At 31.7% G+C, this 72,089-nt stretch overlaps 1 protein-coding gene across 2 annotated transcripts; it reads left to right on the top strand.

The window, feature by feature from the left end:
- Positions 1–22,795: 22,795 nt before the first annotated feature.
- LOC143231458 (short neuropeptide F-like) lies at positions 22,796–63,433 on the top strand. 2 transcript variants are annotated; one of them, XM_076465994.1, is made up of 3 exons: positions 22,796–22,951; positions 40,749–40,894; positions 63,179–63,433. In XM_076465994.1, the coding sequence occupies exons 2-3, from the start codon at positions 40,789–40,791 to the stop codon at positions 63,367–63,369; spliced, it is 297 nt and encodes a 98-aa protein (XP_076322109.1). In that variant the 5' UTR covers positions 22,796–22,951; positions 40,749–40,788; the 3' UTR covers positions 63,370–63,433. The 2 variants fall into 2 exon arrangements, with proteins under 2 accessions (XP_076322109.1, XP_076322108.1); XM_076465993.1 differs by having other exon boundaries at positions 63,161–63,433.
- The last annotated feature ends 8,656 nt before the right edge of the window (positions 63,434–72,089 follow it).

The raw sequence follows: 72,089 nt of genomic DNA, 5'->3' as shown, positions 1-72,089 counted from the left end.
ATAGTGTTGTTTATAACGTTTTTATACTTGTTAAAAGTATAGTGTTGTTTATAACGTTTTTTTATACTTGTTAAAAGTATAGTGTTGTTTATAACGTTTTTATACTTAGTGTTGTTTATAAAACGTGTTGTTTATAACTTGTTAAAAGTATAGTGTTGTTTATAACGTTTTTTATACTTGTTAAAAGTATAGTGTTGTTTATAACGTTAAAAGTATAGTGTTGTTTATATACTTGTTAAAAGTATAGTGTTGTTTATAACGTTTTTTATACTTGTTAAAAGTATAGTGTTGTTTATAACGTTTTTTATACTTGTTAAAAGTATAGTGTTGTTTATAACGTTTTTTTATACTTGTTAAAAGTATAGTGTTGTTTATAACGTTTTTTTTATAAGTATAGTGTTGTTAAAAGTATAGTGTTGTTTATAACGTTTTTTATACTTGTTAAAAGTATAGTGTATAGTGTTGTTTATAACGTTTTTTTGATACTTTGTTAAAAGTATAGTGTTGTTTATAACGTTTTTTGATACTTGTTAAAAGTATAGTGTTGTTTATAACGTTTTTTAATACTTTTATAAAAAGTATGGTGTTGTTTATAACTTTTTTTATACTTGTTAAAAGTATAGTGTTGTTTATAACGTTTTTTATATTTGTAAAAGTATAGTGTTGTTTATAACGTTTTTTATACTTGTTTATAGTGTTGTTTATAACGTTTTTTATATTTGTTAAAAGTATAGTGTTGTTTATAACGTTTTTTATACTTGTTAAAAGTATAGTGTTGTTTATAACGTTTTTTATACTTGTTAAAAGTATAGTGTTGTTTATAACGTTTTTTATACTTGTTAAAAGTATAGTGTTGTTTATAACGTTTTTTATACTTGTTAAAAGTATAGTGTTGTTTATAACGTTTTTTTATACTTGTTAAAAGTATAGTTTTGTTTATAACGTTTTTTTATACTTGTTAAAAGTATAGTGTTGTTTATAACGTTTTTTATACTTGTTAAAAGTATAGTGTTGTTTATAACGTTTTTTATTATTTGTTAAAAGTATAGTGTTGTTTATAACGTTTTTATACTTGTTAAAAGTATAGTGTTGTTTATAACGTTTTTTATACTTGTTAAAAGTATAGTGTTGTTTATAACGTTTTTTATACTTGTTAAAAGTATAGTGTTGTTTATAACGTTTTTTATACTTGTTAAAAGTATAGTGTTGTTTATAACGTTTTTTATACTTGTTAAAAGTATAGTGTTGTTTATAACGTTTTATATACTTGTTAAAAGTATAGTGTTGTTTATAACGTTTTTTATACTTGTTAAAAGTATAGTGTTGTTTATAACGTTTTTTGATACTTGTTAAAAAAGTTTATAGTGTTGTTTATAACGTTTTTTATACTTGTTAAAAGTATAGTGTTGTTTATAACGTTTTTTATACTTGTTAAAAGTATAGTGTTGTTTATAATAACGTTTATTTTTATATACTTGTTAAAAGTATAGTGTTGTTTATAACGATTTTTTTATACTTGTTAAAAGTATAGTGTTGTTTATAACGTTTTTTATACTTGTTAAAAGTATAGTGTTGTTTATAACGTTTTTTATACTTGTTAAAAGTATAGTGTTGTTTATAACGTTTTTTATACTTGTTAAAAGTATAGTGTTGTTTATAACGTTTTTTTATACTTGTTAAAAGTATAGTGTTGTTTATAACGTTTTTTTATACTTGTTAAAAGTATAGTGTTGTTTATAACGTTTTTTATACTTGTTAAAAAAGTATAGTGTTGTTTATAACGTTTTTTGATATTTGTTTTTTATACGTTTTTTGTTAAAAGTATAGTGTTGTTTATAACGTTTTTTGATACTTGTTAAAAGTATAGTGTTGTTTATAACGTTTTTTATACTTGTTAAAAGTATAGTGTTGTTTATAACGTTTTTTATACTTGTTAAAAGTACAGTGTTGTTTATAACGTTTTTATACTTGTTAAAAGTATAGTGTTGTTTATAACGTTTTTTTATATTTGTTAAAAGTATAGTGTTGTTTATAACGTTTTTTATACTTGTTAAAAGTATAGTGTTGTTTATAACGTTTTTTTATACTTGTTAAAAGTATAGTGTTGTTTATAACGTTTTTTATACTTGTTTTTTTATACTTGTTAATAGTATAGTGTTGTTTATAACGTTTGATACTTGTTAAAAGTATAGTGTTGTTTATACGTTTTTTATAATTTGTTAAAAGTATAGTGTTGTTTATAACGTTTTTATACTTGTTAAAAGTATAGTGTTGTTTAAAGTATAGTGTTGTTTATAACGTTTTTTTTATACTTGTTAAAAGTATAGTGTTGTTTATAACGTTTTTTATACTTTTTTTATACGTTTTTTATACCCTGTTTAGTGTTGTTTAAAAGTATAGTGTTGTTTATAACTTGTTAAAAGTATAGTGTTGTTTATAACGTTTTTTATACTTGTTAAAAGTATAGTGTTGTTTATAACGTTTTTTATACTTGTTAAAAGTATAGTGTTGTTTATAACGTTTTTTATTTTTTATACTTGTTAAAAGTATAGTGTTGTTTATAACGTTTTTTATACTTGTTAAAAGTATAGTGTTGTTTATAACGTGTTTTTATAACGTTTTTATACTTGTTAAAAGTATAGTGTTGTTTATAACGTTTTTATACTTGTTAAAAGTATAGTGTTGTTTATAACGTTTTTTTATACTTGTTAAAAGTATAGTGTTGTTTATAACGTTTTTTTATACTTGTTAAAAGTATAGTGTTGTTTATAACGTTTTTTAAAAGATACTGTTGTTTATAACGTTTTTATAATTTGTTAAAAGTATAGTGTTGTTTTAACGTTTTTTATACTTGTTAAAAGTATAGTGTTGTTTATAACGTTTTTTATACTTGTTAAAAGTATAGTGTTGTTTATAACGTTTTTTTTTATATCTTTTTAAAAGTATAGTGTTGTTTATAACGTTTTTTATACTTGTTAAAAGTATAGTGTTGTTTATAACGTTTTTTATACTTGTTAAAAGTATAGTGTTGTTTATAACGTTTTTTATTTTTAAAAGTATACTTGTTAAAAGTATAGTGTTGTTTATAACGTTTTTTATACTTGTTAAAAGTATAGTGTTGTTTATAATATACTTGTTAAAAGTATAGTGTTGTTTATAACGTTTTTATTTTAAAAGTATAGTGTTGTTTATAACTTGTTAAAAGTATAGTGTTGTTTATAACGTTTTTTGATACTTGTTAAAAGTATAGTGTTGTTTATAACGTTTTTTATACTTGTTAAAAGTATAGTGTTGTTTATAACGTTTTTTATACTTGTTAAAAGTATAGTGTTGTTTATAACGTTTTTTATACTTGTTAAAAGTATAGTGTTGTTTATAACGTTTTTTATACTTGTTAAAAGTATAGTGTTGTTTATAACGTTTTTTATACTTGTTAAAAGTATAGTGTTGTTTATAACGTTTTTTATACTTGTTAAAAGTATGGTGTTGTTTATAACGTTGTTTATAACGTTTTTTATACTTGTTAAAAGTATAGTGTTGTTTATAACGTTTTTTGATATTTGTTAAAAGTATAGTGTTGTTTATAACGTTTTTTGATATTTGTTAAAAGTATAGTGTTGTTTATAACGTTTTTTGATATTTGTTAAAAGTATAGTGTTGTTTATAACGTTTTTTATAAAACTTGTTAAAAGTATAGTGTTGTTTATAACGTTTTTTATACTTGTTAAAAGTATAGTGTTGTTTATAACGTTTTTTTTTTATACTTGTTAAAAGTATAGTGTTGTTTATAACGTGTTTTTATACGTTTTTTTTTTAAAAGTATAGTGTTGTTTATAACGTTTTTGATACTTGTTAAAAGTATAGTGTTGTTTATAACGTTTTTTATACTTGTTAAAAGTATAGTGTTGTTTATAACGTTTTTATTTTTATATGTTGTTAAAAGTTATAGTGTATAGTGTTGTTTATAACGTTTTTTTTATACTTGTTAAAAGTATAGTGTTGTTTATAACGTTTTTTATACTTGTTAAAAGTATAGTGTTGTTTATAACGTTTTTTATACTTGTTAAAAGTATAGTGTTGTTTATAACGTTTTTTATACTTGTTAAAAGTATAGTGTTGTTTATAACGTTTTTTATACTTGTTAAAAGTATAGTGTTGTTTATAACGTTTTTATACTTGTTAAAAGTATAGTGTTGTTTATAACGTTTTTTATACTTGTTTATAGTGTTGTTTATAACGTTTTTTATACTTGTTAAAAGTATAGTGTTGTTTATAACGTTTTTTATACTTGTTAAAAGTATAGTGTTGTTTATAACGTTTTTTGATACTTGTTAAAGTATAGTGTTGTTTATAACGTTGTTTATAACGTTTTTTGATACTTGTTAAAGTATGGTGTTGTTTATAACGTTTTTTTTTGTTAAAAGTATAGTGTTGTTTATACTTGTTAAAAGTATAGTGTTGTTTATAAGTATAGTGTTTTTTATAATTTTTTAAAAGTATAGTGTTGTTTATAACGTTTTTGATACTTGTTAAAAGTATAGTTGTGTTGTTTATAACGTTTTTTTTATACTTGTTAAAGTATAGTGTTGTTTATAACGTTTTTTATATTGTTGTTATAGTGTTGTTTATAATAGTTTTTGTTTATAACGTTTATTTTTATACTTGTTAAAAGTATAGTGTTGTTTATAACGTTTTTTATACTTGTTAAAAGTATAGTGTTGTTTATAACGTTTTTTTATACTTGTTAAAAGTATAGTGTTGTTTATAACGTTTTTTATACTTGTTAAAAGTATAGTGTTGTTTATAACGTTTTTTATACTTGTTAAAAGTATAGTGTTGTTTATAACGTTTTTTATACTTGTTAAAAGTATAGTGTTGTTTATAACGTTTTTTATACTTGTTAAAAGTATAGTGTTGTTTATAACGTTTTTTATACTTGTTAAAAGTATAGTGTTGTTTATAACGTTTTTTTATAGTGTTGTTAAAAAGTATAGTGTTGTTTATAACGTTTTTTTTTTATACTTGTTAAAAGTATAGTGTTGTTTATAACGTTTTTTATACTTGTTAAAAGTATAGTGTTGTTTATAACGTTTTTTATACTTGTTAAAAGTATAGTGTTGTTTATAACGTTTTTTATATTGTTGTTAAAAGTATAGTGTTGTTTATAACGTTTTTTATACTTGTTAAAAGTATAGTGTTGTTTATAACGTTTTTTATACTTGTTAAAAGTATAGTGTTGTTTATAACGTTTTTATACTTGTTAAAAGTATAGTGTTGTTTATAACGTTTTTTATACTTGTTAAAAGTATAGTGTTGTTTATAACGTTTTTTATATTTGTTAAAAGTATAGTGTTGTTTATAACGTTTTTAACGTTTTTTATACTTGTTAAACGTTTTTTATATAGTGTTGTTTATAACGTTTTTTGATACTTGTTAAAAGTATAGTGTTGTTTATAACGTTTTTTATACTTGTTAAAAGTATAGTGTTGTTTATAAACGTTAAAAGTATTTTGTTTATAACTTGTTAAAAGTATAGTGTTGTTTATAACGTTTTTTGATACTTGTTAAAAGTATAGTGTTGTTTATAACGTTTTTTATACTTGTTAAAAGTATATAGTGTTGTTTATAACGTTTTTTATACTTGTTAAAAGTATAGTGTTGTTTATAACGTTTTTTATATTTGTTAAAAGTATAGTGTTGTTTATAACGTTTTTATACTTGTTAAAAGTATAGTGTTGTTTATAACGTTTTTTATACTTGTTAAAAGTATAGTGTTGTTTATAACGTTTTTTATACTTGTTAAAAGTATAGTGTTGTTTATAACGTTTTTTATACTTGTTAAAAGTATAGTGTTGTTTATAACGTTTTTTTTGTTAAGTGTTGTTTATAGTGTTGTTTATAACGTTTTTTATACTTGTTAAAAGTATAGTGTTGTTTATAACGTTTTTTATACTTGTTAAAAGTATAGTGTTGTTTATAACGTTTTTTATACTTGTTAAAAGTATAGTGTTGTTTATAACGTTTTTTATACTTGTTAAAAGTATAGTTTGTTGTTTATAACGTTAAAAGTATTTTGTTTATAATATTGTGTTATAGTGTTGTTTATAACGTTTTTTATACTTGTTAAAAGTATAGTGTTGTTTATAACGTTTTTTATACTTGTTAAAAGTATAGTGTTGTTTATAACGTTTTTATTTTTTATACTTGTTTTAAATTTGTTAAAGTATAGTGTTGTTTATAACGTTTTTTGATACTTGTTAAAAGTATAGTGTTGTTTATAACGTTTTTTATACTTGTTAAAAGTATAGTGTTGTTTATAACGTTTTTTATACTTGTTAAAAGTATAGTGTTGTTTATAACGTTTTTTTATTTTTAAAAGTATAGTGTTGTTTATAACGTTTTTTATATTTGTTAAAAGTATAGTGTTGTTTATAACGTTTTTTTATACTTGTTAAAAGTATAGTGTTGTTTATAACGTTTTTTGATACTTGTTAAAAGTATAGTGTTGTTTATAACGTTTTTTTATACTTGTTAAAAGTATAGTGTTGTTTATAACGTTTATTTTTCATACTTGTTAAAAGTATAGTGTTGTTTATAACGTTTTTGATACTTGTATATAGTGTTGTTTATAACGTTTTTTATACTTGTTAAAAGTATAGTGTTGTTTATAACGTTTTTTATACTTGTTGTATAGTGTTGTTTATAACGTTTTTTATACTTGTTAAAAGTATAGTGTTGTTTATAACGTTTTTTATACTTGTTAAAAGTATAGTGTTGTTTATAACGTTTTTTATACTTGTTAAAAGTATAGTGTTGTTTATAACGTTTTTTATACTTGTTAAAAGTATAGTGTTGTTTATAACGTTTTTTATACTTGTTAAAAGTATAGTGTTGTTTATAACGTTTTTTTATATTTGTTTAAAGTATAGTGTTGTTTATAACGTATAGTTTTTTATAACGTTTTTATTGTTGTTAAAAGTATAGTGTTGTTTATAACGTTTTTTATACTTGTTAAAAGTATAGTGTTGTTTATAACGTTTTTTATACTTGTTAAAAGTATAGTGTTGTTTATAACGTTTTTTATACTTGTTAAAAGTATAGTGTTGTTTATAACGTTTTTTATACTTGTTAAAAGTATAGTGTTGTTTATAACGTTTTTTTTGTTAAAACTTGTTAAAAGTATAGTGTTGTTTATAACGTTTTTTTTATACTTGTTGTTAAAAAGTATAGTGTTGTTTATAACGTTTTTTTGTTTATATTTGTTAAAAGTATAGTGTTGTTTATAACGTTTTTTATACTTGTTAAAAGTATAGTGTTGTTTATAACGTTTTTTGATACTTGTTAAAGTATAGTGTTGTTTATAACGTTTTTTATACTTGTTAAAAGTATAGTGTTGTTTATAACGTTTTTTATACTTGTTAAAAGTATAGTGTTGTTTATAACGTTGTTTATAACGTTTTTTTATACTTGTTAAAGTATAGTGTTGTTTATAACGTTTTTTGATACTTGTTAAAAGTATAGTGTTGTTTATAACGTTTTTTATACTTGTTAAAAGTATAGTGTTGTTTATAACGTTTTTTAAAAGTATACTTGTTTAAAAGTATAGTGTTGTTTATAACGTTTTTTTATACTTGTTAAAAGTATAGTGTTGTTTATAACGTTTTTTATACTTGTTAAAAGTATAGTGTTGTTTATAACGTTTTATACTTGTTTAAAGTATTTTTATAACGTTTTTATACTTGTTTAAAAGTATAGTGTTGTTTATAACGTTTTTTATACTTGTTAAAAGTATAGTGTTGTTTATAACGTTTTTTATGTTGTTTATAACGTTTTTATAACGTTTTTAAAAGTATACTTGTTAAAAGTATAGTGTTGTTTATAACGTTTTTTATACTTGTTAAAAGTATAGTGTTGTTTATAACGTTTTTTTATACTTGTTAAAAGTATAGTGTTGTTTATAACGTATTGTTGTTTATTTTTATAGTGTTGTTTAAAAGTATAGTGTTGTTTATAACGTTTTTTATACTTGTTAAAAGTATAGTGTTGTTTATAACGTTTTTTATACTTGTTAAAAGTATAGTGTTGTTTATAACGTTTTTTTATACTTGTTAAAAGTATAGTGTTGTTTATAACGTTTTTTATACTTGTTAAAAGTATAGTGTTGTTTATAACGTTTTTTATATTTGTTAAAAGTATAGTGTTGTTTATAACGTTTTTTTTTTTATACTTGTGTTAAAGTATAGTGTTGTTTATAACGTTTTTTTATACTTGTTAAAAGTATAGTGTTGTTTATAACGTTTTTATACTTGTTAAAAGTATAGTGTTGTTTATAACGTTTTTATACTTGTTAAAAGTATAGTGTTGTTTATAACGTTTTTTATACTTGTTAAAAGTATAGTGTTGTTTATAACGTTTTTTATACTTGTTAAAAGTATAGTGTTGTTTATAACGTTTTTATACTTTTTAAAAACGTGTTGTTTTAACGATACTTGTTAAAAGTATAGTGTTGTTTATAACGTTTTTTGATTTTTTATACTTGATAAAGTATAGTGTTGTTTATAACGTTTTTTGATACTTGTTAAAAGTATAGTGTTGTTTATAACGTTTTTTATACTTGTTAAAAGTATAGTGTTGTTTATAACGTTTTTTATACTTGTTAAAAGTATAGTGTTGTTTATAACGTTTTTTATACTTGTTAAAAGTATAGTGTTGTTTATAACGTTTTTTTTTTTTATACTTGTTATAAAAAGTATAGTGTTGTTTATAACGTTTTTTATACTTGTTAAAAGTATAGTGTTGTTTATAACGTTTTTTATACTTGTTAAAAGTATAGTGTTGTTTATAACGTGTTTTTATATACTTGTTAAAAGTATAGTGTTGTTTATAACGTTTTTTTATACTTGTTAAAAGTATAGTGTTGTTTATAACGTTTATAGTGTTGTTTATAACGTTTTGTTAAAAGTATAGTGTTGTTTATAACGTTTTTTATACTTGTTAAAAGTATAGTGTTGTTTATAACGTTTTTTTATACTTGTTAAAAGTATAGTGTTGTTTATAACGTTTTTTTATACTTGTTAAAAGTATAGTGTTGTTTTAACGTTTTTATAACTTGTTAAAAGTATAGTGTTGTTTATAACGTTTTTTTATACTTGTTAAAAGTATAGTGTTGTTTATAACGTTTTTTTATACTTGTTGTATAGTGTTGTTTAAGTTGTTAAAAGTATAGTGTTGTTTATAACGTTTTTATATTTGTTAAAAGTATAGTGTTGTTTACTTGTTAAAAGTATAGTGTTGTTTATAACGTTTTTTATACTTTGTTAAAGTATAGTGTTGTTTATAACGTGTTTTTATAACTTGTTAAAAGTATAGTGTTGTTTATAACGTTTTTTATACTTTTTTAGTGTTGTTTATAACTTGTTAAAAGTATAGTGTTGTTTATAACGTTTTTTTATACTTGTTAAAAGTATAGTGTTGTTTATAACGTTTTTTATACTTTTTAAAAGTATAGTGTTGTTTATAACGTTTTTATATTTGTTAAAAGTATAGTGTTGTTTATAACGTTTTTTATAGTGTTGTTATAAAAAGTATAGTGTTGTTTATAACGTTTTTTTATACGTTTGTTTGTTAAAAGTATAGTGTTGTTTATAACGTTTTTTTATACTTGTTAAAAGTATAGTGTTGTTTATAACGTTTTTTATATTTTTTAAAAGTATAGTGTTGTTTATAACGTTTTTTATACTTGTTAAAAGTATAGTGTTGTTTATAACGTTTTTTGATACTTGTTAAAAGTATAGTGTTATTTATAACGTTTTATATATTTTTTAAAAGTATAGTGTTGTTTATAACGTTTTTTATACTTGTTAAAAGTATAGTGTTGTTTATAACGTTTTTTATACTTGTTAAAAGTATAGTGTTGTTTATAACGTTTTTTTTTTTTTTATATTTGTTAAAAGTATAGTGTTGTTTATAACGTTTTTTATTTTTAAAAGTATAGTGTTGTTTATAACGTTTTTTATAGTGTTGTTAAAAGTATAGTGTTGTTTATAACGTTTTTTTTGTTAAAAGTATAGTGTTGTTTATAACGTTTTTTATATTTGTTGTTAAAAGTATAGTGTTGTTTATAACGTTTTTTTATACTTGTTAAAAGTATAGTGTTGTTTATAACGTGTTTTTATAACTTGTTAAAAGTATAGTGTTGTTTATAACGTTTTTTATACTTGTTAAAAGTATAGTGTTGTTTATAACGTTTTTTATACTTGTTAAAAGTATAGTGTTGTTTATAACGTTTTTTATATACTTGTTAAAAGTATAGTGTTGTTTATAACGTTTTTTATACTTGTTAAAAGTATAGTGTTGTTTATAACGTTTTTTATAAAAGTATAGTGTTGTTAAAAGTATAGTGTTGTTTATAACGTTTTTTATACTTGTTAAAAGTATAGTGTTGTTTATAACGTTTTTATATTTGTTAAAAGTATAGTGTTGTTTATAACGTTTTTTATACTTGTTAAAAGTATAGTGTTGTTTATAACGTTTTTTTATACTTGTTAAAAGTATAGTGTTGTTTATAACTTGTTAAAAGTATAGTGTTGTTTATAACGTTTTTTATACTTGTTAAAAGTATAGTGTTGTTTATAACGTTTTTTTATACTTGTTAAAAGTATAGTGTTGTTTATAACGTTTTTTTATACTTGTTAAAAGTATAGTGTTGTTTATAACGTTTTTTTTTTTTGTTTATACGTTTTTGTTTAAAGTATAGTGTTGTTTATAACGTTTTTATACTTGTTAAAAGTATAGTGTTGTTTATAACGTTTTTTGATATTTGTTTTTTTTATATTTGTTATACTTGTTAAAAGTATAGTGTTGTTTATAACGTTTTTTATACTTGTTAAAAGTATAGTGTTGTTTATAACGTTTTTTGATATTTGTTAAAAGTATAGTGTTGTTTATAACGTTTTTTATACTTGTTAAAAGTATAGTGTTGTTTATAACGTTTTTATACTTTTTTTTATACTTGTTAAAAGTATAGTGTTGTTTATAACGTTTTTTATATTTGTTAAAAGTATAGTGTTGTTTATAACGTTTTTTATACTTGTTAAAAGTATAGTGTTGTTTATAACGTTTTTTATATTTGTTAAAAGTATAGTGTTGTTTATAACGTTTTTTATACTTGTTAAAAGTATAGTGTTGTTTATAACGTTTTTTTATACTTGTTAAAAGTATAGTGTTGTTTATAACGTTTTTTTTTTATACTTGTTAAAAGTATAGTGTTGTTTATAACGTTTTTATACTTGTTAAAAGTATAGTGTTGTTTATTATACTTGTTAAAAGTATAGTGTTGTTTATAACGTTTTTTGATACTTGTTAAAAGTATAGTGTTGTTTATAACGTTTTTTATACTTGTTAAAAGTATAGTGTTGTTTATAACGTTTTTTTTTATACTTGTTAAAAGTATAGTGTTGTTTATAACGTTTTTTATACTTGTTAAAAGTATAGTGTTGTTTATAAATACTTGTTAAAAGTATAGTGTTGTTTATAACGTTTTTTTATATTTGTTAAAAGTATAGTGTTGTTTATAACGTTTTTTATACTTGTTAAAAGTATAGTGTTGTTTATAACGTTTTTTTATACTTGTTAAAAGTATAGTGTTGTTTATAACGTTTTTTATACTTGTTAAAAGTATAGTGTTGTTTTAACGTTTTTTATTCTTGTTAAAAGTATAGTGTTGTTTATAACGTTTTTTATACTTGTTAAAAGTATAGTGTTGTTTATAACGTTTTTTATACTTGTTAAAAGTATAGTGTTGTGTTGTTTATAACGTGTTGTTTATTTTTTTTTATACTTGTTAAAAGTATAGTGTTGTTTATAACGTTTTTTATACTTGTTAAAAGTATAGTGTTTTTTATACTTGTTAAAAAAGTGTTGTTTATAGTAAAAGTATTGTTTATAACGTTTTTTATACTTGTTGTTGTTTATAAAAGTATAGTGTATAGTGTTAGTGTTGTTTATAACGTTTTTTATAATATACTTGTTAAAAGTATAGTGTTGTTTATAACGTTTTTTATACTTGTTAAAAGTATAGTGTTGTTTATAACGTTTTTTTATTTTTATACTTGTTAAAAGTATAGTGTTGTTTATAACGTTTTTTTTTTATACTTGTTAAAAGTATAGTGTTGTTTATAACGTTTTTTGATACTTGTTAAAGTATGGTGTTGTTTATAACGTTGTTTATAACGTTTTTTGATACTTGTTAAAGTATAGTGTTGTTTATAACGTTTTTTGATACTTGTTAAAGTATAGTATTGTTTATAATTTGTTTAAAGTATAGTGTTGTTTAGAACCTTTTTTATTCTTAATAAAAGTATAGTGTTGTTTATAACGTTTTTTATACTTGTTAAAAGTATAGTGTTGTTTATAACGTTTTTTATACTTTTTATTATACTTGTTAATAGTATAGTGTTGTTTATAACGTTTTTTATACTTGTTAAAAGTATAGTGTTGTTTATAACGTTTTTTATACTTGTTAAAAGTATAGTGTTGTTTATAACGTTTTTTATACTTGTTAAAAGTATAGTGTTGTTTATAACGTTTTTTATACTTGTTAAAAGTATAGTGTTGTTTATAACGTTTTTTTTATACTTGTTAAAAGTATAGTGTTGTTTATAACGTTTTTTTATATTTGTTAACGTTTTTTATAGTGTTGTTTATAACGTTTTTTGATACTTGTTAAAGTATGGTGTTGTTTATAACGTTGTTTATAACGTTTTTATACTTGTTAAAAGTATAGTGTTGTTTATAACGTTTTTTTATACTTGTTAAAAGTATAGTGTTGTTTATAACGTTTTTTTTTTATACTTGTTAAAAGTATAGTGTTGTTTATAACGTTTTTTATACTTGTTAAAAGTATAGTGTTGTTTATAACGTTTTTTATACTTGTTAAAAGTATAGTGTTGTTTATAACGTTTTATACTTGTTAAAAGTATAGTGTTGTTTATAACGTTTTTTATACTTGTTAAAAGTATAGTGTTGTTTATAACGTTTTTTTTAAAAGTATAGTGTTGTTTATAACTTGTTAACTTGTAAAAGTATAGTGTTGTTTATAACGTTTTTTTTTTTATACTTGTTAAAAGTATAGTGTTGTTTATAACGTTTTTTTATACTTGTTAAAAGTATAGTGTTGTTTATAACGTTTTTTATACTTGTTAAAAGTTATAGTGTTGTTTATAACGTTTTTTATACTTGTTAAAAGTATAGTGTTGTTTATAACGTTTTTTTATACTTGTTAAAAGTATAGTGTTGTTTATAACGTTTATTTTTTATACTTGTTAAAAGTATAGTGTTGTTTATAACGTTTTTTGATACTTGTTAAAAGTATAGTGTTGTTTATAACGTTTTTTATACTTGTTAAAAGTATAGTGTTGTTTATAACGTTTTTTTTTATACTTGTTAAAAGTATAGTGTTGTTTATAACGTTTTTTATATTTTTTTGTTTATAACGTTTTTTAAAAGTATAGTGTTGTTTATAACGTTTTTTTATACTTGTTAAAAGTATAGTGTTGTTTATAACGTTTTTTATACTTGTTAAAAGTATAGTGTTGTTTATAACGTTTTTTATACTTGTTAAAAGTATAGTGTTGTTTATAACGTTTTTTATACTTGTTAAAAGTATAGTGTTGTTTATAACGTTTTTTGATATTTGTTAAAAGTATAGTGTTGTTTATAACGTTTATAACGTTTTTTTAAAAGTATAGTGTTTTTTATACTTGTTAAAAGTATAGTGTTGTTTATAACGTTTTTTTATACTTGTTAAAAGTATAGTGTTGTTTATAACGTTTTTTATACTTGTTAAAAGTATAGTGTTGTTTATAACGTTTTTTATACTTGTTAAAAGTATAGTGTTGTTTATAACGTTTTTTATACTTTTTTTATACTTTTAACTTGTTAAAAGTATAGTGTTGTTTATAACGTTTTTTATACTTGTTAAAAGTATAGTGTTGTTTATAACGTTTTTATATTAAAAGTATAAAAGATATAGTGTTGTTTATAACGTTTTTTGATATTTGTTAGTGTTGTTTATAACGTTAAAAGTATAGTTTTTTATAACGTTTTGTTAAAAGTATAGTGTTGTTTATAACGTTTTTTATACTTGTTAAAAGTATAGTGTTGTTTATAACGTATTTTTTTATACTTGTTAAAAGTATAGTGTTGTTTATAACGTTTTTTTATACTTGTTAAAAGTATAGTGTTGTTTATAACGTTTTTTATACTTGTTAAAAGTATAGTGTTGTTTATAACGTTTTTATATTTGTTAAAAGTATAGTGTTGTTTATAACGTTTTTATACTTGTTAAAAGTATAGTGTTGTTTATAACGTTTTTTGATACTTGTTAAAAGTATTTTGTTTATAACTTGTTAAAAGTATAGTGTTGTTTATAACGTTTTTATATAAAGTATAGTGTTTAAAAGTATAGTGTTGTTTATAACGTTTTTTATACTTGTTAAAAGTATAGTGTTGTTTATAACGTTTTTTTTATACTTGTTAAAAGTATAGTGTTGTTTATAACGTTTTTTTATACTTGTTAAAAGTATAGTGTTGTTTATAACGTTTTTTATATTTGTTAAAAGTATAGTGTTATTTATAACCTTTTTATATTTGTTAGTATAGTGTTGTTTAAAAGTATAGTGTTGTTTATACGTTTTTTTATTTTTTGATAGTGTTGTTTAAAGTATAGTGTTGTTTATAACGTTTTTTATACTTGTTAAAAGTATAGTGTTGTTTATAACGTTTTTTATACTTGTTAAAAGTATAGTGTTGTTTATAACGTTTTTTATACTTGTTAAAAGTATAGTGTTGTTTATAACGTTTTTTTATTATTTTTTTATACTTTTGTTAAAAGTATAGTGTTGTTTATAACGTTTTTTTATACTTGTTAAAAGTATAGTGTTGTTTATAACGTTTTTTATACTTGTTAAAAGTATAGTGTTGTTTATAACGTTTTTTATACTTGTTAAAAGTATAGTGTTGTTTATAACGTTTTTTTATACTTGTTAAAAGTATAGTGTTGTTTATAACGTTTGTTAAGTATAGTGTTGTTTATAACTTGTTAAAAGTATAGTGTTGTTTATAACGTTTTTTTATAGTGTTGTTTTGTTAAAAGTATAGTGTTGTTTATAACGTTTTTTATACTTGTTAAAAGTATAGTGTTGTTTATAACGTTTTTTTATATAACTTGTTAAAAAAGTGTTGTTTATAACGTTTTGATAATTTGTTAAAAGTATAGTGTTGTTTATAACGTTTTTAATTTGTTAAAAGTATAGTGTTGTTTATAACGTTTTTATACTTGTTAAAAGTATAGTGTTGTTTATAACGTTTTTTGATACTTGTTAAAAGTATATAGTGTTGTTTATAACGTTTTTTATACTTGTTAAAAGTATAGTGTTGTTTATAACGTTTTTTTATACTTGTTAAAAGTATAGTGTTGTTTATAACGTTTTTTATACTTGTTAAAAGTATAGTGTTGTTTATAACGTTTTTGATACTTGTTAAAAGTATAATGTTGTTTTACGTTTTTTATAACTTGTTAAAAGTATAGTGTTGTTTATAACGTTTTTTGATAATTTGTTAAAAGTATAGTGTTGTTTATAATATACTTGTTAAAAGTATAGTGTTGTTTATAAGTGATAGAGTCCATTACAGAAACTATGTACTATTGATAAAGGTTCTTTGTTTTACAGACAAACCACTTCAAGCTTTCTGCTGTTTTTACTGCAGGGAATCAAACCCCAGATTTTAGTGTTGTGAACCCATCAAATTAAAGCTATTCCTTCCTAAGACCCACCCCCCCAAAAAAGCGCAAATCCGAGACGTTGAACAAATAAATTAACTTACATGATTTTCTGGAGTTTTCGGTCGTTTCACTTATTTGAAAAATGTTTACTATTCCGTTTATTTGTTGCTGTTGTCATTAACAACATTGCTACTTAAAAATGTTGAATATTATTACTATTTAATTTTATGCATTATTGTATTTTTATTATAAATATTATTTTGCGTTGTTAACGTAAAAGTTGTGTTTAGGGCTAATCAAAATATCTTGAGCTTACTAAATGTTATAAGGTATTTTGGTATTATATTCGAAAACATTCTTAACAGCGAAGATACACAACCAATGAAACAATGCATTATAATATTTATATGTGAAAACGTAATATAAGTATGTTTAATTAACTATTCTCATGTCCATGTTCATTTTTAGTTCTGCTCTAAATATATAGTTTACCCTTATCAGAGGTTACTGTTATATGGTGTAATTTTATAAATTTATTCATAATTACCAAAATAATAAACGAACAACTCTACAAAAAAAATAGAAGTGTACGAATATTTAAAAACATTATTCAACTAATCGGTAAGTTTTATTTATTTGCAATTTTTGTGACTTCATACATTTGTTAGAAATATTGCGTTCATTTAACCTACAAAAGGTAAACTGGCTATTCTCGTAGTTTAAAAAGAACTGTTAGTGTTATAAGAAACATTTAGAAGCACTAATAATAAATTATATGCTCCTATTATTTATTTTAGCTCAAATACTTTGATACTTTTGGTCAGTGTAGCATTAATGGACAAATTTAAAGACAGTATTTGAAGTGAATCGGTCAGTTTTATTACTCAGAAAAAACCCCATTGGGTTTACTTTATAAAATGAGAAAAAATATCTTATTATTCACCCATTGCAACAATAATCTTTTAATTCAAGGGTGTGAACTCGTAGTAGGAAACGAGTTGTTATTTATATCATGGTCGAATTGAAGTATCCGGGTTCGACTTCTTTAATGCACTTCAAAACTGTCTGCTCTTCCTATCGGTGACGTTTTTAAGTCTTCTTACTAAGATACAGTGACGCACGTGAAGATGGATGATGCGAGAACATTCATCTTAATTAGAAGAACTACACATCAGGGCCATATCTCTGTATCTGACTATTCGTTTGTCGAGATTTATCTGTGTCAATTTTTTATTGTATTTCCTTTAGTTAAGACATCTGTCTATCCTAGTTTGTCATTGATGTCAAAGTTATTGGTGCATATTTTAACAATTCTTTAAAAAAAAACACCTGCTTGCATCGCTATACATCTCTAATTAATATACTTATTGATATATTTATTCACCCATCATTCTGTGTATTTCAGATTTAATAGTTAATTTATAAAAGCGGCCCGGCATGGCCAGGTGGGTTAAGGCGTGCGACTCGTAATCCGAGGGTTGCAGGTTCGAATTCCCGTCGCACTAAACATGCTCACCCTTTCAGCTGTGGGGGCGTTATAATGTGACGGTCAATACCACTATTCGTTGGTAAAAGAGTAGCTCAAGAGTTGGCGGTGGGTGGTGATGACTATCTTTCCTTCCCTCTAGTCTTACACTGCAAAATTAGGGACGGCTAGCGCAGATAGCCCTCGAGTATCTTTGCGTGAAATTCAAAACAAAAGTTAATTTATAAATACATTAAAATCACTCGCTCCCCCGATCTGTATATACATATATTACTACTATTTTCCGTCCATTTAGTTGTCTACCTACCACCTAAAGTAAATATGAACATTTGACATGTTTTTCAAACCATAGCTTCTACTCGTTTCATTTTCCATTTATTTGTATATATATTTCAGTGAATGGAGGGGAGGACTGAAGACGATATATATATTGCGTCCTATAAACAACCACATCTTTACATTAATGACGATATATATATTGCGTCCTATAAACACACACCTCTTTACATTAATGACGATATATATATTGCGTCCTATAAACACACACCTCTTTACATTAATGACGATATATATATTGCGTCCTATATACACACACATCTTTACATTAATGACGATATATATATTGCGTCCTATAAACACACACATCTTTACATTAATGACGATATATATATTGCGTCCTATAACACACACATCTTTACATTAATGACGATATATATATTGCGTCCTATAAACACACACATCTTTACATTAATGACGATATATATATTGCGTCCTATATACACACACATCTTTACATTAATGACGATATATATATTGCGTCCTATAAACATACACATCTTTACATTAATGACGATATATATATTGCGTCCTATATACACACACATCTTTACATTAATGACGATATATATATTGCGTCCTATAAACACACACATCTTTACATTAATGACGATATATATATTGCGTCCTATATACACACACATCTTTACATTAATGACGATATATATATTGCGTCCTATATAACACACATCTTTACATTAATGACGATATATATATATTACACACACGTCCATTAATATATATATTGCGTCCACACACATCTTTACATTAATGACGATATATATATTGCGTCCTATATACACACACATCTTTACATTAATGACGATATATATATTGCGTCCTATACACACACATCTTTACATTAATGACGATATATATATTGCGTCCACACACATCTTTACATTAATGACGATATATATATTGCGTCCATTAATGACGATATATATATACACACACATCTTTACATTAATGACGATATATATATTGCGTCCTATAAACATACACATCTTTACATTAATGACGATATATATATTGCGTCCTATAAACACACACATCTTTACATTAATGACGATATATATATTGCGTCCTATATACACACACATCTTTACATTAATGACGATATATATATTGCGTCCTATATACACACACATCTTTACATTAATGACGATATATATATTGCGTCCTATATACACACACATCTTTACATTAATGACGATATATATATTGCGTCCTATATACACACATCTTTACATTAATGACGATATATATATTGCGTCCTATATACACACACATCTTTACATTAATGACGATATATATATTGCGTCCTATAAACATACACATCTTTATATTAATGACGATATATATATTGCGTCCTATATACACACACATCTTTACATTAATGACGATATATATATTGCGTTCTATAAACACACATTTTTACATTAATGACGATATATATATTGCGTCCTATATACACACACATCTTTACATTAATGACGATATATATATTGCGTCCTATATACACACACATCTTTACATTAATGACGATATATATATTGCGTCCTATATACACAAACATCTTTACATTAATACACCTAGGAGTAATAGACTAAAGTAGAACGTTTTTCTCGCGCTTGACTATCTATTTAACTCCAGATAAAGTAGGCTTCTGATAATCGTTGTTCATAAAATTATGAACAGTTTAAAGTTAAAGATATATCTTTCAATATATATATGTTTACACATTGTGTGTGTGTACAGTGTTTAGGATTTGGGAGCACAATCATTCCTTTCTTTCTTACTCGAACGATTACACTATAAAAATATGCGTAAACTTGGAGCTACACAAGCAGTTTACTTGAGAGGCCACTTAACCGAATGTCAACAGAACGCGTGATTAGATACTGAAGCGAAAACTAGAACGTGTGATAAAACAACAACAAAAAAACGCAATGTCACTCTTAAAAACATGCGTTTAAGTACACAATCATCTTACGATATAAGGCAGAGAAAAAACTGTACTCTGAGCTTAAGCAGAATATTACACCAACTCCAAATTTCATTCAGTTTTTGTGTATGTGTGAACTGCTATTATTATTATGTATTATTATTATCTGTTATTTGACTAGTGTTTCAAATATCAGATTGAAATAAAATAAATTTTATATTATGGTTGTGGTTAATCGATGTATTATATCAGGGTAAACTCAACTCAAAAAATATTCTTAACATGTCATTGAAAACTTGAGTTTTCACCATAACAGTTATCCTAAATTTATGAATTATTAGTTCGTTTGTTTTGAATTTCGCGCAAAGCTACACGAGGACTATCTGCGCTAGCCGTCCCTAATTTAGCAGTGTAAGACTAGAGGGAAGGCAGCTAGTCATCACCACCCACCGCCAACTCTTGGGCTACTCTTTTACCAATGAATAGTGGGATTTACCGTAACTTTATATCGCCCCCATGGCTGAAAGGGCGAGCATGTTTGGTGTGAATTATTAGTAACTTCGATAGTAAAATTACGAGATCTTTTCAATAGAAAAGTTGCCACATTTGTTTCCTGGTACGTCATAAAGAAATATGATTGCCCTTTTAGAATACGTACTAGTTTCTTTCGGAAGGTTACATTGATATGAAGTAAGTCTGATAGTAATAGTTGATTTTATCCGAAAAAAGGAGTTCGTTCCTCACGACACAGGTATGGATTTTAGATTATGTCCTGATAAAGGAAATTACGTTTCATCTGAATGAAACTTTGCCGCTCTTTCTGAACGTATCCTGATAAGTCAAACCCGAATTCATTGATAACATAATTAACTGCCAATTATTTCTCTAGTATCGGGAAGTTATCACGGTCTCTACAAATTTCAAACTCTTATGAAGAACGACAATGAGATTAAATCGTTATTAGAAAGCGTATTATCTAGTTTTTGGTTCCCTGATGAAGGCATAGAACATAAGCCTTTATTGACCATATTATCTGAGCTATTACTGGAAAAATTGTAGTTTTGATAATCTCAAAAACAGAGATAAAACTGTCAGCAAAGTTTTGGAAAGCAGATTACAGAATGTTCTCCTTATAATTATATAAACTTTAATACGCACACATACATATATATTTGTCATCTCGCCAAATAAAGCTGTGTGTGTGTGTGTTTTTCTTATAGCAAAGCCACATTGGGCTATCTGCTTCGCCCACGGAGAGGAATCAAACCCCTGATTTTAGCGTTGTAAATCCGGAGACATACCGCTGTACTAGCGGGGGACCCAAATAAAGCTAGATTCGTAGATAATATTGTAATAATTATAATAAATAACACTTTAAATATCTTACAGTGTTAATATGAAATGTATGTTACGTTGCACGTACTTTTCGTTTGTTCAGTTAGAGTAAGTATATACAAGTAAGTTTTTTTTTAAATAAAAGAACAAATTCCAAGAATATTAAGGATTTCCAAGAGTCAACCGAAGAAAATATCAAATTTATTCAGCATCGTGGGAGGTAGTAATCCAAAGTTGAACTCAGCATCTAGGCTCAAATAAGGGATACATGAAGCATTACAGCCTGGTATAAAATGGTATCCATGTGTTTAAAGGTGTTTTAGGGCAATAGAATAAATATACAGTCAGGTGGCAGAGATAAGTGAGAAAGTATAACTAAAAAACGCCATTTAACTAGAATTTCTGGATTATGTTCTTCTTGAGACTGGATCAAAAGCTCTTTAAATCCTAAGGTTAAATTTATCTCTGTCAGGGTTCCACGCAGACAAAAATCAAATGTATCATTTCTGGCTGTACAGTCTCGCAACTATCATTTACACTATCGAATCGAAAAATCACATTAACGAACAAATTTCGTATACGAAGTGAATATTTTGGTCTTAAATATAGATAGTCTAAGTAAGTTATTTGTTTGATTCCACATGTCAAAAGTAACTAGAATTTATATACCTAAAACTTGAACCACTCACTTCCGCAAGGATGGCCAAGCGTGTTAAGGCGTTCGACTCGTAATCCGAGAGTCGCGGATTCGAATCCCGGTCGCACCAAACATGCTCGCCCTTTCAGCCGTGGGTGCATCATAATGTGACGGTCAATCCCACTATTCGGTGATAAAAGAGTAGCCCGAGAGTTGAGTGTGTGGTGATGACTAGCTGCCTTCCCTCTCGTCTTACACTGCTACATTAGGGACGGCTAGCGCGAAATTCAAAACAAACAAACAAACACTTCCGCAGCTACAATTTATAAACCTTACATTTCAACCACTCACTTCCGCGTGAAAAAGGGAAAGCGAGACAGCTAATAAAGAACACTTGTGTTATTCTAGCGTAAAGTTACGTATTGCCAAACAAACAGTTTTACAGGGAGCAATTACTTTGTAATTTCAGTTTTATATATTACGATTCACCAAACGACAGAATATAGATTTAGCAGCAATGCAACACATGTTTTTAATTCAGTTATATTTTTTAGTTACAGAGTATTTTTGGGTATCTAGATAAAATAATACACAGGCGAAAAGAATTAATAAGAAATTAGAAGGACTACATACAGAATCCTAAAGCGCATCGAAGTTATTTCTACTTTGTTTGAAATAATTAAGAGCGTATTCTCATTTTACTTCAACAAATATAATAGTTACAGATAGAATTAATATTATCCTTTAAAACATATGATAGCATTCATAACTCTACGGATTCACAACGCGAAAATCAGGAGTTCGATTCCCTTCGGTGAACTCGGCAGATAGCCCAATGTGGCTTTACTATAAAAACACACACACGTTATATTTAAAGAAGAGCTTGTTTGTTGTTAAGTGTAAAGTTACACAATGGGCTATTTGTGCTGTGTTCACTACGGGTATCGAAACCTAATTTTTAGTGCCATAAATCCACAGAATTACGGCTGAGGATAAGAAAGGAAGAGGTTATTAACAGTACTGTAATATGTTGTTTGGATATTTGACTTTTGGTTGGGTAGTTACGTCAATACATTGGAATACTTATCAGATCTGCTATGTTTTATGTCTATAGCGTGGGTTTTCTGCTGGAGAGACCTTCTTTGTAACATCCCATAGCGAAGCCGAAAAGTCGAAGGTGGGTTCGTCATAAGGCGGAGCTAGAAGTTCAGTCTCTGCGCAACAGTTTAATCAATTAGATACCACCTTTTTCTTGCATTGTGACGTCAAGACGAAGGCGCGAGCTTGTGTAACAGTTGCTTAGTATGCCTATAAAAGACACCTACGACGTCCAATAAGCTGTAGACTCAACAGGCGGGCAAAGAGAGAATAGACGATTTCCAATAAAGCAAATTTTGACTTGGTTTGATCTTATCCTGTTGCAAGGTAGGAACCATTTGAGTCTGTCTAGGCTTACGAAACATTGTGCGCACGTTTCGAACAAACGTAAGTTACCAGGGAGTTCTCACGTAGCTTCATGTCGCTCTTTGTCTGTTATTGTTAGTAGCTTGCTTGGAAAATTCTATACTTGTACAAGATCTGATTCGTTGGGTCTTAAGAGCACTTTTAAGTCCCTCTTAATACTTTGACAGCACTTGGTGACATTTAGAAATATTTCAAAATATTAAAAGAAGCAATAGTAATGTTAGAAATAGGGGAATAATGTTTTATTAAAAACTAACACGAAATCTTGATTCTCTCAAGATTATTTGGTGTCACTCACTTAATATCATTGTTTATTTTATCTGTCGTTTTCATAAGGGCCCGGCATGGCCAAGTGTGTTGAGGCGTTCGACTCGTAATCCGAGGGTTCGCCCGGTCGCACCAAACATGCTCACCCTTTCAGCCGTGGGGACGTTATAATGTGACGATCAATCCCACTATTCGTTGGTAAAAGAGTAGCCCAAGAGTTGGCAGTGGGTGATGACGAACTAGCTACCCTCCCTCTAGTCTTTCACTGCTAAATTAGGGACAGCTAGCTGCAGATAGCCCTCGAGTAGCTTTACGCGAAATTAAAAAAAACAATCATCTTTTTTATAGTATGTATATATATAAATATTTAACAATAATAGAATTAAGTGAATGTATTCAGTCAAATATACATCCAGCAACAGCTCATCTTATTGTATCTAAACTGTTCATTTGAAGGTTTCTTTATAATTAAAAATTCGTAAGCCAGTCCATAACTTTACAATAGTTTCTACTTGTTTCTAAACAATCTTTACCCCTGTCTTTACCTACAGACATAGGGAAAGATTTGCAGGTAACCAAATTCTGAGGAAACTCTTAAACGTCCAAAATTATTGTTACGAAAATCGTAAATCCTTATTGTTATTAAAAATCCATATATCTCTATAGATTAATCATAACGCCTCAGGTGGTTTTATAGAAATCTGAAAACTCAAACCATGAAATAACAAAAATCGTATATCTTGCCCGATCGATCTAAGCTCTACAAAAGTTCGTCAACGAGAACTTAGCTTCATAAAGTGATATAATAGGTGTTAACAGCTATAAAACTAGAAAGAGAACTTATAATCTTGACAAACTATCACGTGATTTTTGCTATGTTTTTTTTTCTAAATTGTATTTTATTTTTATACGGATTTAATGTTTAAAAGAAGTGTAAAAATAGTGTTTTCTCACCAAACACAAAGAAAAATACAAACAAGTAGAGAAACATTATATCGTCCTATTATACCAAAGTCATTCAACGGCTTCAGCCACGTATAATACATATATTACAATGGATTTTGACTATTTCGCTTCCACAAAAGGTAGATATACGAAATTCTTAGATCCCCACCTGTCTGTCAGTTTTTTCTTAAAATTTTCATGACTTTATGTTTCATATTTGAAATCAGAAAACAGTGTTTTCTAATACTTTTCTCAGCTTCGAGCTGGAAATACCAAAAAATGGATGTTATAATAGTTTATATAAGTTTTAAGTTTTACACTCAGGAATTGCTGATTTTTGGGGGCAGCGCAGAAGAAAATATTTGTTAATAAAAATGTATTTGGGTAATTTTACTGTTTGTTTATTGGGCTGACAATACAAAACGTTGCATACCTTTACTTAACAATGAACATCATAGTTTAAAAACACATCAAATTCTATTCTTTACTCTTACCTCTGATTACTTAAATCTACTATTATAAAACTTCAGTCATCCATGTCTCAACAGAAGATTTCGCGTTCATCTGTTTTTGTTTGTTTTGAATTTCGCGCAAAGCTACACGAGAGCTATCCGCATAGCCGTCCCTAATTTTGCAGTCATCACCACCCACCGCCACTCTTGGGCTACTCTTTTACCAACGAATAGTGGGTTTGAACGTCACATTATAACGTTCTTCATGGCTGAAAGGGCGAGCATGTTTGGTGCGACGAGGATTCGAGCCCACGACCTTCAGATCACGAGTCGAAGTCGCATTCATCATTCCATCGATTTATTTTCGTGCGACTCTTTTAGGCTTAGCAAGCTATTGAACAAAACAACCAAGCTAAACAGATCTAAATGAACTGTTAAGAATCAGAAATCGGAAGACAACATTAAATATACGTCACTTAACTATAGTTGGATTGATTTTGTTTGTCTATGTTTTAAAAAGTTAAAAACTACACAATGGCCTATCTCTATAGCGCCCATATCAGATGTCAAAACCCGAGCCTCTGACAGGCATGACAATGATAAATATTATTTTAAAATGACTTGATTATAGAATGAGAAATAATATATCTAACTTTCACAATACAAATTGCGTTAGAGTATTTTTGCCTCGCGTTTTTGAGTTTTAAAAAACTAATTTGTCGATACACACTTGACTCGAGCATGGCCAGGTGGTTAAGGCATTCGACTCGTAATCCGAGGGTCGCGGGTTCAAATCTCCGTCACACCAAACGTGCTTGCTCTTTCAGCCGTGGAGGCGTTATTATGTGACGATCGATCCCACTATAAACATCTTTTTTATAGTATGTATATATATAAATATTTAACAATAATAGAATTAAGTGAATGTATTCAGTCAAATATACTACTAAATTATCGTTATTATGTGACGATCGATCCCACTATTCGTTGGTAAAAGAGTAGCCAAGAGTTGGCGGTGGGTGGTGATAACTAGCTGTCTTCCCTCTAGTCTTACACTGCTAAATTAGGAACGTCTACCACAAATAGCCCTCGTGTAGCTTTGCGCAAAATTCAAAAACCAAACCACACTTGACTCATGTTTGTGAATTTCGTACAATGCAGAATACTTTAACCAAGTTTTAACTTAACTTTGATTGATTTAGGCTAATTTAGATCAGACTTTGATTCTTGTATGTGAATGTACTGTCATTAGGATAACATACATAACATTCAAGGAGTACAGTCTTTAACGTAACCCTAAAATAGCGAATTGTTGAACAATTTATATTTTTTTTATGTTGGCTGCAAATTCTAATAAAATATGAATTTTTTTTTCACAATTTGAATTTGGTCGTTAAATCACTTAATCTTTTCTATGGTCGTGGTAATCGAAATCTGATTCAAATAGTACGTGTTATCTTAATGATAAAAAAAAATGGTCACTTTGGCAAACCTACACTTTTAATGTAAATTTGGGCTTTATCGTTACACAAAATAAACTATGTGTTTTCTACCCACCATGAATAACGAAACACAGATTTTAGCGTTGTAAGCATGCATTGAGAGGTATGTAGCAATCGAGAGATTAGATACTTCTAACAAGCAAACATGTACATGAAATAAAGGTTAACTATTTCTGACTTCTATAATCATTTCCTACACTTTTTGTATCTCCCACTAGTACAGTCTACTGAGTTACAATGCTAAAATCAAGGGTTTGATTCTCCTCGGTTTATACACCAGAAAACCTGATGTGACTTCGCTATAAGAAAACAAACACTCATTTCTTTTACTACTTTTACTAAAGTTACATGATGTTATATGATTTATCAACCATTAAACATTTAAAGATCACTTTCTAATATTTAATCCCCATCACACGAAACATGCTCGCTCTTTCAGTCGTGGGGGCGATATAATGTAATGATCAATTCTGCTATTTGTTGGTAAAAGAGTAGCCCAAGAGTTAGCGGTTGGTGGTGATGACTAGCTGCCTTTCCTCTAGTCTTACACTGCTAAATTAGGGATGACTAGCGCAGATAGCCCTTGTGTAGCTTTGCGCACAATTCAAAACAAACCAAACTAGTCTTTAAAGGTCTCTATCTAATGTTTAAGAGCCTCTATCTAATCTTTAAATATCTTATCTAATCTTTAAATATCTTAACTAATCTTTAAATATCTTATCTAATCTTTAAATATCTTATTTAATCTATAAATATCTTATCTAATCTTCAAAGTTCTCTATCTAATCTTCAAAGTTCTCTCTAATCTTTAAATATTTTATTAAATATTCAAAGGTCTCTATCTAATGGTTAAGGGCCTTTATCTAATCTTTAAATATCTTATCTAATCTTCAAAGGTCTAATTCTTTTAATCTTCAAAATCTTTAAATATATTATGAAATCTTCAAAGGTCTCTATCTAATCTTTAAATGTCTCTTTCTACTCTTCAAAGGTATCTATCCAATGTTCAAGAGCCTTTACCTAATCTTTAAAGGTCTCTATCTAATCTTTATTATGATATTCTTAAATTACCGCGAAAGTAATGTGCATTCACGATTATGTTTAAAATATTAAAATCATTTTTTTTATAAAATATGAAACCACAGAGCGAAAGTTCAAAGCAGATAGTTTTATTTCATATACGTATGATAAAAGCACGTGACAGAACTCTGCATATTAGACAGTCATACGAGTCCTGTCGCCTTAAATTGGTGCTTGAATCTCAAAGTGATATTTATTAAGTGCAGTTCTCCGCTACTTGCCAATAAAAACTTATATAGTAGAGTAAACTAAACAGGTTGGTTGCTGTAATTCTAAGTATAATAAAAACTCGGCCACTTCTGGACGTTACGATTTTCGTTTTTCCCCATCATCGCTTTCTCTGCAATGCACTTAGAAACTTAGAAAGCTTGCATTTCAATTAGTTCTCACCATATATAATATACAGTGATAAGTTTCCCCTTCGGTAAGCGAATACTCGAGCAGTTTCTGCTTATGACGTCGTTTTTAAATTAAGCTCAAGGCATTTTAATTTAATCATATTCTAAGAACCTTAAGTTACGTTCTCACAAAAATATCACAATGTTTATTAGAACGAATTGTGAAATAATGAATATTGATAATTAATAATAACAAAGAGTGATTAACCTGATAGTATATGTAAATTGGTTCATTTAAAGTTAACAAAAGTTTAATTAAACAAGAACAAACAAATATTATTCTGCACAGTTATTACAACGTGTGCCAGCGGGCAGTCTGAGGGCTTATAACGCAAAAGGACGGTTTTCGATACCCGCGGTGAACAAAACACAGACAGTCTGTCAGGTAACTTTGTGCTTAATAAAAACAAAGTTGATGATGGATTTACTAAGTTAACTCTTGTATATTTTTCTCATAAAAATTGGGTTTCAAACGTCGTAGTCCTATTATAGAAATAAGGAAAAAGATTTTATTGAATTTTAGATTCGATTCTTTTCAACTTCCTTCAGCCAAATGAGAGTTGGATTCAAAATAAACGTCTATTATTTTAAGCCAAACTGAAGACACTAGCGCAGATAGCTCTCCTGTAGCTTTTTAAAAGGTTTTTTTTTGTGAGATCCCCGGGTTCGAATACCTATCCGACCAAAAATATTCGCCTTTTAAGACGTTGCATCGTTATAATGCGACGTTCAATTCCACTGTTAGTTCGTAAAATAGTGGCCCCACAGTTGGTGATGGATGGTGATGACTGGTTGTCTTTCCTCTGATCTTTCACTACTAAATTATGGACGGCTAGCGCAAAGAAAGCTTGCATGACTTTGCTCGAAATTCAACAAACAAGCAAAGGTTTATGTACTCATAATCTGAATGGAAATTGAGAGGTTTGAGCACATTTAAATAAAACCACTTTAAACTCAGGCCAAAATATGTACAAGTATATTTGTAACTGAGACTTGAGTGTCCATTTGTAAAAAGCAACAAAACACTAGTGAGATTGGTTATTGGTTTTGGCTATTAGCATAAAACTACATAAGAGCTGATAGATAAGATAGTCAAAAGCACCCACAGTCAACCATTAGGATACTTCAATTGAAAAGTTGTGTTTGACAACCATTCTTATAATGTTATAATGCACCCAAGATTCAAAGAATAAAATAACATCTTACAGTAACAGGAAGCCATTAATGGACCCTCACATTCATTCGACACGATAACCAATAAGATGCGTCTGACCAGAAACAAGATCTGCAATTCTTTGGAGTATTTTATAGAAGGTTTCACGTGGACTTGACATTGTGGTAGTTCTTCAACACATTAATAAAACTTATTTGCTCTGTCTTCTAAAATACAGTCTATATACAATTATTGAAATAATCTACCAATAAATTATATATATATATATATGTTATTACTTTTCTGATTTACACTATTGATCTAGAAATATAAATATGTTTTATCAAAGCTACGCTATAGACTATCTTCGCTTTGTTCGCTGCGGAAAATCGTATCCCCGATTTTAGTGTTGCAAGTCTATAAACGTACAGTTGGTCCACAGGGGATTTGCATCTCTGAAATTAAACACAAAGCTAAACAGTGGGATATTGTGCTATGTTGACCACGAGTACCAAAATCCACAGACATACTGCTATGTTCCCAACCTTTTTTATGCCCCACACCCCAACAAATTTCAATATGTTCTCGCACCCCTCACAGTAATTATTTATTTAAGAATAAAGGTGAAGGTGGCCAAAACAAATTTTTGTAATTAGTTTTTAATGATATTTAAACAAAAACGAAACATTTGGAAAAGAAAAAAATATTACAACAAACTAAAAATTGCATAAACCCTACAAAAAAACAGATTTTCATCCATCCATGAAGTGAAATTTCTTTGAATTTGAAATCTTCAAATGTTCATAAGCCAATTTAAATTTAATGACTCTTTTGTTCCTGTTTATTTCTTACGAGGTTTTCAAAGCGTGGCACTTTGTTGCTGATAACAATCCGCAAATCTGCCTGTGCACCCAAGCGTTTACGTTTCGTGTGTTGTTTGTTTACAGTTATACATTAAAGGTAAATTTTCAACAAATTTAATAATTGCCTTAAAAACTGTACTTTGCTTAGATATAATTCCTGTATGGTTGCCATATTTTTAAACACTTTAGTTTTTCAGTAAGAAATTAAACAAAATATGCGGGTCCTCGAACTCAAGTTCCTCTCGGTCGTTCGGCTGTTTCCGTGACGTTTTACAACTATGACGTAATAGTTGCCAAACACGAGTCATTTTCTTCCTTTTAGTGCTGGTATTTTATGTAAATCTATCGGTGCTTTTTTCGGATTACATACTTTGTGATACTATTTTTTTGTCTTGATATTGCTACTTTATGTTTGTTTTATGATAACATGATTTACTGCGTTGCTTATGTTTGTAAAAACGATTCGGCATCGGGCAAAAGCTTCTTTTCGTTTCCGTGCAAGGAGAGGGAACCGGCAAGGTGGCGACAGTGGATGCAGATGGTCAATAGGAAGAGCTGGACTCATTCACACTATGCAAAGCTTTGGTGTCAAAATCACTTTGAACGCTCATGTTTTGGGTCGGATCTCACTGTTTTGGATTCCGTTGGTTTCAAGCCAGGCAGGTTGAGACTGAAAAAAACCATCGGCAGTAGATATGATCATCCCCACCATCTTTCCTCGTGTAGAGCTGAGGATTGATCTCAGCCTGCAGCACACAGGTTCCACCCCTCTGAAACCATCCCTTGCCATCACGAAAAGAACTAACTCCTAATTTTGCTAACTACATATGCTGGCAAAATGACTCTATTCAATTTTCCTAGTCTTTTCCATATCCACCAGACAAATATGCAGTAAGCTAAGTATCTATATAGATTGAAAATGCAACATTACAAACTTATAACTTTAGTAGAAAGTCACTCTGCTCTCCTAGCTGTTTTGAAATTCTATAGATATTGTTTTGAATCCACACATTTCATAAATATGTGGAGAATATCAGTCAGCTTGCAAAATAATATTATTAAAATCAAAATTATACTGATGCTTGGTAGAAAAACTTAAAGACAAGAAATATGTGCAACTGAAACAAACATCTCATTGGGCTTTGGAAATATTGATACCCTTGAGATGACTAAGAAGGATCATAGTTTTGGATAAACAGTATCTTTAATTGTAGGTTAAACTCAAATATACTATTTTAGGCTTAACTGCATCTTGAAAAATACACACTCGTGACTTGGCTCCTCATCATTCAAGTCAACAAATTTATAGTATGATGCTTCCAAGACATCCATATTCAGGCAATTTCTATCAAAGCCTCATGTCTGGGTCATGCACTCTTCATCTTTTAATCGGTTTGACACCTTGTCGTATGAGCGACGACAAACGCACTCTATCCTGGTTGGCATCTGCTCGCATAAACCACACCTTCACCTTGCACAAAAATACGGAATATGTCATATAAATTATGCATTTATGGTAAATATTAAATTAACTATTCAGACTGCTACATCTAGTTTGATTTTATAGACAGAATTATGACGTATAATTAAAATTCATTTTGTTACGAGTCATAAATACCCGAAACAATGATTGTGGAAGGGCCGAATATTAGTTACCATAGTCAGCAAAGTATAAACAATTAAAACCCAGTCTGTGATACCAATAATTTATAAACACCAGACAGGTTTCGAGATGCTTAAAATTGCACGTGAAATAATACAGACCATATTTGTTGTCATGACATAGGCTTACCGTTCTTCCACTGGAGGTATGATCGACTTGCAACCGGCCTGGGCGCTATCAATGTCACTCACAGTTCCGCTACTCTCGCTCATGGAACTGTCCTCATCACTAGAACTTGTCAGATCTGTGTCAAAAGTAACTGTTCTAGGTTCGTTCAGAGTAGGTTCGAATCGATATGGTGCTACTCAACACTGTTCAGAACACAAAGTCAAAACAGACTCCGCCTCTGTTTCTCCGTATGCTCTGGCCATGTTTATTTACATTCAACGTGCTGGCGTTGGCGGTTTGTTTGGCAACTATTACGTCACAGTACTTTTCCTAACAGCAAACGTGAAAACTAAAACGTTCGGATTGCCGCTCGGAAAGGGCTATTTCTGGACCAAGTTCTATGCTTTATTCATTAGCACATATTTTTTATAAAAAAATGTGAACCTGCAAAATTAATCAGTATGAGTAGTTCTTTTGACTGCAAAGTTTTCTTTTTTTTCTCTAAAATTCACCTTTAAGATTTCGGTCTGCGCCGGTGACGGTAGAAACGATAGTTTATCGTAACAAGGTAAAAAGCTACGTCTGTAACAAGAAAAGTAAGAAATAAAAATCGAACGTAATATTTTAATATATAGGACAGTACCCTTAATATAAACAAAAAAAACTGAAATGTTATCTCGCAGCCCCTGGAACGCTATCTCGCACCCCTGATTGGAAACCACTGCATTAGAGGATACGATTAGGAAGCTACAATCATTATTAGCAAGCGTTCATCTAGTACTAAATATGAAAGTTTGGGTAAGAAATTTAAACGTTTCTGGATTTACAGAAGATAAGATTCGTTTAAATAATGTTTGAAAAATTACAAGCTTCAAATTATCTTTTTCGTTTTTAATTCTGTCCTTTTATCTTTTACCCAATTCTAACTCTTAATTTTAAAGCTGTATACACTGAAATGTGTGGATAGTTCACTTTCAAGACCTCAAAACTTTATTTACCAACATACATTACTGCCTGGTGTGTAGGAAGCCAATTCAATGTCATAAAAACACTACAAGCTCGGATATTTGGTTATAAAGTGTAAATTATGGGTCATTAAAGGTCACCTTCAGATGACGGAGCTAAATCTCCGTTTCACCAACTTCACCAACGATTTCTCAGATTTGCTTTAAAGAAACGGTTATTAAACATCATGTATGATAAAAGGTGTTTTTGTTGTGTGTTTTTTTTGTTAAATTTCGCATAAAGTTATTAGAAGACCATCTGGTGTTGTCATCCTTACTTTAGAATTGACAGACTAGACGAAAGTCTGTCAAGACACCACTATCACCACCAACACTTGAGCTACTCTTTTACAAATGAAATGTGGAACTGACCGTCAGTTATACCTCTCCCACGGCTGAAAGAGCGAGGATGTCGGGTGACGAGATTCGAGCCCATCTGCAGCTTGGGAATCGAGTTTGCTATTCACCAGGTCATGCGAGGCCTAACGTCAAAGACGAGACAAAGCTTTTAACAAAGAAATAAGTTCAGCTTGGAAAGCACTAAATCTGTTCAAAAATATTGATTCCATCAAGAGTCCAAATCATTTTTTTATTTTGTTTAATATTCTTATTTCTTCTAATCAAATCGTCGAGAACAGGAAGTGGAATACATGACATCATAGGTTTAGTGACCAGCACCACTTCCTCTTACTTAATCTCTCAATTTTGTTATTTTCGCACTGTTTTAAGTATTTCAAGTATTCTTTAGTATTATACATCTGTTTTTTTTTCAATTAATTATTTTGTAAAATTCTTGAATAAACCTCGAAGCTCAAAAATCTTTCTCTGAAATTGTAGCGTTTTAATAACTGTTACAACATTAATGATTTATGATATTAATTAAGAGCACGATTTTGGTTTACTAATGATAAAAATGATTTATCTTATTAATTGTTTCTTTAATATAACTTATTACAACTGAGAAAATAAGCATACAAACAAAAATATGAATGTAAAATTGAAAGAAATTTGAAATTTATTCTGTTCTAACTTAAAATATTATATACGTTATTACGTATCGTAATTTGTCCCAGACGAGCTCCCATTTCATTATATTACGTATTACAATTGGGAGTTTTAAACGTAATTTAGAAGTTAATTAAATGTCGGTGTGTATCAAATTTATTATGTTTCACAACATGATTGATATACACAGTTTTCATTCTTAAAACAAATATATTTTAATATGCAAACAACAAAACAATTTATAAAAATGGTTATTACAAATAATGATTATATATAAAAGTTCTATAAACAATTTTGAGTCTTCTATCCGGTCCGGAACTGAGTATTTTATCGATGGTTCACGATGAGTGAACTAATTCTGTGTTGATACACGGGCACACTTTACTTGATGGGAAGCTAGCTAGCTTCTTCATACGTAAGTTTTTCGTTTCGACGAAAATATTTAATGTCTTCGTAGAAGTACTAACGTCTAAAGTTAATTCACTGAGGTTAAATAGTTTGTAATTTTCAAAATGTATAAATTTTCCTCTTCGAATATCTGTAGTTTTCTGATCAATAAGCGTTTATCACAGTTATAGCTTCCGAGGTTTATAGAGAACTAACTGTAACAAACCAACAATATAAAACTGTCTCTTGGCGCGTCGCTTTATAAACTTTAAGGGTGAGATCCTCGAAAGGTCAGTTGGCAACAGTATTCGGAGATACGCTAGTGGTTTTGTAAAACATATATTGTTGATTTTTACGCTCGAGAATCTTCTAAGAATTTAGTGAATAAGCGAAACTTTCGCAATACACATTTAACAATCAAAAACATACAGTTTTAAATATATATTTAACTAAAACAAGCATCAATATTCAAATAAATATATAACAGTGGATCCGTTATAATATATAATTCATTTTTATTACGCAATAGCATGATTTGAATAGTAAAATAAAAGTACTTACTACTGTGTCAAACACTTAGAACTGATTGTAATTAAAATAAATTTAATATATATATAAATGCTAACGCATTTTAATATCAAGTGAAATTGTACAAGCTGAAATATATAACAGCTAGTGATAGCTTGTGAATACATTTTATTTATAATTACATTTTGCATCAATGTTCTTTCTCATTTATCTTTTTTACGACATTAAGATATCCATGACAGCTGAAATTAAAATGTCAAATATGTGTCACACACACACATGACAACAGAAAACACGCACATTGAATATTCACGCTCGATTCGCGTTAATGCTTTCCACCAGTTTCAAGATACACTCATGTTACAGCTGTTGATTGGATAAGCTTGTTTGATTGTAGCATGTCCTTTTCGGATAAAAAGAAAATTAACCCTGACACAACAATCTAAACCATGAAACTAAGACAGAGAATAGCTTAAATTAACCATCACCAGCTTGGGTTTATCTTTATTTTTGTTTGGGAGTTAGTGGGCAATATATCAGAGAGAAACCAAACTACTGAAAAATACATTTTTGATACAAATTTTGTTTGTTTTTAACGTATACTGATGCTGTGTGATGGCTTAAGAGGTAGACAAATACGACATCCTAAGTCAAGGAAATATTTCTTTGTTTGTCTTGAATTTCGCGAAAAGCTACACGAGAGCTATCTGCGATAGTCGTCTATAATTTAGCAGTGTAAGACTAGAGGGAAGGCAGCTAGTGATCACCCACCACCGCCAACTCTTGGGCTACTTTTTTTATAAACGAATAGTGGGACTGATCGTCATATTATAACGCTCCTACGGCTGAAAGGGCGAACATGTTTGGTGTGAAGGGGATTCGAACCTTCGACCCTTAGGTTACGAGTCGAGCGCCCTGACCACGTAGCCATGCCGGGCCGTTGATACAAATTGAATATTTGCAACTTGTTTGGGTAAACACAGCTTGAGGTTTTTCTTATAACTCTAATTAGCAATAAGGCCTTGTTTGTTTGAAGTTAAGCACAAACTACACAATGTGCTCTGCCCACCACGGTTTCGAAAGCTGGTTTCCAACCTTGTAAGTCACTGGGAGAGGCAGTAATAAAACTATCCAGAATCTTAATAATGGAGTTATTGATATAATTATGTTTTTGTTATGTGTTTATAAATGTAAAATTATCACACAAAAAGGCATGCATTTTGTTAAAGCAATTTTACCTTTTCTTGTGTCTGGACGTTAATCACACGTTTTGTTCTAGTTTTCTCTCTCATTTAATTGTAAATGTAACTTATTTGGTTCAGTAATTAGTAAATTTTCTCAGTTTGTTTAAAGTACAAAAGTTTTACTTAAAAAACCCGCTGACATTAGAAACGTCTCTGGACTTCAAATAAGTTACCGAAAGTTTCAAAATGCATACAATTTTCATTTTCTATTTAGCGAACCTTCTGCAAGAATAGTAAGTAAAAAAAGTTGTTGTTTTTTCCACTCCATGTTTCACTCACCATGTTATTCCGCGAAAGAAAAAAGTAAATATCTCTCTGACTGTCCATTGTCAACTTTAAGAAATCCCTGGCGTTAAAGTCAACCATCACTTCTCTGTCAAACAAAATGTATTTACAAAACCACGTCATATATCGGAACGCGTGTGTCCACGGCTGTTAAATGTATTTTGATCGTGCACAGACGTATTGGCACGTACAACTGTAACGAGGAACAACAAAAAAGCTACGATTTTTTTATTTGTTTCACAAAACTATTTTTATTTAGAGAGTTCCCTTGTTTCTCGTCTCTTCATCGGCCACGCCTCTGTGTCAGCCGTGATGATATTGAGGGATATAAGCAGAGATTTCTTGGTTAGTCACTGCACTCTTTATATCAACTTGACATTTTGCTTGGAAATGAATTTCCTGCGAAGACATTCCTTGCATACTTTTCACCTATAAACCATTATACGAAATATACAACGTACAAAACAAACGGTGTCCGAAGCACCAGAGGAAAACAGCAACAACAACTCTCAGGATAATAATTCTAGGAAGCTACATGACAGAATAATTGACATTGTTTCTCTACAGATCGTTTTACGTTACGTTATCACAGTACTGATATTTACTTACAGATAGAATAAACTGTTAAATAATAACGGATTTGTTTGCAATGTGACACTATGACAACATAGTTCATCAGAGCGAAAAAGAGAAATCTAGCAATGGAACTTGCGTTTATATATATATACAGACAAACATACAAAGTGACTTAAAATTCCAGATTGTTGCACAATATCATGATATATTGCTCAAAATAAAATAAAGTTAGCCAAATGTACATTGACGTAATTTTATGATTCGTTATGTTCTGAAGCTAAATATTTCGTGTTTGAATCCCCGTCGCACCAAGCATGCTCGCCCTTTCAGCCGTGGGGACGTTATAACGTGATGGTCAATCCCACTATTCGTTGGTAAAAGAGTAGTTCAAGAGTTGGCGGTGGGTGATGATGACTAGCTGCCTTTCCTCTGGTGTTACACTGCTAAATTAGGGATGACTAGCGCACATAGCCCTCGTGTAGCTTTGCGCGACATTCAAAACAAACAAACAAACAAATTATTCTCAACACTGCCCCTTGTTCAGTGACACAGCGGAATGACTGCGGGCCCCCACCGCTAGAAACTGGAATTCAACATCCGTGATGAGCAGAGCACACGTAGCCTATTATGTAGCTTTGTACTTAATTCTAAACAAACGTATTATCGTAGTTTTGTTTCTTTATTTTTGCAAAGACAAACTGTCATTTCGATTAATGTTTTTTAATATAATATATAACATACAAAGACGAGTTTGGTTTGGTTTGAATTGTACTAGTCTGCGCTAGTCATCCCTAATTTAGCAGTGTAAGACTAGAGGGAAGGCAGATAGTCATCACCACCCACCGCTAACTCTTGGGCTACTCTTTTACCAACAAATAGCAGAATTGATCATTACATTATATCGCCCCCACGACTGAAAGGGCGAGCATGTTTCGTGTGATAGGGATTAAATATGAGAAAGAGACCTTTAAATGTTTAATGGTTGATAAATTATATAACATCATATAACTTTAGTAAAAGTAGTAAAAGAAATGAGTGTTTGTTTTCTTATAGCAAAGTCACATCAGGTTTTCTAGTGTATCAACCGAGGAGAATCAAACCCTTGATTTTAGCATCGTAGACAACTTGAAATATCACACACGTTTTATCGAAACGTATATTGAGAAACATCGGGAAAAATACCCCTGAGAAAACGAACCCCACACGGTTGAAACACCATTTTCACAGAACAAAATCTACACGTTTCTATCGTCTCTTTCAGTAATTTCAATGATATAATTTGTTGAAAGATCTCTCCGCTAATGTGTTTATTCACATCGAAAAATCAGCTTTATTTAGAACTGAAATGTATTAAAACATTAGTAATATTTGTAGCAAAGAGCACCATTCTTTTTTATCTCTCTTCGTTTATCTTTCTAAACAATAAAAGTGGATTCAAACAAAGCAGAACCTGGGCGTTAACCTTACCACACGAAACGCCACACCTCAAAACGTTCCCACTACGTTATTTCTAAACCCACAAAGTTCAGACTCTGAATGACCATCGAACTGCTTATGGACAAAGAAAATACGTATTGTCTCTCTGACTCTGTTTGTGACGTTTTTATCCGGGTTATTCAACAAGTAACGTCAGTATTTACGCTGGTCTCGTGTTTTAACGTTTTTATTCAACATAAATACTGCCATTAGTCACAGGTCATTTCCGCCAGGGAAGAACAATTAGTGCGTAGTACGTCTGAGAAAGCACTAAAGAAGATTAGTTATGGAAGGAGAGGAACTGGAACAAATGTTCAGGAACAAAATTAGAAAGAGCCTTCTTTGTTTCATTACTAGTATGCTATGTATTATGTTCCTTCTTTATACAATATAATAATGTATTTCCATTAATCTCTGGTATTACTTTTCCAGATAAAATACTCAAACCTGTTGGTTACCAAGTTAATTCGTGTATACCAGTTTAGAATCAAAGTTTCTAAAACAAATAGCAATTATTATTATGATGATTGTTGTTGTTGTTGGTTTGCTACACGATGGGCTATCTGTGCTCTGCCCACCACGGGTATCGAAACCCAGTTTTTAGCGTTGTAAGTCCGCAGACATACACCACTGGGGAGCATTATGATGATGAAGTCATAAGAATATCGGGCTTCTAATTCCATTTCGAAAGGCAAATTAAAATATATTTCTCAGTAAACAGAATAACAAAATTATAATAAAGTGCAACTAGCTCCAACCTTCCATTTCATAATATTTGTTTATTTTGAGCTACAATTTAATTTGCTAACATAGACAGTTTTTAATATATATCAGCGCCTCCGTAGAAAATTCAGAACCCCTGCTTCAACCAATAAATTAACCTTTCCAAAACCTATTACGTAATAAAGCATTTCATCGTCAACAAGAGGGAAAAAGCACCTCAAACAAACTCCATTAATAACTTGAATACATAGATCCATAAAACTTCGCCCACACTTTCTGTCTTCAAGTTAAAGATGTGTCTTTTTTTTATATATTTCAAACAATAAGGTAATTTTTAGTTTAATATATTTCTCAGCGCTGTCCACACGCTTCCCTCTGTTCGTGTAGTTTTACCTGAGCCATAAAAAATACGTTAACATATTTTCACCTTGGAGATGATAAATATCTAATTATCTTTGATTAGTCTGAATTGAAACTTACTCAGATAAGCACCTATAGAAATACTTATCAGTTATCCAATGAACGTTAATATCTTGTTATAACGTAACTTCAAAAGCGTGTTTTCTTATAGCAAAGCCACAAAGGGCTATCTGCTCAGCCCACCGAGGGAATCGAACCCTGATTTTAGCGTTGTAAATCCGAACTTCAAAAGCACCAGATATCTAAAATGTGTATATTCAGCTGTTATTGGTTTATGTAGCCCACTAGATCAGGTTTTGTAACATATTTATCTGAAAGAAAATTTCAGTCTCGATGATAGATAGCTTTTTAAATAATAAGAAAAATACGATATAAAATGATTAACGTAACATTAAAACATAAAACAAAATTCAATGGTATTTTGTTCCTATATACCAGTAAACATTAGTATTTAATGTCTATTTACAATATATTGCTTTGGGAGAATAAACTTACCTGTTGATTGAAGACTCGAGTTGTAGCATTTCTTATTTGACAAAAAGTCCCGCCATGGCCGGGTGGTTAACGCAATCGACTCATAATCTGAGGCTGCAGGTTTGAGTCTCCTTCGCACCAAACATGCTAGCCCTTTCAGCCGTAGGGGCGTTATAATGTGACAGTCAATCTCACTATTCGTTGGTAAAAGAGTAGCCCAAGAGTTGGTGGTGGGTGGTGATGAATAGCTGCCTTCTCTCTAGTCTTACACTACTAAATTAGAGACGACTAGCACAGATAGTCCTCGTATATCCTTGAGCGAATTTCAAAAAAAAATTGAGAAAACCTGGTGATTGTACAAGATTTACTATGAATTCCGTTAAATCAATACCCTTCAAGTATCTGTTTATCAACCTGAACTTCAAATTTAAACCTCAAAATTTAAACTGTGCCTTAAATCAACGTGGGTTTATATGTTTATGTCGTTCTTGTTGTTAATTTAGCGCCCAGCCACATAACTGGCTATATTCCCTCTGCCCGTCACGAGGAATCGAACCCGGATTTTAGCACTGTAAGTCCTTCGACTTATCGCTGATCCAATAAAATGATTTCTTTGTGCGAAATGTTCTTGCTAATTCACACAAAATATTTTGTTTAAGTATTTCTCTAATAGTCAGTTTCTTCAGATTGTCGTGTTTTGAAAGTGTAGATTCTCTTTAACTCAGTGCTTATTAATACACTACAATAGTGGTTAATACCTTTAATAAAAAGTTAATGGATTAAGACACATATATTGATCTTGACGTCTTCAGTTTAACATGTTAAAATATATATCACGAAATGAATCCATGAAACCCAATAAAAGTATGAAAATCGTTTAATAAAACGTTTATTGAAGTAATTTTATATCATTATATCCACTTCAGTCATCGTTTATACTTTGTAATACAGGTAATTTCTAGTTTATCTTTGAATTCATCCACGAGAAAGTGCTTACAATAAATAACTATTTATTTTATGTGTCCAGTATGATTTTGCTAATTTGTCTTCAAAGTGACTGTCCCATTTGATGTATCATGTATCTATCATATAAATACGAAATATCTACAATATTTCCAGTTTTCACTTAACTCATTGGTTTCTTCATCGGGTATTCCTTCCTTACTGTAATTAGTAATGTTATATGTTGCCTTTTCTCAATATAGGTCGTCACTGGCGTTCCTTTTCTTCTGAACTTCTGCTAAGATGTCTTCGACTTCTTTGTTCAAAGCTTGTGTTTCATTCTTCTGCGTTCTTGTAGTGGTAGACCACCTTGTGACTGCATCACCGCACATCTACAATGATTATGACAGTAAGGAAACTTAAAATACTTTTGATTCTTATCAAATAATCTCAAAAGATGCTTAAACAATCTTGCTGATAAAACCTAGAAAAACCTTTGGAGCCAACAATGACCTCATGCACACTTTTAAAATGAACTGTTCGTTAAATTTTAAGCTTTTGAACCTAATTTCAACAATAGCCAATCAACAAACAAATTCATAGATCTGTAACAGTTACTTAGAATTACTAGAGAACTTCATTTTATTAACTCTCCCGTGTGACATAAATTTGGCAGTTTCACGGGTGTTTTCCTAAACAGTACGACATACATTGAAGAACTCTGTGTATATAATTCTTGTTTTAATAAACAGCGTGCGTTTAGTAGTGAATCGTAAACAAACTCATCACATCATGTTATCTAATATGCTGGTTTTCGTTTGAAGTTCACATGTCCACAGCTTTCATTTAAGATTCAACTCACTGACGTCAATTTGACAAGATGTTTTCAAATGTTATCACCGAATCAACGTAAAGAACTCATTACCCTGCGCGCGAGTTTATAGACGTTCATTTGCCACGACACAGAATAGTGACGAATTTTAGTTCGTTATAATTAAACCCATTGCCAGGAATCTGCTAATCTCGAAGGTCTACTTTTCACCTGTCAGTGGTAGAACGTGTTTCAATGTTTTAATAACACCAAAGTGTCAAACTCCCAGGCGACGTTAATCTACGACGTTATGATGTCAATTTTATTGACTGAATTTTAGTCAATCAAACATTCAAAGCCTTTACGTTAATCATAGACCTTGTCAGGCGAACTCTTTAACGTATATCTAATATTCAATGGAGAATCCTAATGATATAAATATCCGAAATTGATTTGCTAATGATCCACTTCGAAACTATTTAATTCGCCCACATTGTTTACTGTTTTGTAGCATGTTATTAAATTCTTATATTAGCAAGCTTTTCAAACTTCTGACAATTCTCTGTGCATTCTAAATTAAATACATACTTCTAGTTCAGCTCTAATAATGTTATCCTTCCAAGTTCTAGATCAAATACATACTTCTAGTTCAGCTCTAATAGTGTTATCGTTCCGAGTTCTAGATTAAATACATACTTCTAGTTCAGCTCCTAATAGTGTTATCGTTCCGAGTTCTAGATTAAATACAAACTTCTAGTTCAGCTCCTAATAGTGTTATCATTCCGAGTTCTAGCTTAAATACATACTTCTAGTTCAGCTCCTAATAGTGTTATCGTTCCGAGTTCTAGATTAAATACATACTTCTAGTTCAGCTCCTAATAATGTTATCCTTCCGAATTCTAGCTTAAATATATACTTCTGGTTCAGCTCCTAATAATTATCCTTCCGAGTTCTAGCTTAAATACATATTTCTAGTTCAGCTCCTAATAATGTTATCCTTCCGAGTTCTAGCTTAAATACATACTTCTAGTTCAGCTCCTAATAGTGTTATCGTTCCGAGTTCTAGATTAAATACATATTTCTAGTTCAGCTCCTAATAATGTTATCCTTCCGAGTTCTAGCTTAAATACATACTTCTAGTTCAGCTCCTAATAATGTTATCCTTCCGAGTTCTAGCTTAAATACATACTTCTAGTTCAGCTCCTAATAATGTTATTGTTCCAAGTTCTAGCGTACATACATACTTCTAGTTCAGCTCCTAATAATGTTATCCTTCCGAGTTCTAGCTTAAATAAATACTTCTAGTTCAGCTCCTAATAGTGTTATCGTTCCGAGCTCTAGCGTAAATACATACTTCTAGTTCAGCTCCTAATAATGTTATCCTTCCGAGTTCTAGCTTAAATACATACTTCTAGTTCAGCTCCTAATAATGTTATCGTTCCGAGTTCTAGCTTAAATACATACTGCTATTCAGCTCCTAATAATGTTATTGTTCCGAGTTCTAGCTTAAATACATACTTCTAGTTCAGCTCCTAATAATGTTATTGTTCCGAGTTCTAGCGTAAATACATACTTCTCTTCAGCTCCTAATAATGTTATCGTTCCGAGTTCTAGCTTAAATACATACTTCTAGTTCAGTTCCTAATAATGTTATCATTCCGAGTTCTAGCGTAAATACATACTTCTAGTTCAGCTCCTAATAATGTTATCGTTCCGAGTTCTAGATTAAATACATACTTCTAGTTCAGTTCCTAATAATGTTATCGTGCCGAGTTCTAGCGTAAATACATACTTCTAGTTCAGTTCCTAATAATGTTATCGTTCCGAGTTCTAGCGTAAATACATTCTTCTAGTTCAGTTCCTAATAATGTTATCGTTCCGAGTTCTAGCTTAAATACATACTTTTAGTTCAGTTCCTAATAACGTTATCATTCCGAGTTCTAGCGTAAATACATACTTCTAGTTCGGTTCCTAATATTGTTATCGTTCCGAGTTCTAGCGTAAATACATTCTTCTAGTTCAGTTCCTAATAATGTTATCGTTCCGAGTTCTAGCTTAAATACATACTTCTAGTTCAGTTCCTAATAATGTTATAGTTTCGAGTTCTAGCGTAAATACATACTTCTATTCAGCTCCTAATAATGTTATTGTTCCGAGTTCTAGCGTAAATTCATACTTCTATTCAGCTCCTAATAATGTTATTGTTCCGAGTCCTAGCGTAAATTCATACTTCTATTCAGCTCCTAATAATGTTATCGTTCCGAGTTCTAGCGTAAATACATTCTTCTAGTTCAGTTCCTAATAATGTTATCGTTCCGAGTTCTAGCTTAAATACATACTTCTAGTTCAGTTCCTAATAATGTTATCGTTCCGAGTTCTAGCGTAAATACATTCTTCTAGTTCAGTTCCTAATAATGTTATCGTTCCGAGTTCTAGCTTAAATACATACTTCTAGTTCAGTTCCTAATAATGTTATCGTTCCGAGTTCTAGCGTAAATACATTCTTCTAGTTCAGTTCCGAATAATGTTATCGTTCCGAGTTCTTGCTTAAATACATACTTCTATTCAGCTCCTAATTATGTTATTGTTCCGAGTTCTAGCTTAAATACACACTTCTATTCAGCTCCTAATTATGTTATTGTTCCGAGTTCTAGCTTAAATACATACTTCTAGTTCAGTTCTAATAATGTTATCGTTCCGAGTTCTAGCTTAAATACATACTTCTAGTTCAGTTCTAATAATGTTATCGTTCCGAGTTCTAGCGTAAATACATTCTTCTAGTTCAGTTCCTAATAATGTTATTGTTCCGAGTTCTAGCTTAAATACATACTTCTAGTTCAGTTCCTAATAATGTTATAGTTCCGAGTTCTAGCGTAAATACATTCTTCTAGTTCAGTTCCTAATAATGTTATAGTTCCGAGTTCTAGCTTAAATACATACTTCTAGTTCAGCTCCTAATAATGTTATCGTTCCGAGTTCTAGCGAAAATACATTCTTCTAGTTCAGTTCCTAATAATGTTATCGTTCCGAGTTCTAGCTTAGATACATACTTCTAGTTCAGTTCCTAATAATGTTATAGTTCCGAGTTCTAGCTTAAATACACACTTCTATTCAGCTCCTAATTATGTTATTGTTCCGAGTTCTAGCTTAAATACATACTTCAAGTTTAGTTCCTAATAATGTTATCGTTCCGAGTTCTAGCGTAAATACATTCTTCTAGTTCAGTTCCTAATAATGTTATTGTTCCGAGTTCTAGCGTAAATACATTCTTCTAGTTCAGTTCCTAATAATGTTATTGTTCCGAGTTCTAGCGTAAATACATTCTTCTAGTTCAGTTCCTAATAATGTTATGTTCCGAGTTCTAGCTTAAATACATACTTCTAGTTCAGCTCCTAATAATGTTATCGTTCCGAGTTCTAGTGTAAATACATACTTTTAGTTCAGTTCCTAATAATGTTATCGTTCCGAGTTCTAGCGTAAATACATACTTCTAGTTCAGTTCCTAATAATGTTATCGTTCCGAGTTCTAGCTGAAATACATTCTTCTAGTTCAGTTCCTAATAATGTTATCATTCCGAGTTCTAGCGTAAATACATACTTCTAGTTCAGCTCCTAATAGTGTTATCGTTCCGAGTTCTAGCGTAAATACATACTTCTAGTTCAGTTCCTAATAATGTTATCGTTCCGAGTTCTAGCGTAAATACATACTTCTAGTTCAGTTCCTAATAATGTTATCGTTCCGAGTTCTAGCTTAAATACATACTTCTAGTTCAGTTCCTAATAATGTTATTGTTCCGAGCTCTAGCGTAAATACATACTTCTAGTTCAGTTCCTAATAATGTTATCGTTCCGAGTTCTAGCGTAAATACATTCTTCTAGTTCAGTTCCTAATAATGTTATCGTTCCGAGTTCTAGCGTAAATACATTCTTCTAGTTCAGTTCCTAATAATGTTATCGTTCCGAGTTCTAGCTTAAATACATACTTCTAGTTCAGTTCCTAATAATGTTATCGTTCCGAGTTCTAGCGTAAATACATTCTTCTAGTTCAGTTCCGAATAATGTTATCGTTCCGAGTTCTTGCTTAAATACATACTTCTATTCAGCTCCTAATTATGTTATTGTTCCGAGTTCTAGCTTAAATACACACTTCTATTCAGCTCCTAATTATGTTATTGTTCCGAGTTCTAGCTTAAATACATACTTCTAGTTCAGTTCCTAATAATGTTATCGTTCCGAGTTCTAGCTTAAATACATACTTCTAGTTCAGTTCCTAATAATGTTATCGTTCCGAGTTCTAGCGTAAATACATTCTTCTAGTTCAGTTCCTAATAATGTTATTGTTCCGAGTTCTAGCTTAAATACATACTTCTAGTTCAGTTCCTAATAATGTTATGGTTCCGAGTTCTAGCGTAAATACATTCTTCTAGTTCAGTTCCTAATAATGTTATAGTTCCGAGTTCTAGCTTAAATACATACTTCTAGTTCAACTCCTAATTATGTTATTGTTCCGAGTTCTAGCTTAAATACATACTTCAAGTTCAGTTCCTAATAATGTTATTGTTCCGAGTTCTAGCTTAAATACATACTTCTAGTTCAGCTCCTAATAATGTTATCGTTCCGAGTTCTAGCTTAAATACATACTTCAAGTTCAGTTCCTAATAATGTTATTGTTCCGAGTTCTAGCTTAAATACATACTTCTAGTTCAGCTCCTAATAATGTTATCGTTCCGAGTTCTAGCTTAAATACACACTTCTATTCAGCTCCTAATTATGTTATTGTTCCGAGTTCTAGCTTAAATACATACTTCAAGTTCAGTTCCTAATAATGTTATCGTTCCGAGTTCTAGCTTAAATACATACTTCTAGTTCAGCTCCTAATAATGTTATCGTTCCGAGTTCTAGCTTAAATACATACTTCTAGTTCAGTTCCTAATAATGTTATCGTTCCGAGTTCTAGCTTAAATACACACTTCTATTCAGCTCCTAATTATGTTATTGTTCCGAGTTCTAGCTTAAATACATACTTCAAGTTCAGTTCCTAATAATGTTATTGTTCCGAGTTCTAGCTTAAATACATACTTCTAGTTCAGCTCCTAATAATGTTATCGTTCCGAGTTCTAGCGTAAATACATACTTCTAGTTCAGTTCCTAATAATGTTATCGTTCCGAGCTCTAGCTTAAATACATACTTCTAGTTCAGCTCCTAATAATGTTATCGTTCCGAGTTCTAGCGTAAATACATACTTCTAGTTCAGCTTCTAATAATGTTATCGTTCCGAGTTCTAGCGTAAATACATACTTCTAGTTCAACTCCTAATAGTGTTATCGTTCCGAGTTCTAGCGTAAATACATACTTCTAGTTTAACTCCTAATAGTGTTATCGTTCCGAGAGCAAAATGCTTTTGCTGTGAATTCAGTCATGCGTAACACAAAATTTGCGAAGAAGGTTTATTCTTTACTTTAAAATAACATACACTTTCTTTTACGTTAAGACTAACTTATTTGTCATTTTACCTTACGACTAACTTACGCTTTCTTTTACCTTAAAACTAATTTATTCTTAGTTTTACCTTACGATAACTTACGCTTTTTTACTTTAAAACTAACTTATTCTTAATTTTACCTTACGACTAACTTACGTTTTCTGTTACCTTAACACCACCTTATTCTTAATTTTACCATACGACTAACTTACGCTTTCTTTTACTTTAAAACTAACTTATTCTTAGTTTTACCTTACGACTAACTTACGCTTTTTACTTTAAAACTAACTTATTCTTAGTTTTACCTTACGACTAACTTACGCTTTCTTTTACTTTAAAACTAACTTATTCTTAGTTTTACCTTACGATTAATTTACGCTTTTTACTTTAAAACTAACTTATTCTTAGTTTTACCTTACGACTAACTTACGCCCTCTTTTACTTTAAAACTAACTTATTCTTAGTTTTACCTTACGACTAACTTACGCTTTTACTTTAAAACTAACTTATTCTTAGTTTTACCTTACGACTAACTTACGCTTTCTTTTACTAAAACTAACTTATTCTTAGTTTTACCTTACGATTAATTTTACGCTTTTACTTTAAAACTAACTTATTCTTAGTTTTACCTTACGACTAACTTACGCTTTTACTTTAAAACTAACTTATTCTTAGTTTTACCTTACGACTAACTTACGCTTTTTACTTTAAAACTAACTTATTCTTAGTTTTACCTTACGACTAACTTACCCTTTCTTTTACTTTAAAACTAACTTATTCTTAGTTTTACCTTACGACTAACTTACGCTTTTTACTTTAAAACTAACTTATTCTTAGTTTTACCTTACGACTAACTTACGCTTTTTACTTTAAAACTAACTAATCCTTAGTTTTATCTTACGACTAACTTACGCTTTCTTTTACTTTAAAACTAACTTATTCTTAGTTTTACCTTACGATTAACTTACGCTTTTTACTTTAAAACTAACTTATTCTTAGTTTTACCTTACGATTAACTTACGCTTTCTTTTACTTTAAAACTAACTTATTCTTAGTTTTACCTTACGATTAACTTACGCTTTTTACTTTAAAACTAACTTATTCTTAGTTTTACCTTACGACTAACTTACGCTTTTTACTTTAAAACTAACTTATTCTTAGTTTTACCTTACGACTAACTTACGCATTCTGTTACCTTAACACCACCTTATTCTTAGTTTTACTTCAATGCTAATTTGCGCTTCCTTTTCACATCCCATCTTTCTAACTATTAAATTTCAAATCTAACTTCTTTTGTTACATGTAACGTATTTTAATTTAGTAGAACCGTGGTCTTATTTTAGCACAGCTTGAGCGGACTGGGAGTTTTTAAACTGTTTGTACTTTACTTCGTCACAAAGTTATTCAATCAATCCTTATTTCCATCAGCCTTTAATTTAGATAAGAAGAAAAAAACATTTAAAAAGCGCAAACCTATTCATTAGTCATGAGTCCAAAACCTTTGGAGACATTATATTAACTCTTATTTGTTTCTACTCTGTTATCGTTACACATCGCTTTAGTTTAGCTTAATCATGGAGACAGGGGGTGATCAGGCTTTCAGAGCGTGTTATAAATGAAATAAACTCCACGGTCCAAGTCTGAGATCAAAAGTTAACCAACTGTTGTTCATTAATATCTAAGTGCAGGTTATTTTTTGCCAGAGGTACGAAGGCCTAGGTTTGCGTTATTTTAAAGTTCTGATAGGTTTTATATCTAAAGCATAGATTTATAAAGTCTTCCAATGTATCTCTGATACCAAACCTGATACCAAACATTCAGTACTTTTCCCGTAAAAATAGACAAACATTAGAAAATCCCAAACTAACAGAATCGATTCACAAAACATGTGTTGCTTATGAATTTCGCGCAAAGCTACACGAGAGCTATCTGCGCTAGCCGTCCATAATTTACCAGTGTAATACTAGAGGGAAGGCAGCTAGTCATCACCACCCACCGCCAACTCTTGGGCTACTCTTTTACCTACGAATAGTGGGATTGACCGTAACATGATAACGCCCCCACGGCTGGAAGGGCGAGCATGTTTGGCGCGACAAGAATGCAAACCCGTGACCCTCAGATTACGAGTCGCACGCCTTAACACGTTTGGCCATGCCGGGCCAAGAACAATCTTCATTACTACAAAGTTATATCTAGATGTAATATGTTCTTTCTCGCTGTTAGATAACTTTGCAGGGGAAACGGAAGATTACAAAGAGAGTCGTAAACTCAGTAATTCATAAGATATAAATATGAAACTGTAAATGAATCTTAAAACGATAAGAATTGTTCATAAGAACCACTAGGCAGTGTCGTATAAAACTTGTTATTAAAAAAGATATAACGTCTCACCAACTATAAGTGTGTGTGTGTGTGTGTGTGTGTGTTTTCTTTTAGGAAAGCCACATCGGGCTAACTGCTGAGTCCACCAAGGGGAATCGAATCCCCTGATTTTAGCGTTGTAAATCCGTAGACTTACCACTGTACCAGCGGGGGACTCTCACCAACAATGAACTAGTAAAAATAATTTCGGTGTCGTTCGGGGATTCGAACCGGGTTCTTAAGTCATCGCTGAAACATGTACTGTAGAAACTACACGGAACTAAACTAACTGACGTATTTCACTGGCCAAATAGTTGGGACACTCGCCTCTCAATATTGACGTATTTCACTGGCCAAGTAGTTAGGACACTCGCCTCTCAGTTTGAGGGCCGCAGGTTCAAATCCCCGTCACACTGAACATGCTCGCTCTTTCAGAAGTGGTGGTGTTGTTATGCGACGCTCAATCTCACTATTCGTTGATACACAAGCAATCAAATAGTTGGCGGTGGGTGGTGATGACCAGCTTCCTTCCCTCTAGTCTTACTCCACTAAATTAGGGACGGCTAGCGCAGCTAGCCCTTGAGTATCTTCGAGCGAAATTCAAAATAACCAATAACCAATCAAGTAGGCGTTTATATATGCATATAAAGATTATATTGGTTTCATTTTTGTAAGCAGCGAAAGGGTAGTTTGATAAAGAAGAAAAATCACTGCATAACAACACATCTCACCAATATAACTAAACTCTCATTAGGCCCGACACGATTCAACACCAACCCCGCTTTAGCGGAGACATTGAACTTAATGTCAAAATATAAAGCCTCCCCGTGGTACAGCAGTATGTCTGTAGAGCACAAATAGCCCATTGAGCAGCTTTGTGCTTCACTATAATCAAACAAAATCAGGATGATAGGCAGGATGATCTCACTGGAGAAAAGTGGGTAGATGATAAAGAATAACACAACCGTTTGATTTGTTTTACTAAATAGTGATTTTATGAGATAAGTAAGAAACTGGTATATCCATTGAATTAGATACAGATCTGTATGGGTTTCGGGTAAGCCGTTGCGGAAGTTTAATCGGAGAAGGACAAAGAAAACACAATGTTTCATCTTTGAGCGTTGCAACTAATTAGCCAAGGGTTAATACGAGAACCCATCGTAACAATATCAAGTAGCTGCGCTCCTCTGGAGGTTTCAAGATCTCCAACATGGCTCACAGAGGTCTCATTGCACCGAGCAAGGTTCTCCATTATCCTAAGTTACTTCTATAATCACCACAAAAGCGATCTTTGCCCGTTAGGACATCCGCCTCTAGAATAAGCTAAGCACGTGCACCTACTTTGGTCTTGCTAATCTCTGGAGGTTACGAATTCAGTTTCAAACTCACGAACACAAAAGTTAATGAGATGTTTCAGTTTAGCGACCACGTAAGCTTACTCTGTTAGACCTTCAAGGGTCGTTTTAGCCCCTACTAGAGGGTACGCTTTATATAGATAGGGACACCACTCCTTGTGTCCATCTTTCAAGTTTGGTCCTGTTAGCTCCAAATCGCTGAGAGGAGTTAAGATAGCAAAAACAGTTTGAAAACAGCAACCTTAATCAGTACAAAATAACCAGAAATATTACTCCACTACCTTATGTAAAAAAAGGCTTAGAAATATAACCACAATAGAAAATAATAATAAAAATAAAGTTCAATCTTTCATTTCGCTGCGGATTAATAAACTGAATAACAATATAAATATATTTATGTAATCATGTTTACAATACTCGTGTAATAAAAACAAGTAATACCATTTCTCATGATGTATAAGCCTATTTGTAAAGTTCACTTATCTATCTTAAGTTTATCTCCACATCTATTTCTTGTGAACTTTCACACGTGGTGATTTTGATACAGATTTATCTGTTAAATAGCCCACTATATTTTGATGCAATCTATCTTGTACATACCATCACATTCAGAAATAGAGTACGAAAAGACATTTTTTCTGTAAAACATGTCATCCAATGACAGGCGATCAAACGTACTCTAAGAGAAACGGGCAGTTTTAGTAAATTATTGTGATATTATTTGAATTTTTTTTTCAAAATAATGTTAAAATATCTTGAGTTTTAAGACTATAAATAACGTAAAAAAAGAACTTTCTAGCTATTTCTGAGTTGAAATGTGACAGTTTTATTACCAGTAATAAGAGAAAGAAAAAAACAAGTTGAGCTGAATTAATATATTTGAAAAAGTGTCGTGAATTTTTTATTTGTTTCCCTCGCAACGTTATGCATGCTGGCCAACGTTCGAGATATTAAGCTAACTGTTACTGTTACTTGTATACGTGTTTAATGTTTCTCAACACTTAAGTATCGTAAACTTAAATAACAACCAGTTCAAAATTAAACGTAAGATCTTGCTTATTTCTGACCGTATTGAACGTTATTCGAAATACTAAAAGCACTAGGGTTCTTCTCTCAGTCATGTCTGTGATATTAAAACTGTTTCATTTGTTGTGTTACGTAAACAAGATTGTGCCTCCGGTCCTCCTTGTGTGAATCTTATGGAGTCATTAATATGGCATATAATGGATCACGCGCTCACATCAACTTCTGAGATACTCGCTGTCTTTCTTTCTTTCTAGATGTTATTTAGTTGCTCTGGTCAATCAAGAACATCCAATCAGGTTCTCCTATTTCGTATTTTTGATCGACTTCCAAGATTGTGTATTCCCGTATTGTCACCTATTAAAATGAATGGTGGGTATCACCATCTGACCTTCACTCCATATTCTGTAATAGCGACTTGAATGAAGTATAAGTCCATTGGCCACAGCCAGTCCACATCATAAATTAACCTTCCAATACGATTTCCTGTTTGTGATACAATAATTTTCCGTAACTGTCGAAAGAGTAAACCACAAGTCTTCTAATGTGTAACCTGTAGTAATGTCCGTTTACCAGCATTTTGAGTTACGTTGTTCTAGTAAGAAAAACCAAATTCTAACAACTCGCAAACTAATAAAGCTCGAACAACTGAACGATGTTCTTGTGTTTTATTCTATGCGTCTTGCTACAATGAAAAGTGAACATGGAAGCACAATGTCTTCCATGTTCTGAGATAGAAATGGTTCGAAAGACAATTTTAACACGAAAAATCTTTATCTTCACTGACCAAAAGCATTAAATAGAAAATATCCTAGAGGTCAGTAGATTGGAAAGTTAAAACTGGAAAAAACAACCCTAAAATATTCAACTTGTTCTTCCCTTCCCTACAAATTGTGGCTGTCCCTTACATTCTAAAAAATTGTGACTATCCCTTACATTCTTACAAATTGTGACTGTCCCTTACATTCTAAAAAATTGTGACTATCCCTTACATTCTTACAAATTGTGACTATCCCTTACATTCTTACAAATTGTGACTATCCTTTACATTCTTACAAATTGTGACTGTACCTTACATTCTTACAAATTGTGACTATCCCTTACATTCTTACAAATTGTGACTGTCCCCTACATTCTTACAAATTGTGACTATCCTTTACATTCTTACAAATTGTGACTGTACCTTACATTCTTACAAATTGTGACTGTACCTTACATTCTTACAAATTGTGACTATCCCTTACATTCTTAAAATTGTGACTATCCCTTACATTCTTAAAATTGTGACTATCCCTTACATTCTTACAAATTGTGACTATCCCTTACATTCTTACAAATTGTGGCTATCCCTTACATTCTAAAAAATTGTGATTATCCCTTACATTCTTACAAATTGTGACTGTCCCTTACATTCTTACAAATTGTGACTTTCCTTTACATTCTTAAGAAATATGACTATTCCTTACCATCCTAAGAATTGTAACTATTCCTTACATTCTAAACTATCCCTTACTTTTCTGGTAATTTCGACTATTCCTTACATGCTTAAGAAATGTATTTCTTTGATTTTTAAAAAAAATGTGATAATAGGACTAAGTTTACGAAAATTAGAAATGAATTAGAATTTTGTTACCAAATTTGAATGTTACGAAATACTTTAGATGTTTGTCTATCCACAGATATGTTTATGATAATACATGTCCTTCAACCATACAGGTTTTTCACCAAATATAATATTTAACCTTTCTCACCATAGACACGAATAAGTAAAAAGACAGACTGACTGAGCTTTGGACGAAATGATATGTAAATCCCATGAGTTTTAACCCAGTTACAACTCATCACATATAAGGATTAAATCTCTGTTTCCTCAAAACTACAGGAAGGAGAAATCCATCCATGTTCAGTTACGTCACTCGACAGAAAGCATATTCATGTTCTAGTGCACCGGGAAATATACTCTCGTCTAACATACCGAATGCTTTGAAAACACAATTATACACTCTAGACCTAGCGGATGCGAATGTAGCGCCTTTATCAAGGAAGTGTGTTTGCACATACTTTCAGCTTCGATTTGGTTCTTGGGTTAAATTCAGTAACGTATGCAAAGGACGCGATGCTAAATGCGTAACGTTAAAGTCGTAACACAATGTGTAGATTTACGTAATAGTGTGAATGTTAATTCTGTGGTAACGAAAACTGTAGTAAACAGAATGATCGTCAAATCCACTTGCAGTCTCATAAGACTTCAGTTTCAAGGTGATAACAGAGTGTATTCAGAACTTATCTTATGTGGTGTTTTCCTTAACTTCTCTGCTGACCAGAAAACAGATATGGTCAATAGGACAGTCTATTGCAAGGTGGTGAAGACACGTGTTCTCTGAACGAACTAAATGTTTTAAAATGATATGTTTACAGCACATTCAATATTATTTTAAAGACGGCTGGAATGAATATTAAATTCTCAACTAAAATAAAGTACGGAACAACATTTCGACCTTCTTAGGTCTTCTTTAGGTTACCAAAGACGACCGGTTGAAACGTTGTTTTGTACTTTATTTTAATTAAAGTTTTAATATCCGTACCAGCGGTCTTTTCTACACGTTATTTCTTCAAGTAAGTTTCTCGTCGTCACGGATATTAAACATTATTAATATTGAATATTTTTATAAATGCAAAGCTGATATCTACAGCCTTGAAATTATCGTGTTCAGGAACACTGAGCTAGAAAATAACTATTCGTGAGAAAATGAACCAAACATCAATTCATACGTCTCATTGTTGCCGGAATATTTCAGTTCGTTTCAATTTAAGCACAAAGCTACACGAAGGGCCATCTCTGCTCTGCCTGTCCCAGATATCGAAACCCGTTTTCTAACGTTCTAAACATACCCCTGTTGCACAATAGGGCGACTCTTTAAGATCAATAAGTTATTCAATAAAACTTCGTTGTTTGTTGTTAACACAAAGTTACACGAAGGGCTATCGCAAGTTGGTTTCTAGCGATATAATTCCGCAGATATACAACTGCGCCACTAGGTGTCTGTTTAAGAAAGCACTATAAATATCACATATACCAGATCTTTTCACAAATAAGTGCATGCTGTTTTATGCACTAGATTCTAAGATTACAAACTATACACCCTTTGCCAAATAAACTTAAACTTTCAACCACAATCATAAGACAGACCCGGCATGGCCAGGTGGTTAAGGCACTTGGCTCACAATCTAAGGGTCGCGGCTTCGAATCCCCTTCACAACAAACATGGAAAAGAGTAGCCCAAGAGTGGGTGGTGATAACTAGCTGCCTTCCCTCTAGTCTTACGTTACTAAATTAGGGACGGCTAGCGCAGATAGCTCTTTAGTTGCTTTGCGCGAAATTCAAACCAATAAAGTTTCACAAAAACAACATCGGTTATTTTAAATTCATAGTTGTACAGTTTTTCTAAATAAAACATACGGCAAAAAGGTTTTATTCGATGTCTTGTGGCCCGGCATGGCCAAGCGTGTTAAGGCGTGCGACTCGTAATCCGAGGGTCGAGGGTTCGCATCCCCGTCGCGCCAAACATGCTCGCCCTTTCAGCCGTGGGGGCGTAATAATGTGACGGTCAATCCCACTATTCGTTGGTAAAATAGTAGCCCAAGAGTTGGCGGTGGGTGGTGATGACTAACTGCCTTCCCTCTAGTCTTACACTGCTAAATTAGGGACGGCTAACACAGATAGCCCTCGAGTAGCTTTGTGCGAAATTCGAAAACAAGCAAACAATCGATGTCGTATACACACATACACACTTGAGTAATTTATTTTTAACAGAAACTGGCTGTTAAATATTTTTAGTAAAGCTTAAGTGTTAAATAAATGTATATATTAAAAATTATGTCATCTCAGCAGAGTATTTATTCATTTCTATATATTTACATTGCTAAGTGCTTATAAGGCGGCCCAGAATGGTCTGGTGGTAAGAACACTTGTTTCCCAAGCTGTGGGTATTATGTCTGATTATCCCTCACACAGTGAGTCTATTATAAAGTTGCAATTTGATAAAACATTAACCAAAGAGTTGTCGGTGCTAGGGGTTAAATATTTGCATTCCCTCCAATCTATCACTATTACGTTAGGAACAGTGGCTTGGCATGGCGAAGGGTGTTAAGGCGTTCTTCTCGTAATCCGAGGGTCGCGGGTTCGAATCTCGGTCGCACCAAACATGCTTGCCCTTTCAGCCGTGGGGGCGTTATAGTGTAACGGTCAATCCCCCTATTCGTTGATAAGAGAGTGGCCCAAGAGTTAGCGGTGGGCGGTGATGACTAGCTGCCTTCCCTCTAGTCTTACACTGTTAAATTAGGGACGGCTAGCGCAGATAGCTCTCGAGTAGCTTTGTGCGAAATTCAAAAACACAAACAAAAAAAAACGTTAGGAACACTAATAACCATTGTGTAGCCTAGCGTGAAATTCCAAAGAAACTAAATCGTTTACGAGATTTGTTTGTTTGTTTTTGAATTTCGCGTAAAACTACACGAGGGTTATCTGCGCTAGCCGTCCCTAATTTAACAGTGTAAGACAAGAGGGAAGGCAGCTAGTCATCACAATCCACCGCTAACTCTTGGGCTACTCTTTTACCAACAAATAGTGGGATTGATCGGCTGAAAGGGCGAACATGTTTGGTGTGACGGGGATTACAAGTCGAGCACCTTAACCACCTGGCCATGCTGGGCCTAACTCCCAAAGAACACGCATTAAAACACTAAAAAAATACAACGTTGTTGGTTCCAGAATTAAATTATTTGAAAGAAGCCAGTATTTCCATATAGATCGATAGATTTCTCGTGTTTCCAAACAACATTTCGGTAATTTTTTAAATTCGAAGTTGGAAGAGATGTAAAAAGAAAATAATCTTGTTATATCCAGCTATTTAACGACTCTAACTGCCGCAGGGTTAACGTAAGTAATTTTACCTAATTTGTATTGCAATAATGTTGTTGAGCTACGAACGTTGTTGAAATTATGTTTAATGTTTATCTTGACTTGATGAAGAAGAAAACCTTGTGTTAGGCCTTGCGATTTAATTTTATACAACAGCCTTGTTTACATTAGCGAGACATATTATGCTACTTGGACATATATCTTGGAAACCGTCAACATTCTGGCCAAACAAACAGTAATCTTGATCAATAAAAGTTTAATGTAGCCCACCAAGGAATTTCTTAGTAATTATAGAAGGAGGGAAGTTTAATATTGTTTTTTTACTTACTGATCTGGACGTAAGACTGTAAAACATAAAACTGTTTTTAATGTGTACGGCAGATGTCACTACTAAAAAAAATACTACGATGCTTGAGGTGTTAATACAAATGTAACTACAAATATTCAGTATTGATATAAAATGATAAAAACTGTATAACCCTATAGCTCTTTCAAAAGGTCCACCTATAACTATTTCAAATAACTGATTTATTACGTTTAGTATGTGTGTTTTCTTATAGAAAAGCCACATCGAGCTATCTGCTGAGCCCACCGAGGGGAATCGAATCCCTGATTTTAGTGTTGGAAATCCGGAGACATACCGCTGTACTAGCGGGGTATTTATTACGTTTAGCTTTATTTCTAATAGCAGAGAATTTCTCTTATCGAATGTTTGTTTGTTTGTTTTGAATTTCGCGCAAAGTAACTTTTGGGCTATCTACTCTAATCGTCTCTAATTTCGCTGTGTAAGACTAGAGGGAAGGAATCAAGTCATCGCTACCCACCGCCAACAAGGAAAAACGCTGCTAAAAAAACTTGACATTTTTGGTAATTTGAGGTAAAACCAGGAAGCTGTTAGTGGTTCTTAGGTACTCATGTTATTATTTGTTAAGCAAATTATGAATTAGAGCAAAAATTCTCTAAGATATGGACCGACATTGCCAGGTGGTTAGGGCGCTTGTCTCGCAATTTGAGGGTCACAGGTTTGAATTTCTGTCACACCAAACTTGCCTTTTTAGCCTGGAGGCCTTATAATGTAACGGTCACTTCCACTATTCGTTGATAAAATTGTAGCCCGAGAGTTGGCGGTGGGTGGTGATGACTAGCTGCCTTCCCTGCTAAATTAGGGGCGGCTTCTGTAGATAGCTCTTCTGTAGCTTTGCACAAAATTCGAAACAAACAAACAAACTCTAAGATATATAATTGCTAAGGCGGTACATGTACTGACTTGGAACTCTAAAAACCTGATTTCGATGCCTCTGTGGGGCAGAACACAGATACCTCATTAAACATGTTTTACTTAACTGTAAAAACACGAAAGGTGCGTGGAAAATGCAACGCGTATGGTCAAGCAGCCTTTCTCTGCCACATGATTCGAAAACAATAAAATCTAATAAAAATTAATATTTAGAAACTCATAAGTTATAATTTCATTATTTAAAAAAGATAAAATTAGCCTATAAGTATTCAGAAATAAACTTCTTAATAATTTATATTTTGTAACAACTGTTATATTCTCCGATAGGTTAATGGTGAGTCCGTATGTAAGTAGATAGTGAGAAAATAGCCCATTATTTGCGCTAAGAAACAACAGAAAATTACAACTAATTTTCTTCTATTTCAAATAGACATAATAAAACATAGAATATGACATCAAGTGTAATACCATTATGTCTGATTAAACAATATTTAAAAGTACTTACTAAGGTTTGTTTAAATGTTTAGAATTCTTGCACAAAGATACTTGGAAAGTTAATAAGGTGTCATGGATATCGAAACCCGGTTTATAGCGTTGTAAATACACAGACATCCACGAAGGGACATCTACACATAGCAGTAAAAGGTTTGTTTTGATAAATCATAGGATAGGCGTCAAATCAACAATACCCATTGCCAGGTATTAGGTTATTTTTCAGCGGCAGTCGGTCCCTCGTACAGCGTACCTCACGGTCCCAAAATGCGTAGCGCATTTTTTGCGTCATGAAGTTCGAGCAAGGTAACCACTACGCCACGCCTATCGTAATGTCACGATCTGAAAAACATAAAATAGGTTTACATTTCCATACTCTGATAGTAAAAATGTTTATCAGCTGAGGACTAAATTGCGAATAATTTAAAAGGAACATTGCTTTCTTTGAATTTGGTAATATTTAATTAATTTCTTCGCGAATTTTAATTAGACTTCCCCACCATTCGACTATGTCAATTCAAGTTATGGCTTATTAGCGCCAATTTGTTTTTGCTAATTTTCTCAGTAAATGTTGTAGTGATGTCGAACTTCTAAAATATATCACTATTTTTGTTGTTGTTGTGTTTGATTTTGTTACGTAGAGTGAGAAAACGTAGTCGAACTAACAGAAATGTCAAAATTCTTTTTGTACAAATTACTATATTTAAAACAATTTAAGCCTAAAATAAATTTTATTATTCAATGTATAGGAGAGAAAGAAGAATTATTAAGCTGATATGATAAAACTATTCCAAGCTATACTTAATGTGGTTAAATGAATAAATCTGAGAACGAACTACTAGCTGTTTAACTTTATTGGCTTAACAGTCCTTTGTAAATGAACATATTCTACCCGCATAAAGTCCAAAACCGAAATATTTTGCAACAGATATCTGTATGTTATCAAAGCGATAAAAACTGATGTTTTATTATTATTATTTACTGTGGTTTGGTTTGTTTCGAATTTTGCACAAACCCACTTGAGGGCTATCTGCGCTATTCGTCCCTACTTTAGCAGTGTAAGACTAGAGGGAAGGCAACTAGTCATCATCACCCACCGCCTACTCTTGGGCTACTCTTTTACCAACGAATAACTGGACTGACCGTCACATTATAACGTTCCCACGGCTGAAAGGGCAAGAATGTTTGGTGTGACAGGGATTCGAACCTACGATCCTCGGATTACAAATCGAGCTCCTTAACAACTTGGCCATGCCGGACCTATTTACTGTGAAAACCATTGTTGGATGAAAGCCCACGTTTCTAAATGAAATTAAAACGAATTGTTTTTAGAATGCTAAATAAAATATTTTAAGACGGTAAAATCCACTGCTGAATCCACCGAGGGGAATCGAACCTTTGATTTTAGCATTGTAAATCCGTAGACTTACCGCTGTACCAGCGGGGAAGATTTTACGAGGGATAGATTGACAATATATCCAAGAAAGACTTTGACTTCGAAGTTATATTTGCTAACTCAAAGTCAGAGAGACTAAAATATACTTGACAGGACTCCATTGTTTTAATTTTAGTTGCCCCAAAATATACCTAACAGTAGACGGTGTTATCGTTATTAACAAAGGTCGTCTATTCTAAGACTTAATGCTAGTAACAGTTCAAGTCTGAATAATTTCCTGTCTCTGAGTTCTCAGAGAAAAGAGCTTCGTGCCATATACTGAAAAACATGCTACCTCATTACCGAACAGGAAGTGAAGTCAGTCGAGAAGGAAATTCCCTGTGGAACGTCTCTCCTCTTACTTCATATCAAACTGAAAATACAAGTTGTTGTTTGAAGAAATGTAAAAGTAGTGTAGTGCATTAGATAACCTGTCATATGTATTGGTGTGCGTCTGTTTGTTCGCCCGTGAGGAACCTCTGCAACTTCGATTACCATGAAACTTTTACTTTCAGTGAGTTCTTATGTACTCTCAAAGGGAGCGCAAGACCCACAAATTACTTAAACTGAACATGTTAGTTTGAATTATTGCACACAAAAAATGGCTTTTTTTAAAACAGGACAGGAAACAATCTCTTCATGTTTTGACAGCATCAGTTATAATCAGACAATAACGACAACATGACATAAAATAAACCTAAACTCTACATCACCATTAGTTACAATCAGGTGGTGACGTCAACATGACTTTAAATAAATCTGGTTACATCCTAACCATCATCTCATTATTGAACAAAATTCTCTTCCAAATATGTTGTCCAGCATGGCCAGGTGGGTTAAGGCGTGCGACTCGTAATCTGAGGGGCGCGGGTTCGCATCCCCGTCGCGCCAAACATGCTCGCCCTTTATAACGCCGTGGGGGCGTTATAATGTGACGGTCCATCCTACTATTCGTTGGCAAAGCGATGGGTGGTGATACTAGCTGCCCTCCTTATAGTCTTACACTACTAAATTAGGGACGGCTAGCGCAGATAGCCCTCGAGTAGCTTTGCACGAAATTCAAAAAAACAAAAGAAAAACAAACAAACAAGCATTGCAAACTGTCCTCATTTAACCGTCTCATACCTTTGCCACTTCTTACGTATTTATTAAAATATAATGATTCTCGTTGAGTAATTAAAAGTTTACTTGAATGCACTTACAAAATCCTAATAGTTTTATATACTATCAGTAAAAAAGTGGCAAACAATATTCACACAAGTATTAATAGTTCTACTTATTACCAGTTCAAATATATATTAATATTTTCACACTATCTAAATATCTTAACAGTTGTATATAATACCATCGAAAAAGGGAGGGGGTGCAATATTCACACAAGTATTAATAGTTCTACGTATTAACAACGGGTTAAAATAACACTGTTAAACATAATTATTAGTGGAAACACAGCCCAGGTATAAGACCGTGACACGTGTTTTCATTATAAGGTTTAGTTTTTCATACATATATTTTTTCATTACTTTTTTGCTATTCACTACTTAGAGTTTCTTCCAGTTCTCACTAGGAACGTCTTATAAATGGGTTAAATAATTAATGTAATTTTCTTCATTTATTGATTCACGAAGGTTAATTGTCTTCAGAAGTATATCTTACACTGAGAATCGGTTCCAGCTACAGTTTATAATATAACTTATTCTAGTCAAATTTCTCTCTTTGTAATAAATTGTTTGGTGAACTTATAAGTGTGTTGTACAAGATGGTGAAAACCAATAGAATGGCCTTTGTTATTAAAAGTCCAATTCGTGTCGTCAATAAAATTTGGACTTCAAACCCTGTTTCCAAGAAGCCCTACTGTATCACATCCAGTTTTACAAAGTCCTACTTCCTTGAAGCCTTGCACACGGTTACTTTTATATTACTCACGTTTCCAATTTATTTTAAAATAGAGTAAAATTGAAAAATCACACTATACTCTGTAAATTGTATTTCCTGTCATTGTTCCCTCGCCAAATGAATTTCTTTAAGGGAACTCGCACATCTCGAAATACAAAGAGGACATTGGTTTCTTTAGACCATAAAAGTAGTTTAAGTCCTGTAAAAATAATTGTATAAAATAATTTCAACCTTCATTAGAAATTTCTTATCGGTGATTTCATTCGTTTGTGTGTAGTTTTGATCACTCAATAACACGATACACTATTTAGATCTGTATTCAATAACTGAAAGGGACAACCATCCTTGATCGATAACTCTCACACGGTTTTTGTCCTTCAAACTTTATGTTCATAAACAAAGCTGGTGATGCGTTCTGAGTGTAAATAGAAAATTATAAAAACAGGATGGGAGTTTTATTTTTAAAAAAAAGCATTTTTAAGAAACTTTAAACATTTATCATAAGCAAATTAACTAATTCCTTACTTCAAGTATTTCTACAGAACTGAAACAAAATCTAAGTATGGATAACTCACTATGTTTACGTTTCCGGGTTTTCTTAAGTCATCAGGCGGAAAGAAAGTAAATTGAAACTAAGAATAGTTGAGTATATTTACCCCCCTTCCCCGATGAAAGTGATCTGAGTGGTTCTCCACGTTTCATAACAAAAAGTACAACGTTTTTTGTTGTCGTTTATAACAGTAATACTTATGATATGAATAACTAATTCTTGGAGAAACTCCAAACAAGCATGTACGACATTTTACATGTCAAAAGAAACTGACAAGAATAATGTAATCAACATGATTTGTTATTCACAAATTGGTTAAAATATCTAGTTGTTTTTTTTTAATTTCGCGCAAAGCTACTCAAGGGCTATCTGCGCTAGTCGTCCCCAATTTAGCAATGTAAGACTAGAGAGAAGGCAGCTAGTTATCACCACCCACCGCCAACTCTTGAGCTACTCTTTTACTAACAAATAGTGGGATTGACCGTCACATTATAACGCTCCCACGGTTGAACGGGCGAGCATGTTTGGTGCGACATGGTTTCGTAACCGCGACCCTCGGATTACGAGTCGAGCGCCTTTACCCACCTGGCCATGCCGGGCCTAAATATTATCTAGCCAGACGTTCTACTGATCTAAATTCTCGGTCATTTAAGAAGAAACTTACTGTAAAGTAACTAATATTAACCATCCTTATTTTTAAAAAAATTAGTGTTAACACATTTATATCTCAGGTCCTAACATCAACCTACACTTACTTACTTCTAATTGTGTTAAAAACAACTCGTTTTTTTCTTTCATTTAAATGTATCTACAAATAATTTTGTTTGAAAAAACTTGGAAAATAGTGTTATGTGTAAACATTTTTTTTTATTGTTTGAAATTCTTTCACTTGATAAATTTTTTAAGAGTTTCTAGCTGTTCTTAGTTAAAGGAACTCTTTTAAAATGTCTGTACGAAGTTTCTCATTTCCAAAATAATTTATGCTTAAATATCTAATCAAAAGAATGTTTCTACGTTACTACATCATGATCACCTGTTTAATATATGTCTTTTTTTTTTAAACTTTTGTCATTTACCATGGAAGAATTATTAATGAAACGTCACCCTACAGGATCTCAGTTTCTTGCAGACTTGAGAGATCTCTACGAGCTTCTTCTGAGAAACGAGGCTCTACCACCAGTTGCCAGATTTGCCCACCAGATGGAACGTAAAGGTGGCCGATCGCCTTCTCTCCGACTTCGTTTCGGAAGACGTGCAGATCCGCTCTGGGCTCATTTGTCTTCTGCTGAAGCACGTGCAATCGACGAACCAGAAAATTAAAATTCTTGATCCGATGAGAGCTGAATAATTTACGTAACTCTTAGAATTTTCTTTTATAAAATAAATAACTTTTTTTTTGTTATAAAATTACTATTAACTAAAAAAAATAACTTACTTACATTCACTTTTTTTCTCTCTCGTTCAATTCATGGCAGTCGTTCGAAATAGAACGTTTGAAACCTTGATATGTCTTAATCACTAAATTAAGTTCGCTTGTTTAACAAACTGGTATATTATCTACAAGCTTATTATATTAATGTGTTGTTCGTTTTCTCAATACGTGTTGTAGCAAAAAAGAAGGTAACTGTCGTTCCTTAAACCTGAAACCCATGTAACCAGTCATGTGTTCTAAACGGTAACGTCTAGAATACGTCTGGATGTCAAGTTCTAAATAAATCTATGAAAATTATCAATTTATGTCCATCGAGAACTTTCTGTTTAAACTTTCATTAACAGCTCCTCAGTGGCATAGCGGTATGTCAGCAGACTCACACCGCTAAAGGCATACTCCCTTGTAATCCGAGAGGTCGCGGGTTCGAATCCCCGTTACACCATACATGCTCGCCCTTTCAGTCTTTGGGGTGTTATAACGTGACGTTGGTAAAAGAGTAGCCCAAGACTAACTGCATTCCCTCTAGTCTTACACGGTTAAATTAGGGACGGCTAGCGGAGATAACCCTCGAGTAACGTTGCGCGAAATTAAAAACAAAACAAACTTTTACAATACCAATAGGCTTCGGCATTATATGCAAATTAGTAATGAACAGGTTCATCATTGTGTTCCAAACAAGCATTTTTCTGTCTCCCGTACAGCGAGCATTTTTTTGGTGTTACGTATTTTACCGAGTCGCAAAAATTATAATAGGTTTTATGCGTTTGTTGTTAAGCGCAAAATTACAAAATAGGATATGTGTGCTTTGCCAACTGTAGGTATCTAAACTCTATTTTTAGTGTCATGTCCTCAGAGTTTTCGCTCCGTCACCGGGGGCTAACTACTATTAATAGTATTAACAGATGTTTTAACGTCCTTTTTTAAAATTGTTAACAGTTGGTTACGTGAGCAGGTTTGGTTTCGTTTATTTTGAATTTCGCGCAAACCTACTCGAGGGCTATCTGCGCTAGCCGTCTCTAATTTAGCAGTGTAACACTAGAGGGAAGGCAGCTAGTCATCACCATCCACCGCCAACTCTTGGGCTACTCCTTTACCAACGAATAGTGGGATTAACAGTCACATTATAACACCTCCACGGCTGAAAGGGCGAGGATGTTTATTGTGACGGGATTCGAACTCGCGACCCTCAGATTAGGAGTCGAGTGTCTTAAACACCTGGCCATGCCGGGCCTACGTGACCAGGCGTGTTATGTGAGTAACATATTTTATAGACGTTTTTATATACAGTGTCATATAACACGATGTCGTCAATTGTCCACACTGCGACACACTTTACACGACTCTCCGTCAACATTTTACTTTAGTCGAGAATGTATTCCACGCTCTTATCATCTGAGGAATAAGTAACTTCTATAGCTTGTAGTTTAAATTCCCATTATGGGTACTGTGTAATAGTGAATACTCGGGTCGATAGTAAACAAAAGTCTGTCAGGGCAAAGATACATTGCACGTATTGCGTTACTTATGCATAACGTATTGGCCATCTCATTAATAGGTATTGCTAGTAACTTATCTTATAACTTCCATTCAGTGATGAACATATTTCACTTATACCTGCTGAATCTTTGGTTCGAATTTTGATTTTGAAACGTAACTCTTCTCGTACATTTTTATATATGACTCAAACACACCTTTAAGTCACTGTTAATGCCCTCTGTTGAAAATTATAGTAATATCTTCTTGATTTTCTTAAGCGTGTTCAAGAAAGCCTTTTAATAAATGAGTTGCAAACGAAAGTATATAAGTACATAATATAATTTAAAGTGTATTATTTCGCTTATTTAACCTAAATATGTTTTAAGAAACGAAACAAAATTTACTTTTCTGTTATCAATTTAATGAAAGAAATTATAAGGTATGTCTGCAGGTTTACAACGTTAAAAATCGGAGTTCGATACCCACGGTGGACAATCGTGTACATTTGTGTCAATATTCAAACAAACATACAAAACTATATTAGTTTGAGACCAATAATAACAACCATATTTCTAGGATAGGTCTTACGTGGTACGGAATGGACAGGGGGTTAAGACACTTGACTCGTAATCCGATGGTTGCGGGTTCGAATCCCCGTCACACCAAACATGCTCGCCCTTTCAAGTGTGAGGGTGTTATAATGTTACCGTCAATCCCACTATTCGTTGGTAAAAGAGTAGCCCAAGAGTTGGCGGTGGGTGGTGATGACTACCTGTCTTCCCTCTAGTTTTACACTGCTAAATTATGGAGGGTTAGCACAGATAGCCCTCGTGTAGCTTTGCGCGAAATTCAAAACAAACAAACAAACAAACATTAGGCTTCTCTTTACACTTCACCTTCTCTTCCCAAAAATTAGAATATTTTAATATTCTTCGTTGTTATGTTTTGGTATTCTTGAGCCTCAGAATTCGTACAAAATAAAACTAGAATTATTCATCTTCATCAAAGATCGAATTTCTAATTGAAGTTCCATTTGTTAATTAGAAGAGCATGAACTATTCCTGAGCAAGGAAAATGATTTTTCTAAAACTACAGGAAAACTTAATGGTCGTAATCTACTGAAGAACTCCCTGCTTTTAGATTAACAGAAAAGAAAAACTTTTATCCTAATGAGAAATTTGTTGTCGTTGTGATTATATATTAGTTCTTTAACTCGCAGGTCACTCGAAATGAACAGATGGATTTGAATGTAACTCTTATAACGAATCCTTAGCCACAAAATGCGAAACGTTATCATTTGTTGTTGTTGTTTGTGGGGGCGGAGTAACGGGGCACAAACCATATAAATTCGGATCCAAAGTCAGACGTACTAACCAATGAACTCTGGTCGATCGATACTTCTTCTAAACTGCCAAAATTAATGTTCCGAAACTACCAAAACGATCAATGATTCTACAGGGTGTTCTGAAAGTCACTGTGCAGTTTTGTCTGTTAATAAATATATAAGTGCACAGTGACTTTCCGAGCACCCTGTACTTTATAATTATTTCTTGGTTGAAAGAAATTTCTGTTTTCCAAGTACCATACAGCCAATCTGTTATCGTACATTAAAAACCAATGTTCATAGGTTATAAAACGTCACATAAAAGGTTGTTGCTGAGTTATTGGAGAAATAGCTTCATCTAACCTACCAGTAAAATTCCTCATCCCACACTACCACTATTTTCGGATTACAAGAAGAAGTCTGTCTTTATATGAACCATTTCTCCTGAACGTATTCAGAAATCATCGCTTTCAGACTTTGACAGAACAACGTGAACTAACCTTACTCAACGCAGTAACCTAGGTGCAGCTGCTCTAGTTTGAAAATGTGGTTTATTGAAATCACTTGAAGGACGTCAATATACATATTAAAGTCTAACTTGACTAGGGAAGTCACTATATAATAAGAGAGTGATGTTACAATGTTGAGCAACCAAAAAATAATAAGTCAGTGATATGTTCTGATTACCTATTAAAGAATTATTTAGGTGTGTTGAAAACCATGTATTCATACTTTACGTATGGGTCTTCATCAAGCATTTAAACAGATTCATATAAAAAGAAATAAGTAAATACATTTCCCCTTTAAGACAAGTTACAGAATGTTAATTTAATACAACGTGAGTTCATGGCCAGGTGGTTAAGGCACTCGACTCGTGATCTGAGGGTTGCGGGTTCGAATTCCCGTCACACCAAATATGCTCGCCCTTTCACCCGTGGGGTGGTTATAATGTGACGGTCAATCTCACTATTCGTTGGTAAAAGAGTAGCCCAAGAGTTGACCGTGGGAGGTGATGATTAGCTGTCTTCCCTCTAGTCTTACACTGCTAAATTAGGGACGACTAGCGCAGATATCCCTCGTGTAGCTTTGCGCGAAATTCAAAAACAAACAAACAACGTGAATTTTAGGGTATCCTTCTTATTAGATCTTTCAATGAACAGATACACTATAGTTTCGTCGTCAGTGTCAATTTTAAAAATGATTAATGAATTATGGACTCCGTGTGTTATTGAGAATTTTCTATAAGCAGCTAAACGTATAATTATTTATTGTTTAAAATATTAATTTAAAAAAAGCACGCGAACACGTGTTATTTGTCTCAGTTAATTCGAGTACTCCTGTGAGATTGCGTTGCATCTACGGATTTACAACGTTGAAATCAGAGGGTTCGATGTGGATTTGATACACAGAAAAATGCACATTCTCCGTTAATCAAAACCGGAATACATCTTATACTCTGCATATTTTTTTCTCTTATAATTCTAAAATTTTCGTTTCAATACCCGTGGTAAGCAGAGGACAGATAACTCGTTATGTAACTTTGTGCTTTGAAACAGTGGTAAGCAGAGGACAGATAACTCGTTATGTAACTTTGTGCTTTGAAACAGTGGTAAGCAGAGGACAGATAACTCGTTATGTAACTTTGTGCTTTGAAACAGTGGTCAGCAGAGGACAGATAACTCGTTATGTAACTTTGTGCTTTGAAACAGTGGTCAGCAGAGGACAGATAACTCGTTATGTAACTTTGTGCTTTGAAACAGTGGTAAGCAGAGGACAGATAACTCGTTATGTAACTTTGTGCTTTGAAACAGTGGTAAGCAGAGGACAGATAACTCGTTATGTAACTTTGTGCTTTGAAACAGTGGTCAGCAGAGGACAGATAACTCGTTATGTAACTTTGTGCTTTGAAACAGTGGTCAGCAGAGGACAGATAACTCGTTATGTAACTTTGTGCTTTGAAACAGTGGTGAGCAGAGGACAGATAACTCGTTATGTAACTTTGTGCTTTGAAACAGTGGTCAGCAGAGGACAGATAACTCGTTATGTAACTTTGTGCTTTGAAACAGTGGTCAGCAGAGGACAGATAACTCGTTATGTAACTTTGTGCTTTGAAACAGTGGTCAGCAGAGGACAGATAACTCGTTATGTAACTTTGTGCTTTGAAACAGTGGTAAGCCAAGGACAGATAACTCGTTATGTAACTTTGTGCTTTGAAACAGTGGTCAGCAGAGGACAGATAACTCGTTATGTAACTTTGTGCTTTGAAACAGTGGTAAGCCAAGGACAGATAACTCGTTATGTAACTTTGTGCTTTGAAACAAACAAACAAACAACCTATGTACATTACACTACACAACACAAAAATCCCCTGTTTTCGGTTTTAAATAAACAATTTAGAAAGTTCTAATGAATTAGACGTCCCTGGCTTTGAACTAATAAGAAAAAAACAAAGGAAGCTAGTCAGCAACTTCCACCGCCAACTTTTGGGCTGCTCTTTCATCAATTAATAGTGGGATTTGACTCACACTGTTATCGCACACCCTGAGGTTTTTATGCGGCACCGGGACCTGAACAAGGAATCCTCAAATTAACACTTCGAGTGCGATGACCAATAAATCCAGCTATGTTGAACAATCACATGATTGTTTTTTTTTGGTATCCAAAAGAAAAAAGAATACGTTTGAAGAAAGTTCATAATGAAATGCGAGAAAAACGAAACCATAATTCCTCTATAGAGCTAAAATTAGTACAAGTAATATCCTGAAATGTTTGGTGCATTTCAATTAATTTTAATTTATATATCTTTAATACAGAAGGTCGAATACATTACATTACATTATTTTTAATATGAAAATGGTAAAAAAAACTGATAAATGGCAGCTGGAAAACTGTCGTTGTAGTGCAATAGATAAATTGTGATATTTATGTATAAAGGATTTTGTGCTTTGTACATAACATCTATATAAAGGATTGTTTTTCAACTGAATCTATGCATCAGAGTTATTGTCGATATGCAAAATCATCGGACACACTTTAATGATGGTCGCTCCTCTTTGGCTCAGGACCCATTTATAAGCACTGATGGTAAGTGCAAAAACATCTGGCTGATTAAATACTTCATAAATAAATAAATAAATTGCGATATATTTTCAAAGCCTGACGACTCACTTATGAATTGCGAACAACGGGTTAAGAAACGCTGATATAAAATATCTCGAGCGTGGTGACATGGGCTGTAACGACATGGTGTGGCTCCAAAATCGTTTTAGTGTGATACCCAACCTATGTATGTAGCGAAATTATTTTACTACCAGACTTTCGACGTAATATTAGTCCAAGTTTTAATATAAAAACAACATGACTATTAAGAAAAAGACCAAATAAAATGTAACGTTAATGCTTTTCTTCATGATAAAACTATCAGCTATAAAACAAACAATAAGGGGCATGACTTTCAAGCATTCTAAACTTATTTCATATTTCGTAATCCGAGTGTCGCGGGATTGAATTCCCGTCACACCAAACATGCTCGCCCTTTCAGCCGTGGGGGCGTCGTAAGGAGTCGGTTAATCCCACTATTCGTTGGTAAAACAGTCAGTAGCGACCAAAACCAACAACTCTTAGATTTCAATAGTAAGATTTCTCCCTCAATGAGGGCCTGGCATGGCCAAGCGTGTTAAGGCTTGTGACTCGTAATCTGAGGGTCGCGGGTTCGCATCCCCGTCGCGCTAAACATGCTCGCTCTCCCAGCCGTGGGGGCGTTATAATGTTACGGTCAATCCTACTATTCGTTGGTAAAAGAGTAGTCCAAGAGTTAGCGGTGGGTGGTGATGACTAACTGCCTTCCTTATAGTCTTACACTGTTAGATTAGGGACGGCTAGCACAGATAGCCCTCGTGTAGATTTGTGCAAAATTCAAAAGAATCCAATCGAAGCCCTCTAGTCTTACAGTACTAAATTAGGGGCGGCTATCGCAGGTAGCCCTCGTTATGCTTTGCGCGAAATTGACAAAAACAAACAAACAAATCCGTGTTCATTCGAAAGCGTTGCTAATCAAAAAGTTCAATTGAAAGTTAAAATTGACTTGTTATTCCAGGTTCTGGGTTCTTTGACTGTGTTAATGCAACTCCATAGTCCAAGCTTCAATAAATACCCGAGATAATAGAAGTGGTCCAGCTATTTACATAATATGCAGTCATCTAAAAACACGTTAGTTCTGTTCATTTTTAACAGACTATTGTGGCTCAACCTTTGTTGAAATGAAATGAACAATAGTCCTTTTTGTTAAATAGAATCTGTCTAGGATTCAATAACTTTATTTGCGAATGTAAGAGAAAGATAAGACATGAGAAACGTAAAGAAAATATTGAGTAATAAAAACTATCCTGCGACAGCACACTAAGAAACGTATACAGAAGGAAACGGAAAGCTGAAAATACCGAAAAAAGGTGAAACAAACTCGAACTGAATTGTACTGCTAGAAGATGGATAAAATATGAAAAATGATTTAAAACTAAAATCAGACGGGTATAAACTGATGGATCACGGACAGCAGAAAATAATACCAACTTGTCTCTTTTATTATTATTATTTATCTACAATCAAGTTACTTTGCACTCTGTAAAAGAAATGTCTTGTTTTGTTTTTGTTTGTTTTTGAATTTTGCGCAAAGCTACTCGAGGGCTATCTGCGCTAGCCGTCCCTAATTTAGCAGTGTAAGACCAGAGGGAACACAGCTAGTTCATCACCATCCATCGCCAACTCTTGGGCTACTCTTTTACCAACGAATAGTGGGATTGACCCTCACATTATAACGCCCCCACGGCTGAAGGGGCGAGCATGTTTGGTGCGACCGGGATTCGAACCCGCGACCATCATATTACGAGTCGAACGCCTTAACACGCATGACCATGCCGAGCCAAAAAACAAATGTTGGCATGCTAATCAATTTCAAGTTTTTCAATTACTGAAGCCAAGCCACGATGGCTATCACACGTGATGCTGTAATAGTTATCGGATACCAGACCTTGATCAACTTGATGGATATATCTGTATAAAACAACAGCATTGTTGTCATAACAACCTGTGTAATATGGTGAAAGGCTATAACCATGTGTTTTCAAGCATATTCAGAACACTAATAACGTTCACGTGAAGTTGCACTGGTCTGGTGTTCTTTATGTCATAAGCACGTGGAGCTAGATAATGGTTTGAAACACAGAGAGAGAGAGAAAGAAAACGGACAAACCTGACGAAAGTTTCTGGCTATATCTTCTCCAGCATCAGAAGACATTTGTTTTCATTAGACATTTGTTTTCATTAGACATTTCTTTTTATTAGACATTTCTTTTCATTAGACATTTTTTTTATTATACATTTCTTTTCATTAGACATTTCTTTTTATTAGACATTTCTTTTCATTAGACATTTCTTTTTATTAGACATTTCTTTTCATTATACATTTTTTTATTAGACATTTCTTTTCATTAGACATTTCTTTTTATTAGACATTTCTTTTCATTAGACATTTCTTTTCATTAGACATTTCCTTTCATTAGACATTTCTTTTCATTAACGATAAACAACTCACTTTTCTGATTTATCTATTTCCTTCGATAGGTGGTTGATAATATTAATCAATAATGACTACCCAGTGAACCAGTGATAATTTTAATTGTCGCGTGATAAAAGCCCAAAACGAATTTACAAATGATTACTACTATAAAAAAGAAAAACATATCAAGTTTACGTTGGCTGGGCTGTATTGTAATTATACTTGACATACGACATCAATATTAGGCCTAGTAT

This window comes from Tachypleus tridentatus, chromosome 11, assembly GCF_004210375.1.
Source record: "Tachypleus tridentatus isolate NWPU-2018 chromosome 11, ASM421037v1, whole genome shotgun sequence".
In the NCBI taxonomy this organism is placed as follows: Eukaryota; Metazoa; Arthropoda; class Merostomata; order Xiphosura; family Limulidae; genus Tachypleus; species Tachypleus tridentatus.
The sequence above is the reverse complement of the archived record's forward strand: the minus strand, read 5'-3'. Positions and strand labels throughout refer to the sequence as shown.

Coding starts and splice junctions, on each gene's coding strand:
- LOC143231458 (XM_076465993.1), top strand. CDS start 40,789: ATGTCTTCGACTTCTTTGTTCAAAGCTTGTGTTTCATTCTTCTGCGTT. Junction 40,895..63,160: donor CATCTACAATGATTATGACA/GTAAGGAAACTT, acceptor GTCACCCTACAG/GATCTCAGTTTCTTGCAGAC.